The following is a 66,931-nucleotide window of genomic DNA, read 5'->3' as shown; positions in this document are numbered from 1 at the left end:
CAATTTTAATTATAATGCGAAGGAAAAAAAATCAACAACATACAATTTAGCGTTTGGCGTAAAAAAATTTCATAACCAACTGGTATAAAAAGTGTACTAATTTCCAAAGCAAATGAAGGTATTGTAAAAGAAAAATTGAAATTTTTAAATGTGCTATAATGTACATTAAGTGTACTTCAGATGTATTTCAGATGAACCGAAAGCGTTGATATATCTAGGTAGATAGAATACACGAAAGTGACAAACTTTGAGGTACTTAATAATGGGTATTTCAGTGTATTTTTAAGCCTCCTACTTAGCTTAAAATCATCTAATTTAGTGACAACACCTAGCCTGATTAAAGTATCGAATATAATTATTGACGATAATTTCAATTTAAATAGCATTAAGAGAAAGTCAATTTTCGTGCTTAACAACAGTCTATGTTATTTTAAATAAGTTAATAAAACTAAACATACACCATCATAAGGTGTACATGTCTTAACACTTTCAATGTCGTGTAGCGACATGTAGCTTGTCACGTATCACCTGACCAGGTTAAGGTCACCATGTTTACAGACAACATTTCATCTTGTGTTAGAAAAAAAAGTGTCCTCTATAGACCAACACGTTCAGTTGGGTGGGGCATTTCACGAACACAGGAGGTTATTAAAATAAACGTTTTTTTCTCTTGTTTTGAAGACGACGTGCCACGTGTTTTTTCTGTCGTGCATGAATGTCACATGATCCTTGTTCTCTAGTCAAAAAAATATGTCACTTTAAATTACAGGAGATCTAAAGATAAAAAGACAAGCATTGTATACAGCTTTATGCAAAGCAGAATTGTGCAAGAGAGGTGAATGCGATAACATATTTTAATAAGTCACTTGTGTTTTTGTGCCTATTTTTATATTGTAAAATAAAAATTATATATATATATATATATATATATATATATATATATATATATATATATATATATATATATATAGAGAGAGAGAGAGAGAGAGAGAGAGCAGCCGATCAAACGCTATTTTCTATGAAAGACTCAATGAAATTATCAATGACAGAGTCAATGATAACTACCGCTCTCCTGTTTTTTCTCTCGAGAAACTCAATGATAAAGCGTTAGTAGTTATAAAGAGAGAGAGATAGTTTATCAAAACGGAAATAATTCAACTCGTTTAATTAATAAAGCGTTAAACGTAATTATTAATTCTTAATTTCTCAGCGATTGATACAATTGTTTAGGGACAGTTAAACTATTTTTTAAAAATATAGATCCTCGATCTTCATTCATAATTTATTAATTAAAATAAGATTTTTAAAAAATAATTAAAACAGGTCTTTGTACTATATTATTTAAAAAAAAAAAAACTAATGAATATAATAAATAATTTTGACTATTTCTCATTCTAAACCTATCGAATATCTTTTTTTTTTAAATGCAAGGTAATCTTTTATAGAACCTACATGAATAACTTTTTTTCTAATAATAAAAAAAACTCTAAATAAAAACTATTATTCCTACAAATATTAGAGTAGTCTCCTTTGACAGTTTCTATTCGAATGTATTTTGTGTTAATTTTCGTTATGAAATACAGTTGACTTTTTAATTAATTGTATAAGAAAACAATCTATCTCTGTGTATATTTATTTTTAAAAATATTATTACAATAATTAGAATAGGTGAGTTTTTTTTTTGGTAAATAGCAATTATTCTCATTCTAAATCTTTGGCTATCGAGTTTCTTGGGTTTTTAAATTTAAGATTATGAACTCATTGGCTTGACGAAAATGATTATATACACTTAAATACATACCAAAATTTACTTTTGTTAATAAACTTACACTATTTTATGCACACATACAAAAAAAGAATATTTTAGCGGCAGTTACAACGTCAAAAAAAAAAGGAAACTCCTTTATACTGAATAGTTCTACGTAACAACAAAAGTGTAAAAATACATACATATATACATACGAAGATATGTGTGTGTGTAAGTAGGAAGTGAGGTGGGTAGACAGGCGGGGTGGAAGGAAAGCAGTTTGGCAGGAATAACGGTAGGTAGGAAAGTAGGTAGGCAGGCAGCAGCGCAGGCAGGTTAGTAGATAGGTAGGTACGTAGGCAGGGAGTTAGGTATGTAGGTAGGTGGGCCTAGGTAGGAAGGCGCCTCACTCGGTATAGTGAGCGATTATAGTAGCCCATCATATTCATAGCGTTTCGCAATTATTAAAACAAACAAAGGTACCATAGTACTCACGGGAAAACCCGGGGAGCTAAATGGAACACTGCCAGGGCGCCACCAAATCGATTTTGTTTCGCAGAAACCACCACAGGGGTATTAGCATTAGCTTCTCAAATTTGAATGACAAACGAATGAAATCTTTGGTAATGCTTAAACAAACAAACCCACATATTCGTTTTTGGGGCGCGGGTTTGTCCACACTGGCGCCTAGACGCACCAAGGCTCACTGTATGAAAGCCTTGAGTGTACGTTAATCAACCTCAGTAATAGTGAGGTAGAACACACATTGGCGACCGCCCATGTGTTAGAGACGCGTCTCTTGGCGCTCCAGGGAGCCACTGGTTATACTTCCGCAGGGGCGCCCCTAATTCGGTTTAATTATAAAATGTCGTGTGCCACCGTGTCCCTATTGTAGGATGCTCTTTAAAAAGGCACTCTCGGTAGAGCCAGGGGCGCTCGCTGTCGGCAACTGGCAGGGCTTCGGCGGGCGCTCATTATTCTACTTAGTGAACATTTATAGTAGCCCATCTAAACCGTAGTGTCGCTGAGGTGGGTCTTGGCCGCTCTGGGCCACGCAACCGCCGGGGAGCTGGCGGACGAACCTGGTGTAGTTTTATCACTGAATTTCAGAGGCGTAGCACCATTCCTGGCGCCTGGGGACAAATTTTCAATTTGGCGCCCCCCCCCCCTCCAGCCGGAGACAAACTTTCAATTTGGCGTCCCCCCCCCGTATTTTTAAAATATTTATAATGCAAAACTGTAGCTAAAATGAGCTTTTAAATTTTTCCCACCCATTTTGGCGCCCCTAGGGTTGGCGCCAGGGGACATACGTACCCCCGCCCCCCTCACTACGCCTCTGCTGAATCTAGTATTACCTATGACCGCAAATGATGAGATAGCCCCTCTGGATTCCCCTCTGGATTCTGGGCTCATAATCGTATAATGAGAAAAATCGAACCCTCCCAGGGTGCCACACTTAAGAATTTTTTTCTTTCTCGAAACCCTTTTCACCAACTCCCCAAAATTTTATGACTCTCGTACGAACAGTTTCAAATTGCATCTGGCTTTTATTTTTATGGAGAAAAATTGCATTGCTTCCTGTCAGAGACCCCAGATCGAATGGGGCGCCAAAAGGGGTAGACAATTTTAAAAAAAATCCTCATTCTTCAGTAAAATTTAAGAAAACAGATTTATACATGACTGATATCCTCAATTATTTTATATAGGGGAGTGTATGTAGGGATGGGCGCCTTTTTGCCAGCGTTTGAATAGGGTTGGCACAACATTGATAGTTCGCCCCGGGCGCCGGAATAGGTTGCTACGCCTCTGCTTCCTGCTAGGGCGCCGCCCTGGCGAAATCTTTCCAGGGGGGGGGGGGGCGTGCGGACACTGTTAAAAGAATATATTTTTTCTATATAAATTCCGTTTCGTTCGGGGGTGGGGTCGATAGACTTTCTTCGGGGGGTGGGGGGGGGCTCTGTCCCCCCCCCCCCCCCCCCCCCCCAGAAATAGATTCCTGGAAAAAACTCTGTTCACAAAGTTTTATGGCGATCCGATGAAAAAGATGTAGTAATTCATATAGGACAAACAGATAAACATACCTTCATTTCTATAAATATAAATAGATATATACTTTAACTAGTGTCCGAATACCCGCACGCGGAAACTTAGTCACAATTTTCTTTGTTACATTTGAACCCTTTAGGTTAATCAATATTAACAAAATTGAACAAGATGCAAAAAATACAGTTAACCAAGAAATTGAACAAGTAAAATTCACGTTATCTTTTTATTGTTTTTAGATATAGAGTAGTAACAGACTACCTACAGGTCCTAACTCGCGACGAGGTACACATTTGTATTAAAACACAGATTAAGACATTTTCCATTTAGGTGGGTTTTGCAGTACAGTGGTTTCTTAAGTCGTGGACAAGTGATTGCGCTTTTCTCTGTTGAGTAGCTATGTATTATGTCCTATATTAGACACATTTGTATATATCTGTCACAATATGGGAATAGAGATGATATAACGATAGCTTATCTTTGCGGACGACGCTAAACATTGGCATCGACACCACGGCCTACAACTTCAAATTCGGTCCTTCAGAAATTTTAGAAGTCTCTAGATTAAAACTACTTTTCTCTTTTATGTGCCTACTGACCACATCACATGTATTTGTTCTGAAAGTCTAAAAACAGAGGCACAAATATATCGTCTAGACTTGTGAGGTCTACAGATTAGGTATTTTGGCAGTTATCTAAGCCCTTGCTTGTTCTGACTCAAAGCCTTATTCTTTCTCTATCGACGCCTTGCGTAACATGGGATTGGGTTTTTAAAGCGGCATAAAGCTTTATGTTGTTCCTTTTTGAGTACACTAGATTAAAAACTAACGTTTTCAGATGCCTAAAGATGTTTAACCACTAATTAATCAGAATAATGGGTCAAGATTTCAATTCTTGGTTTTGGGACACGTTAGTTGCCAGGGTTGAGCTAATGTCGATAGCATAAGGACTGTACCTTGATGCGGGCGTTTTATTTGTTGCCCGTCGTAATAATTGAATGGTTGATGGGGCTTTTTCAAGGGTTTGATTTGCCCTAATGTTAATGATATGCATGTGAGGCTTTTGTAAGAAGAAAATGCGTTAAAACACTTTTTAGTTATGCTTTTTTAAAATAGGCCTATATTTTACGACAACATAATCGTAATGAACAATAAAATGAATTTAAACAACTTTAGAATACACCTGTTTCGGCTAACATGAATGTTATTCTTCAAACTAGTAATGTTAAACGTGTCTTTTTCGCATTTTCGACTTATAAGCAATACAGTAAATTCCGATAACGTCCATATGCATACAAGCAATGGCGTAGGTGAGGAGGGGTTTAATAGTGATTTAATAATGATACTTTCTTAACCCTCTACTGGACATCATGTTTGGTACCTTGCTCCCGGCAACTGGGTGGATTTGGATTACACCCAAGTTTTACTTCATAGTAAATGGCTTCAGTTTTAATTATTGGAGTTGGTAGCAACATTGACACAGTTGAAGGTATTCAGAACAAGGTGACCAGGAGAAATCACATTAATTAGTATAAAATTTACCATTACTAACAATAGACCCTACTTAATTGTTTAACGTTGCTGGATATTAAGCCTGGTAGGTATTTATGTTTATTAATTTGTACAGAAACAAAAGAAGGATTCCCAAACAAAGTTTTATTTTTCAGAAATAAAGAAAATGATACAAATCAATAAAGAACAGTTTTCAAAAGAATTTGTATAAAAGTAATTATTATAAAATAGGAATATAGTATTGCATAGATAAAAATAAAATACTTGACACAAACAATATGAGGAATATTTTTTATCAGAGAAGAGAAAAATATATGATGTAGTTTGAAAATAATAATGTACAGAATGTAGCTTTTGCAGATTAAAATGAAAATTCTCATGCCTATATAATTTATTGAGTAAATGAAGCAAGGCCCAAAACACAAGGCTAAATAATATGCATGGGACAGGCATTGAAAACTACAAATTGCATATAGTGAAGGTTACCCTATTTTATTGGCTATATCCACCACAGTAAAGATTTATGCTTTATTACCTGCTTGTAAAATTGTTAAGGAAAAAGTGAAGTATTGTTAACTTTTTATGGCAGGCCAACTATGGGCTGTGTTCTGGGAACATGTCATCTGTAAGGGGCATTGTTCTCGGCACATGTTGTCATTTTTTGTGTTCTCAGCACATGTTGCCATTTTGTGTGTTCTGGGAACATGTTGTCATTTTGTGTGTTCTGGGCACATAATGCCATTTTGTGTGTTCTGGGAACATGTTGCCATTTTGTGAGTTCATGGAACATGTTGACATTATTTGGCTGTGTTCTGGGAACATGTTGCCATTATGTGGCTGTGTTCTGGGAACATGTTGCCATTATGTGGCTGTGTTCTGGGAACATGTTGACATTATGTGGCTGTGTTCTGGGAACATGTTGACATTATGTGGCTGTGTTCTGGGAACATGTTGACATTATGTGGCTGTGTTCTGGGAACATGTTGACATTATGTGGCTGTGTTCTCGGAACATGTTGCCATTATGTGGCTGTGTTCTGGGAACATGTTGACATTATGTGGCTGTGTTCTGGAAACATGTTGACATTATGTGGCTGTGTTCTGGGAACATGTTGACATTATGTGGCTGTGTTCTGGGAACATGTTTGTTTCATTTTTAAATATTATAATAAAACATTTTTAGAAATTCTATATTAGGAATTGTGTATATATATATAAATTTATATATTTAATAAGACAATTTGATGAATTATAATAAAGAGCAAAAATGATTCAAATAAGTTTAGAAGTATTTGGCTTGATGTCCCAACAGTGAACTGTATTCCGAGCTTGTTTCCCTAGTGATAACCCATCTTTTTTGTGCCACCCTTCCAATCAAATATCCAGCTTTTTCTTGGCCTGTATCATAATGCTGGTCATAGACTTGCTTGATTTGTGTATCACAATATGATTTTGAATATTCTTCTGTAAATGAAATAAAGACAAAATATTTTGATATATTCTTTTGTGGAACTAGCAAGAGAAATTCATTACAAATTTATATTACTATCTCTACTATTTCTTTAGTATAACTAATTACTTTGAAAAGATAAAGCACTAAACATGATGAATAACAAGAAACAAACATTATCAGCAAAGATTATAGATTTAAAATTGTGTTCATTCATATTGAAGATTAATGAAGTAGACTATCAATATTTACCCTCTTGATGGCTGATACTTTGATTTGATGTCTTTACTTTAAGCTTACACATCAGTCTCTGTGTGGTAAAATATGAAATAATATGCTTCAATAAAACTGTTTCAGTATATTAATTACATTAGATAAGTACATAGTTTTGAACTCTATAACAATATGTGCTTCAATTATCATTCAAATATAATACCCTCTATGTTGTACAACTCACTGATTTATTAGAATTTAAGAAAAGACAATAATTAATAAAATATTTTGGATTAAAATCCATTATATTTATTATAACGTATAATTCTATCTCTTGCTATAATAATTACTTTAAAAAATGGGTTATGCCTATAGTACAGTTACCTGAGGATGAAACTAGGCACAGTGTATAGTCCACGGAGACTGATTAATATCCCTTGTAATTGAACATCAGTTGTAGTTATGAAATATGGATGGCCAAACACACACTCATAGTCCTGAAAAGCAATTTACACATAGATTAGCAAGAATATCTTACAAATTATTAAATTAAAGCTAATCCCTATTTAGTGCAATCCATCAAAGTAGTAGCATTATTGTTAAGTTGTAGACACAATACAAAGTAATGTTTGTTCTGTGATTTACATACTTTTATAAAATAGCAATCAAATTATATATATATATATATATATATATATATATATATATATATATATATATATATATATATATATATATATATATATATATATATATATATACATATATTCATTGTAAATTTTAGTTATGTCTTGCTATTAAATTTATTTACTCGACTGATCTAAACTCACTTTATTTAAACATAATATAGTGGATAAGTATAGTGATTTTATTATTCAGCAATAAATAGCAGGCCCAAAAAATTTTAAATAGTAACATTTGCGAATGAACACATTAAATTCTATGTATTTCCATTTCTATGTCTTTCCCAACTTGATGCATATTACTAACCAAGCATTAAACTATAATCCTAAACCTGACTCTAATTACCATTTATTGTACAACCTGAACCTTTGAGATACCATGTTATAATATATTATTTTAAAAAAGAGCTTACTACTAATTACTAAAATCAATTGTTTTTAGTATTAACTGAGCCGCATACTATCTGCTGCTATTGTCATCACCAGAAATCCAGTATGTTGGCAAAGATTAGTCTCTAAGTTCCCTACAACCTCTTTCCTCTCGAGTGCGGAAAACACTGAAATCATTAATAATTATTTCATTATGCCTAATTGTTTAAAGGTAGTATTAAAGTAGTACTAAATAGTACGAGTCTTAGTTACTATAGGTCTAATGATAATTATTATTGTGTAAGCTTACATGCTTTAAGTTTTATGCACAATATTGGTATATAATATATAGTCTATAGTATATAGGCCTATAAGCCTAAATATAACAGCAGCTTGAATAATGCTCATTAGCATGCATTCACTATAAACTATAAAGATAAACAAATATTTCAATTTAATTTAATTATAACTAATAGGCCTAATAGTAAATAGGCTTTTTTCTTGTGGCAACAAATTTAAAGTATAGGGCAGTACAGTTATATTTAGGCTCATAGGCCTATATACTCTATAGCTTAGGCTATATACTATAGACTATATATTATATACCAATATTGTGCATAAAACTTAAAGCATGTAAGCATACACAATAATAATTATCATTAGACTTATAGTAACTAAGACTCATACTATTTAGTACTACTTTAATAGTACCTTTAAACTATTAGGCATAATGAAATAATGATTAATGATTTCAGTGTTTTCCGCACTCGAGAGGAAAGAGGTTGCAGGGAACTTAGAGACTAATCTTTGCCAACATACTGGATTTCTGGTGATGACAATCCCTCCTCGCCTACGCCATTGCTTGTATGCATATGGACGTTATCGGAATTTACTGTATTGCTTATAAGTCGAAAATGCGAAAAAGACACGTTTAACATTACTAGTTTGAAGAATAACATTCATGTTAGCCGAAACAGGTGTATTCTAAAGTTGTTTAAATTCATTTTATTGTTCATTACGATTATGATGTCGTAAAATATAGACCTATTTTAAAAAAGCATAACTAAAAAGTGTTTTAACGCATTTTCTTCTTACAAAAGCCGCACATGCATGATATCATTAACATTACGGCACATCAAACCCTTGAAGAAGCCCCATCAACCATTCAATTATTACGATGGGCAACAAATAAAACGCCCGCATCAAGGTACAGTCCTTATGCTATCGACATTAGCTCAACCTCGGCAACTAACGTGTCCCAAAACCAAGAATTGAAATCTTGACCCATTATTCTGATTAATTAGTGGCTAAACATCTTTAGGCATCTGAAAACGTTAGTTTTTAATCTAGTGTACTCAAAAAGGAACAACATAAAGCTTTATGCCGCCTTAAAAACCCAATCCCATGTTACGCAAGGCGTCGATAGAGAAAGAATAAGGCTTTGAGTCAGAACAAGCAAGGGCTTTGATAACTGCCAAAATACCTAATATGTAGACCTCACAAGTCTAGACGATATATTTGTGCCTCTGTTTTTAGACTTTCAGAACAAATGCATGTGATGTGGTCAGTAGGCACATAAAAGAGAAAAGTAGTTTTAATCTAGAGACTTCAAACATTTCTGAAGGACCGAATTTGAACTTGTAGGCCGTGGTGTCGATGCCAATGTTTAGCGTCGTCCGCAAAGATAAGCTATCGTTATATCATCTCTATGCCCATATTGTGACAGATATTTACAAATGTGTCTAATATAGGACAGAATACATAGCTACTCAACAGAGATAAGCGCAATCACTTGTCCACGACTTAAGAAACCACTGTACTGCAAAACCCACCTAAATGGAAAATGTCTTAATCTGTGTTTTAATACAAATGTGTACCTCGTCGCGAGTTAGGACCTGTAGGTAGTCTGTTACTACTCTATATCTAAAAACAATAAAAAGATAACGTGAATTTTATTTGTTCAATTTCTTGGTTAACCGTATTTGTTGCATCTTGTTCAATTTTGTTAATATTGATTAACTTAAAGGGTTCAAATGTAACAAAGAAAATTGTGACTAGTTAAAGTAGGCCCTATATATCTATTTATATTTATAGAAATGAAAATATGTTCATCCTAAATGAATTACTACATCTTTTTCATCGGATCGCCATAAAACTTTGTGAACAGAGTTTTTTCCAGGAATCTATTCGGAGGGGGGGGGGGGGGGGGGAAGCAGAGCCCCCCCCCCCCATCCCCCGAAGAAAGTCTATCGACCCCACCCCCGAACGAAACGGAATTTATATAGAAAAAATATATTCTTTTAACAGTGTCCGCACGCCCCCCCCCCCGCCCCCGGAAAGATTTCGCCAGGGCTGCACCCTAGCAGGAAGCAGAAGCGTAGCAACCTATTCCGGCGCCCGGGGCGAACTATCAATTATGTGCCAACCCTATTCAAACGCTGGCAAAAAGGCGCCCATCCCTACATACACTCCCCTATATAAAATGATTGAGGATACCAGCCATGTATAAATCTGTTTTCTTAAATTTTACTGAAGAATGATGATTTTTTTAAAAATTGTCTACCCCTTTTGGCGCCCCATTCGATCTGGGGTCTCTGACAGGAAGCAATGCAATTTTTCTCCATAAAAATAAAAGCCAGATGCAATTTGACACTGTTCGTACGAGAGTCATAAAATTTTGGGGAGTTGGTGAAAAGGGTTTCGAGAAAGAAAAAAATTCTTAAGTGTGGCACCCTGGGAGGGTTCGATTTTTCTAATTATACGATTATGAGCTCAGAATCCAGAGGGGAATCCAGAGGGGCTATCTCATCAATTGCGGTCATAGGTAATACTAGATTCAGCAGAGGCGCAGCGAGGGGGGCGGGGGGTACATATGTCCCCGGGCGCCAACCCTAGGGGCGCCAAAATGGTTGGAAAAATTTAAAAGCTCATTGTAGCTATAGTTTTGCATTATAAATATTTAAAAAATACGGGGGGGGGGGCGCCAAATTGAAAGTTTGTCTCCGGCGGGAGGGGGGGGGGGGGCGCCAAATTGAAAATTTGTCCCCAGGCGCCAGGAATGGTGCTACGCCTCTGAGATTCAGTGATAAAACTACACCAGGTTCATCCGCCAGCTCCCCGGCGGTTGAGTGGCCCAGAGCGACCAAGACCCATCTCGGGCGACACTACGGTTTAGATGGGCTACTATAAATGTTCACTAAGTAGAATAATGAGCGCCCGCCGGCGCCCTGGCAGTTGGCAACAGCGAGCGCCCCGGGCTCTACAGAGAGTGCCTCCTTAAAGAGCACCCTACAATAGGGACACGGTGGCACACGACATTTTATAATTAAACCGAATTAAGGGCGCCCCTGCGGAAATATAACAAGTGGCTCCCTGGAGCGCCAAGGGACGCGTCTCTAACACATGGGCGGTCGCCAATGTGTGTTCTACCTCAGTATTACAGAGGTTGATTAACGTATACTCAAGGCTTTCATACAGTGAGCCTTGGTGCGTCTAGGCGGCAGTGTGGACAAACCCCCGCCCCAAAAACGAATATGTGGGTTTGTTTGTTTAAGCATTATCAAAGATTTCATTCGTTTGTCATTCAAATTTGAGAAGTTAATGCTATTACCCCTGTGGTGGCTTCTACGAAAAAAAATTCGATTTGGTGGCGCCCTGGCAGGGTCCCATTTAGCTCCCGGGTTTTCCCGTGAGTACTATGGTACCTTTGTTCGTTTTAATAATTGCGAAACGCTATGAATATGATGGGCTACTATAATCGCTCACTATACCGAGTGAGGCGCCTTCCTACCTACGCCCACCTACCTACATACCTAACTCCCTGCCTACGTACCTACCTATCAACTAACCTGCCTGCGCTGCTGCCTGCCTACCTACTTTCCTAAATACCGTTATTCCTGCCAAACTGCTTTCCTTCCACCCCGCCTGTCTACACACCTCACATTCTACTTACACACACACACACACATATCTTCGTATGTATATATGTATGTGTTAGTGTGCTCTAGGACTTTGTATTTTTACATTTTTGTTGTTACGTAGAACTATTCAGTATAAACGAGTTTCCTTTTTTTTTGACGTTGTAACTGCCGCTAAAATATTCTTTTTTGTATGTGTGCATAAAATAGTGTAGGTTTATTAACAAAAGTAAATTTTAGTATGTATTTAAGTGTATATAATCATTTTCGTCAAGCCAATGTGTTCATAATCTTAAATTTAAAAACGCATGAAACTCGACAGCCAAAGATTTAGAATGAGAATAATTGCTATTTAACCAGTAACACCTATTCTAATTATTGTAATAATATTTTTTTAAAATAAATATACACAGAGATAGATTGTTTTTTTATATAATTTATTTAAAAAGTCAGATTTATTTAACAAGTCAACTGTATTTCATAACGAAAATTAACACAAAATACATTCGAATAGAAACTTTCAAGGGAGACTACTCTAATATTTGTAGGAATAATAGTTTTTATTTAAGAGTTTTTTTTATTATTAGAAGAAAAGTTAATCATGTAGGTTCTATAAAAGATTACCTTGCATTTAAAAAAAAGATATTCTATAGGTTTAGAATGAGAAATAGTCAAAATTATTTATTATATTCATTAGTTGTTTTTTTTAATAATATAGTACAAAGACCTGTTTTAATTATTTTTTAAAAATCTTATTTTAATTAATAAATTATAAATGAAGATCGAGGATCTATTTTTTAAAAAAAATAGTTTAACTGTCCCTAAACAATTGTTTCAATCGCTGAGAAATTAAGAATTAATAATTACGTTTAACGCTTTATTAATTAAACGAGTTGAATTATTTCCGTTTTGATAAACTCTCTCTCTCTCTCTCTTTATAACTACTAACGCTTTATCATTGAGTTTCTTAAGAGAAAAATACAGGAGAGCGGTAGTTATCATTGACTCTGTCATTGATAATTTCATTGAGTCTTTCATAGAAAATAGTGTTTGATCGGCTGGAAAGAGAGAGAAAGAGAGAGAAAGAGAGTTAGATTTTCTTTATTACTGTTGAAGGAAAGTGTATTCAAATAAACAAAAGACATATACATATAAAGAAAGATATAACTGTAACGTTATAATTTTGTTAAAAAAATCTTAACTTTTGAGGATCTATGATGGATATTTAAAACAGAATAAAAGAGTAAAATGCCAAAGCGAAAAGTGTTTAGTTATTTGTAAAGGGCGTGGCAAGTGTGTAGATTATTTAAATCTGTTTTAATTATTTACTTTATTTGAATACAATTTGCATGTATTGACCAACTAAATATCTAATACGCAATAATTGCAATGTAAATGAAAATAATTTTCCCACTCAGATTCGTCAGTTAATATCTCAATACTTCTTAATGTGCTCAAAAATAATTAAATGAGATAAAAATAAAACATATTATAATCACACACACCAATGTTCTATAACATTTGAAACATTTTTAAAATAATTAAATATATGATTTGATTCTAACATGGCAACACGTTTGTACAGTTATAACTTATTGTATCAAGTTGCAACAAGAATAATTTGATTATACGCTGCATGATTTAAACGGTAAGTTAAAAAATACGCGTCGAGATAAAGACAATCCACTAGCTATAAAATGATGCACGTGATATTTATTGTGAAGTTGACAATTGTCCCAGATAAGCCATTGTAAATACTTGGCACAGCTAAAACATTTTTAAAAGACTAAGAGCTCCCATGACACTAGACAAAATATTGATTTATGACGGTTGATTCTAACCGTCTCATAACTAATGGATGCAATAAACACGCGAGGGGAAAGTTGTTTTGTTAAATTCAGCAGAAAATATTTTATCTAATATAAATGCTACGTAATCAGATTTATATATATATATATATATATATATATATATATATATATATATATATATATATATATATATATATATCCCACAACTAGAGAACGTGGAGAGGTCATTGTAAAGGCCTATGGCATACGTCATATCATGAAGAACTGCTATTTGAGATAGCTGATGACGTCACTTTATCTTCCCCCCCTCCCTCACCCCACATACCATGCTGTATGAACTTTTGAGTTTAAGAATAGTCTGCTAAAACGGTTATCCTTAAAATAGGTAATAATATTAAACAAGACTGTACTCGCGTGCGATCCTAGTCCTTTAATAAAGTTTATTTAGGTCCATCTCTAGACTACATTACGAGTTCAATTAAGCCAAAAAAAAAATCGCGTGTAGCCTAAATTAAATTTTAAACCAATCCTGAAAAAAAAACATTGAAAAAAATTAATGTCATGCCAATGTTGGGTAACCCTAAGCTAGCATAGCAGTAGATGTACCATGTAGATCTACGCTTGCGTGATGAGCAGAAAACAGATCAACGGTTAAAAAGTCACCTCGAGAAACGGCGAGACTAGTTTTGTGCGCCGAAACTAGATCACAAGACGCGGCGAGACTAGTGATTGGATAGGCCTATACTATACCCGGTTAAAATCTCGCGACTCCCGAAAGGGAAAAAAAATACCATGCGAAGCAAGATTTCCCTGTTTTTTAAAGATAAGTCCCGGCTATTCATCGAAATTCAACGTTTTCCCGGCCGGGAAATAAAATTTCGAAATTACCGTTTTTTCCCGGTTTCCCGGTTGCAGTAGAACCCTGATATATACACATAATGAAAGTATCAAATACATCAATATTTTAAACATCTTCTAGTCATTCTATGGAATATCAAATAACAAAGATGCGGAACTTAGAATAATTGACAAATATCAAGGATTCAGTATCGGGTTAAGGTTTAGGTTTAAGTTTAGGCTTAGGCTAGGTTTAGGTTTAGGTTTATGTTTACGTTTATGTTTATGTTTATGTTTATGTTTATGTTTATGTTTATGTTTATGTTTATGTTTATGTTTATGTTTATGTTTATGTTTATGTTTATGTTTATGTTTATGTTTATGTTTATGTTTATGTTTATGTTTATGTTTATGTTTATGTTTATGTTTATGTTTATGTTTATGTTTATGTTTATGTTTATGTTTATGTTTATGTTTATGTTTATGTTTATGTTTATGTTTATGTTTATGTTTATGTTTATGTTTATGTTTATGTTTATGTTTATGTTTATGTTTATGTTTATGTTTATGTTTATGTTTATGTTTATGTTTATGTTTATGTTTATGTTTGGGTTTAGGTTTAGGTTTAGGTTTAGGATTAGGATTAGGTTTAGGTTTAGGTTTAGGTTTAGGTTTAGGTTTAGGTTTAGGTTAAGGTTTAGGTTTAGGTTTAGGTTTAGGTTTAGGTTTAGGTTTAGGTTTAGGTTTAGGTTTAGTTTTAGTTTTAGTTTTAGGTTTAGGTTTAGGTTTAGGTGTAGGTTAAGGTTTAGGTTTAAGTTTAGGTTTAGGTTCAAGGTTAAGTCTAGGTTTAGTTTAAGGGTAAGGGTTAGGGTTTTGTTTAGGGTTGTGGTTAGGGTTAGGGTTAGGGCTATGGTTAGAGTTAAAGTTAAGGTTAGTGCTGGGGTTGGATTAGGTCTTGGGTAGGTTTTTTTTTAATATGCTCTCTGTACATTTTAGGCGACCTGTAAAGTAAGAAGTGGTGTTTCCTTTCAAACCTGAAGGGGCAAGTGAAGTAGTGTTCATCTGATCTATGACATCAAAATATGAAGGGATAACGTGGTCAGCACTATGCCTAGCCGTGTTCACTTTGCCTAACCTGAGTAAGTTACCCATCAGAGCTGGATGTACTTAGGGGCGCTCTATTGACTTTAACCTGTATTCGAACTTGTAACATGCGCCGCAGGGATTGGGGATTTAAATTTAAGGTTCAGGTGCTAGGGGTTCAAATGTCGTCAAATTAGAATAATCCATTTACAAATATTTGGCTTAAGTGCCTCTTCCTGGATATAGGCCAGAATACTTCGTCCGAAAAGCAACGAATAACTTCTGTGTTGAAGTGTTATGCCCTACCGATTGCTATATGTTTAGCCTAACGCCAATCCCACACAGCGTGTATTTAATTGAAATAGTTGACCAATCATTGCTACCAATTATTTAAGTTTTATGTGGCTAATTGTTGCTGTTTTTCCCCCATAGAACTGAAAAGTAAACTCATAACTGAATCAGGTACTTTCTTTATTATGGAGGCAAACACAATCTCTTTAGGATTAAAGTCTTCTGAATGCAAACATGCACAAGCCTATTGAAAACACAGAAAAATATGTGTGTACAAAATTAGTAAAAAGCTTTACCAAGTTAATTTAAATAAACCGGGAGTGATCTCCCCTAAACTTTCTCGAATATTCTTGTATAACTTGGAATATAGACATGATTTTTAATTACTTAAACTTTTAAAAACAGAATAGAATCTCATAGAAAAAAGAAATGAGCATCAAGCGAACGCCAAAACAAACTATGCATAATAGTGCGGAATATTATTAGTACTTTATAAATTTACTTGCGTTTTTGAGAAATCGGAAATAGCGTAAATTAGTACTTCCGGTCAACGGAAATTACTCAAAATTTAACAGAAGGTAGAGAATTAGATCTTTTAATTACATGTGAAATTTCATTTATCTATCTGAAACAGTACTCAAATTATAGGCTTTTGAAAAATTCAAAATAGAAAAAGTACCACTTCCGGTTATCAGAAATCGCTCAAAAGTTGATCAGGATCTACGATTTTGATAAAATACTTATATATGAAATTTCATCAACCTAGCTGTACCGGTACTCAAGTTATCGTGTTTACACACGCACAGACAGACAGACAGACACACAGACATACGGACAAGATTGCAAAATTATGTTTTTCCGTATCAGTGAGGTGTAAAACGTCGAGATTTGTAAAAATCTCGATTTTTTTTGCACGCTTACAAGACTTTCTTTATACTTCGTATATACAAGAAAGTAAAAATGAAGTTGAAAGTATGTAAAGTATGGTTGATTAGAAAGCTATGTAGCCCTGTGGTACCTTTTGCTTTTCTAAACGTGGTACGGCATTGAATCTGCCCTTCATCGTCCACAAATAAAATCACTCTTTTTACACACATTCCCCTCCCCCATCCACAGCTTATCCTCGTTACCAGACGTTTTTCCAGACCTCCGTATCCCCAAGATTTTGTTAAATGTTATCACAACTGGACAGTGTGGTCTAGTATGTAGTACGCCCGCTAACTAAACTGATGGATCGGTACACGGCCTTGTGATCGTAGGTCATCCCACGACCAAGCTGTCCATCACGTTCAAAACCAAGTGGCGAGATGTCGTATTTAAAACTGGAGGTAAAAGTCGGACAGAAATCCTCGTGTCTAGCGTCTGTCTGCTAAGCTCTGTGAAATGCTCGCTTCTTGATAACGTTCCTGTTTGTTCCGCGCCAGCTATGAACAGTTATCTAACGACACCCAAAGATTATCTCTTAACTGACAATAAGTTAAAAACACGCATAGAGATCTATATGTTGCACTGTACTGAGCTGTCTCTATGATCCCGTTTACCTAGGAATTAGGAATGTTTATTTTTTTTTTTACTCAGCCAGTTTCTTTTATTTTTCACTATTACTGTGACGTTTGAGTTAACTGATTGAATCTCTCCAGTGGTATATGTTTATTTGGTCACCAGAAAGAAGCGCAAAGGAAAAAAGCGCAACGGAAAAAAGCGCAAAACAAAAAGCGCACACAAAAAAAAATAGCGCAAACAAAAAAAAGCGCAAACAGAAAAAAGTGCACACAGAAAAAAGCGCAAACAAAAAAAAGCGCAAACAGAAAAAAGTGCAAACAGAAAAAGGCACAAACGGAAAAAAGCGCAAACAGAAAAAGCGCAAAGGAAAAAAGCGCAACGGAAAAAAGCGCAAAACAAAAAGCGCACACAAAAAAAGCGCAAACAAAAAAAAGCGCAAACAGAAAAAAGTGCACACAGAAAAAAGCGCAAACAAAAAAAAGCGCAAACAGAAAAAAGTGCAAACAGAAAAAATCACAAACGGAAAAAAGCGCAAACAGAAAAAGCGCAAACAGAAAAAAGCGCAAACGGAAAAAAAGCGCACACAGAAAAAAGCGCAAACAGAAAAAAAGCGCAAATGGAAAAAAAGCGCAAACAGAAAAAAGCGCACACAGAAAAAAGCGCAAACAGAAAAAAGCGCAAACGGAAAAAAGCGCAAGCAGAAAAAAAACAACGAAAAATGTGCAAAAGTGAAATTTAGCACAAAGACCTATATGGACTAGATGACACATTTTAACATGACTGTTAAAGGCTGCTCTGAGAGTGTCGTATTTGATTACGTGATCTACTACCATTTAAAGCATAGCACTACCATGTGCATTCCCATCACCACGATACAGGCGATAATCGCTTTACACAATGCCTATTATTTTCTTGGTCAATATTTATTCAACTACTATTCTCGTATAAATAAACATAAAACTATCCTAGATATCGACATTACACGAAGTAACTCTCACATTCTCCCTAGTTTGAACTACCAAGCTTGCATACCATAACAACCTTTTCTATGGCAAAACTTCACTCTCTTTCATCCGCGTCATCAAACATGCATTCGTCATATCTCTCACACCAAAAATCTCTCACCAAAATAACAATTATGTATTTAATATTATTTCGTATCATGATGCAACTACCTACCCACCTACCCACTTACCCACTTACTTACCTACCCACCTACCCACCTACCGACTTACCCACTTACCCATCAACCCACTTACTCACCTACCCACCTAAAAAATATCGGCGAAGTTCGTTAGTTACGTAAACTGCACTAGACATATTTTTTTTAATGAAAATTCATTGACATCATTGACATATGTTACACATATGTTACATTTTGCAACAGCCTTAATTAGTGCGTTGGGCTTGTATGAAAACTCACTTCGAACTAACTCAATTACATGCTATTTATTGTAACATTACACGGTAAGCGTCACCCAACTATATTGATGTGAGGTGAGGACAGGTTCGACAATAAACCAACACGAAAGTACGAAAGAGACATAGATTGCCTATTAGAGAATGGACCCCTTAACTTTCCTAACCCCACCATTTGTTATACACTACCTAACCTCTAAATTTCCTGCGCTATATGTCACTTCCCTCCCAATCGTTTCTATTATACATAATTGTGTGTACTATTTATTTACATTCTTTAATCTCAATATAACTAAAATAGACTATTGCTTGAAGGTTAATGAAAACATGTAAACAAAAGGGACGCTACTCTAAATATATGCGAATACTTATATGTAACAATTCTAAAACGAACCAAAGCATATACTGAAAAGCACAATGAGCAGCTTGTAGCCAGAGTTTCTTCCAGGCATCTCTTTTAACGCCCCCCCCCCCGGAACGAAATGCAATTTATAAAGTAAAGATACACTTGTTGACCTCCCCCCCCCCCCCCCACCGAAAATCCCCCCCTCCCCTCCCCGGAGAAAAAAATTCTGAAAAAAAAAAACACTGCATGTAGCCTATATAACAGAAGAGCTGTGGCTGTTTATATTATTTTGCATTCGTCCGGTAAACATTTCTGTAAAAGACCTTAAAAAACCTTCCATAACCTTTTTATAAAGAAACAAAGAGAGATGAAGTTTTATAATAACATCAGGCTTTGACTTACGCCTACTCCAATGGCATCTACATTGTTAAACTGATTAACTATGTAATGTAGGTCTCAACAGGATCAATGAACTAACATTACGCTAAACCAGTTTGAAATTTCGAGTTTTGTAACACTGTTACTAAGCTAGAAAAATGGAAAAATGCATAATCTATATCATCTACACTAACACCCAACAGCCTACCTAACTACCCACCCACACATCTACCCACATACCCACCTAACAACCTACCCGCCCACTTACCCACCTACCCAAAAATTAAAAAATTAAAAAATAAAAAATAAAAAAAAAAATAAAAAAAATAAATAAATAAAAAAAAAAATAAATAAATAAATAAATAAATTAAAAAAATTTTTTTTAAAAAATAAAAAAAAAAAATTAAAAAAAAAAGTAAATAAATAAAAAGATAAATAAAAAAAAAAAATAAAAAAAAAAAACATAAATAAATAAATAAATAAATAAATAAATAAATAAATAAATAAATAAATAAATAAATAAATAAATAAATAAATAAATAAATAAATAAATAAATAAATAAATAAATAAATAAATAAATAAATAAATATATAAATAAATAAATAAAAATAAAAAAATAAAAAAATAAATAAATAAATAAATAAATAAAAATAAAGTAAAATAAATAAATAAATAAATAAATAAATAAATAAATAAATAAATAAATAAATAAATTAAATAAATAAATAAATTAAATAGATAAATAAATAAATATAAATATATATATATATATATATATATATATATATATATATATATATATATATATATATATATATATATATATATATATATATATATATATATATTTGTATGTATGTATGTATGTATGTATATATGTTATAACTGGGGCTATGTGTCTATGTGTCCAGCAACTATGAAGTAAAAGGGTCTACACTACCATTATATTCTGTCTAGCCACTGAGTAGTTCATCTCAAAGCACGACGACATCAAGGTATACAAATGATTCGATAGGATGACTTTATTTAATTTTACTATTTATTGCATTACAAAGGACGACTCGAACGAACAATACTAAGACTTGTCTACATTACGACATCCCTCTAACACAACAAGAACAAGAGTACTTTTTGACGTTTTTCCCCGACAACAACGAACCTACACTAAACGTCACATTCTTGCGATCCGCGTAACTATTCAATGCGTCATTAACTTTCGCACTAATTTTAGTTCACACCAATCCTCCTTGTTTTAACACACATGGTATGCAAGCTAGGTAGTTCGGACTAGGAAGAATGTGAGAGATACTTCGTGTAATGTCGATATCAAGGATAGTTTTATGTTTATTTATACGAGAATAGTAGTTGAATAAATAATAGACATTGTGTAAAGCGATTATCGCCTGCATCGTGGTGATGGAAATGCACATGGTAGTGCTATGCTTTAAATGGTAGTAGATCACGTGATCAAATACGACACTCTCACAGCAGCCCTAAATGTATCATCTAGTCCATATAGGTCTTTGTGCTAAATTTCACTTTTGCACATTTTTCGTTGTTTTTTTTCTGCTTGCGCTTTTTTTCGTTTGCGCTTTTTTCTGTGTGCGCTTTTTTCTATTTGCGCTTTTTTCAGTTTGCGCTTTTATCCGTTTGCTCTTTTTTCCGTTGCGCATCTTTCTGGGAACCGTTTATTTAAATAATTCTTAGTAGACCACTTTTAAATTAAATAATTTATTAATATCTTGGTAGAGATACTCTATGCAGTTGTAAATGCATTAAAAATACTTATTTCAAAATTTTATAATTGTGCGCATCCGCAGAGTTATTTCCCTTTCGCCTTTTTTTCTATGCTCTCGACGTGAGCAATTTTTGCTTTCATTTTCCATAAGCTTATTTGTCCGCGCAATTTTTACACTAAAACCGTTTATCCTATAAACATAAATTTGGTATCATTTTGCAACATTTAGTCCCCCTTAATACAACCCCGTCGTTATTTTGTCATTTTAATTATTCAAAAAATTGTGTGCATGACCACTCCAAAACCTAACAGCTGCTGCATTGTAGTTTGTTTTTGGTTGAGCAAAGACAAAAGTATATTACAAAAAGAAAGAAGGCTGAAGTTGGAGTCAACGGCCTATATAGCGCATAGCAAGCTGACCCGTAATACTTAATTTTGTTAAATATAAATATATTCCAACATTATAATCAAGATCCAAGAAAACGAAGAGCTTAAGGGCAGATACACCCAGAACATGGTTACCTTACTAAAACATTTACCAAAAAAAAACCATTAGACTTACAGATGCCAAATTTGGTACCAGTATAGCTTACATAATCTATTATATGAAAAATGTAAGGAAATAAGTTTATGTATGGAGTAAAGATTTAAAAAAAAAATAATTTTAAAATGTAAGTCATCCGCAATATTAAAAAAAAATGACCCCAACTGTAGAACTAATTTAAACCAAAGTATCAAGTACACAGCTGTAACACTTTCAATGCATCTAAAAGACATGTATGGCTATGGTATGAACCAGTCTCATGTTACTAACCATTATGGTTTGTCCATGACACAAATTTGAAAAATGTGCTAAAATTTTGAGAAAACAGCAGACCATAGCCCTACATATCTAAAAAAAGTATAACACCTAGCTAAAAGATTTTGGTTCATACTATAGCCACTATATCAGGAAATGTGTGTGCAAAGTTTTATCACAATCGAACAATATTTGTGGAAAATAACTGGAAGACAATTTGCAAACATGTCGTTTTTCGCAAACTTTTCGTATACTAAAAAAAGTTGATTTTCTTCCATGAAAACAGCCAATACACTCCAGCTTAGTAAGGATGGCACTGTTTTTCAGATTCTTTCTCCTCAGCACCTAATTCCTAGTGCTTTCTGACCTGACAAAGCGTCTTGAAAGCCCAAAATGTCTGGTTTTTTTTTTGTTTTTTTGTAACATACGACACATCGGCGGTTTTGCAGAATTCTAACAGAGTTGTTCTGGATGTATGTCTATCACCCTCAGCTAACCATCAGAATAGTGTTCCATAACTAAATATAGCTTCTGCCATTGCTATAGAAGTCTCCAATTATTACAGAATGATTCCTTTTCTTTTGGAATTACTTCCCTATCATGTCGCTGAGTGACTCATTCTGGTTGTGGGTGTAGCTATTGAGTCAATTTGTTACCTCCTATGTCTTAGCAAGGACTTCTCCAGACTGGTCTTATAGCTTCAATGACTTCTGTAAGGAGGTAATAATGTGTTCTATATGGTATGACCATTGGCATTGGTGTTTTTACTTTATGCAGGTCCATTATAAGGCAAAAAACTAATCTGACCTTTCCGCGCCTCAGCTTTGCATCACAAATGCAGTTCATCTGTTCACAATATTTAAAAAAAATTACCAACAACTGAGAGGATAAGCTTAGAAACAACCAGATTATCTGTTTCATTTTGTATTATTACAATTAAATATGCATGAACTGGCTAGCCTCTTTCTTTCATTTCTAAGAAACAGACACATCAATGACACACAAGTGCGATGAAATACTTTCTCAGAGAATCGCTGTCTATACTAATTTATTATCACATTATCTATCTACATACATAATTTTCCAGATGGTTGACTTTAATATTTAGTTTGTTTTATTCAGAATCACCATTGAGAAGTACTTTTCCTATGTATCATTCTATTTAGTAGAATCTTGAGTCTGCATCAATGTATATTATATTTTTTGTTTTGACTTTGTGGGTGTGTCCACCTGGTTACCAAATGTAAACAAACTTTTTATTTATTTATCTATATATATAATTCTCTTCTTCGAGCCGTTAGAAAACAAGCTGCAAACGCTCTCCCTACCTCCCCACCCCTACATGGTTTTAGTGAGCTGTGTTCACTCTAAATGTTTACAAGCAGAGCCAACGATTTTAAACGTAGGGGGGGGGGGAGGGGAGGGGAAGGAAGGGGGGGAGGGGGTTATGGTCCTTAACGAGCTACTTATAGTATTTTAAAGAAATATTTTCAGTGGCAGCGTTGGTACTGCCGAATTCACAAATTATGAATTATTGAAAATTAGAAACAACTAAATAGCGGCGTATGTTATGCCGCGGGCCGGCTCGTTTTTATTACTATTACTGTTAGTCAGCAAGAAGGTAGTCTGTTTTATTTTACATAATCATAACTATGTCTTTTTCTAGTTTCAATAGCTGTAGATTGCATATAACAACTTAGAAAACTCACTTTCTATACTAGTTTAGTTTTAGTAAATTTTAATACCTCAACAATGAAATGTCATTATTCCAAGTATAAAATAATAAAAATATTTAATAGGAAGTAGATCTATTTGGAAATAGGGAGTAGCTAATTATTCTAATAGTAAAGGGAGTGTTTATTGTTTATATTTATTATTATATCGTTCGTTTCCGAGTGTTGTAAAAGGCTTGCCGTCCGACATTTTCCCTATTTTTTACATTCTGACGGACTACCCCTACCCACTTTAGAAGCTAATAACTAAAAAACTACTTCACTCAGGTCAAATTAATGCATACAGACGGATAGAGAAATGGATTCTGAATAAAATAACATTCGCCATACAACAATATTCGAAAAAAAACGATTTTTCAATGATTCTGGGTGTACCTGCCCCCTTAAAACCAATTCTGACTTCCTTTCATTGGAGCAAGTTTGTAAAGAAATTTTTATATATATATTATATTTTTATATTAAACATTTGTATCAGCTCACATTAGGGGTCGGTGTGGTCGAATTGGTAAAGCTCATGGTTGCTAAACCAAAAAGTCTCGAGTTCGAACCCTCGGGCAGATGAAGCTCGTTAGCTGGGGACAGCCACTCTTCTAGGAGAGACAACTCCAAAATTAAACAACTGCTGCCTTGTAGTTTGTTCTTGGTTGGACAAAGGCTATGGAAGCCAATCCAAAAAGAAAAGCAGGCTGAAATCGGAGTCAATGGCCTCAATGGCGCATAACCAGTTGACACGTAACGCTTAATTGTGTTGGAGGCGTGGTTGAGTCGGCAAAAAGCTCATGGTTGATAAATTCGAACAAAGTCTCGAGTTCAAACCCACTGGCAGATAAATCTCGATCCCCTTCAACACTAAAAATTAAGAACGAAGAAGAAGAAGAAGAAGCTCACATTAAAAAAGAGTTAATTTCATTTGGGTTCATATCAAATTAAACAACTGGAAGTAAATTTAACTAATTGCATTAACAAAAATTATTGTCTAAACTCGCTCACTTTTCCCGCAGAGACAGTTAAATGTTGGGCGCAATGGCTGAAATATCTGGTTCCTTGAAGGCTGGCGGTCAAGAATTTTGGTCAACTGGGTCTTTAGTTACTGAGACACACTTGTGCTACAGATATCTACATTGTCCATTTGGTCAACTGGGTCTTTAGTTACTGAGGCACACTTGTGCTACAGATATCTACATTGTCCATTTGGTCAACTGGGTCTTTAGTTACTGAGACACACTTGTGCTACAGATATCTACATTGTCCATTTGGTCAACTGGGTCTTTAGTTACTGAGGCACACTTGTGCTACAGATATCTACATTGTCCATTTGGTCAACTGGGTCTTTAGTTACTGAGGCACACTTGTGCTACAGATATCTACATTGTCCATTTGGTCAACTGGGTCTTTAGTTACTGAGACACACTTGTGCTACAGATATCTACATTGTCCATTTGGTCAACTGGGTCTTTAGTTACTGAGGCACACGTGTGCTACAGATATCTACATTGTCCATTTGGTCAACTGGGTCTTTAGTTACTGAGGCACACTTGTGCTACAGATATCTACATTGTCCATTTGGTCAACTGGGTCTTTAGTTACTGAGGCACACGTGTGCTACAGATATCTACATCGGCCAGTCGACCGGACTGATACAAGATGCACGGCTTGGACCTAGGTAGATTCACTTAATTTCTGACCATTCAAACATATTATACGTAATGAATGTTGCAAATTTGTTGAAAAAAAAACAGGAGAAAAGATCACCTCTACGATTATCGTGATTATAAATTAAGTACTCGAGACAGACATTTTTCCAGTAAATGCACGTAATATTCAAAATTAAAATTATGATATTTCTTTTATTATATCAGAATATGCCAGTTAAAAAAAATCACAATTTATAATGAGTATATTTTTAAAATTCATTTTTATAGGCCAATATTTAGCTGTTGTTTAAAAAATTGTCATACATAATATAAGTGAAATAAAGAAAGGACAAAGAGTCATAGTGATATTGTTTTTTTTGTTTGTATTTAAAAGAAATAAAAGAATCCATCAAATATACATTGTCATTGCAAATTGATTTGTATATTGTATAGGTCTTTATCAAATGGACATTTTAATACATTTTGAAACGAAAAATGAAATAATTTCATGAAATTGAATTTACAAGTAATTGTTAACTAATTAACAATAATATCATAATTTCAAAGCTTCGAAAGTAAGCGGTACAAAAGTGAACTTTTGAATTTCTCCTCTATGGTGCAATCCCCCCACCCCTGTCGTGTAGGCACCAAGGGCGGCAGCCCCGCACCATTAACCACGCCACAATCTATGCAGTACAGATGCTAATCACTAACATCACCATTAGCTACTTAGTGTACTAAAGAACAAACAGAGAAATGCGTCATGTTGTGTATTAAGTTCGAAAAGAACAAAAAGAGAAACGCGTTATGTTGTGTATTAAGTTAGAAAAAAAAAGAACCAAAAAAGCAACATCTTGAACATTATGTATGAATCATGATAAAAAAATATTGATAATTATTTATATTAATGTAAAATCTTTGTAAGATCAGTCAGTAATTTTAAAGTTATTTCCTTGCAGGAAAAAAATTGATTGTTTAGAACATTTTATGCAAACGAGTTTGACAGCGGCTGTATAGTCACACAAAAAAAAATTGGCAAAAAAAAAATAATAATGTAAAAGTTAGATAAACCATCATTAATATTGATATATTGAAAAAGGATAAACGATTTAGATCGATGTTTCTTCCAGGTTTCTTCGCCCCCCCCCCCCACGAAGAAATATGTCTGGAAGAAACACTGATTAAGATATTCTTCATTGCTAAGATATCAAGCAAGAGCTTTTTTGTTGATCCGTTGGAGTTTTTTGTAAACTTTTGTTTTTGTCTTGGCTATCATTATCTTTTTGTCCTGAGCCACCCCTATTTCCCTTTTGCCCTGAACCATCCATATTTTGCTTAGAGATTTTCCCTCTATTTTCCAAATTTTGCTCGACAATTTCAAAATTGTCTCTACTATTTTCTTTATTTATTTTCTCCATTATGTCTCTGATTTTTCGCTCGAGAATTTCTTCGTTAAATAGTTTTTCCATCATTTCTTCCACCTTTTCCCCCACTACTTTTTCAATTTTTTCCATGATTTTAATCTCAAACTTTTCTCGAATGTTTTCTTCAGCTTTTTCTTCAATGTTTTCCACACCTTCGCTCCCACTTCCTGTGTCAAGTTTTTCTGCTTGATCTGTGTTACTACATTCCAAACAATTAGCATACACATGTTTCCCCACTCGTTCGTTCATTTTCCTCTCCACAATGAGTTCAATTATTGCTGTAAAACTTCCATCATCATTTCTCTTATGTCTTTGGTCTTTGTATTTGTCGCCTCTAATTGCCTCTACAAAGTCAAATAATTGTTGAACTTTCTTTGGGTCCTGGGCGTGTTTATTATCAAACAAAACACATCTGTAATTGACTTCTTCCAACAAAGTTTTTATTAAACCTTTTTGTTCTCTAAGCCAGCATTGAAAGCTTATGTCCTCTTCATAGTTATCACCGTACGTGAATGCGATAATTCCATTGTTTTTTAATGGTACTTTAACAAATAATTTTTTAATTAAATCTATTGCTTGTCTCTCTTGGTTGGTAAAGCGATATCCATATTTTAGAACTATAATAATGGCTGTAACATAATGACCACACTTCACCAAACATTCTTGAAAATTTTTCTTTATGCGTGTCGTGTCTTCATAGTCTGTGTCATAGATGCTGACACCATCTACTATTGTAACCTTTTGACCCTGGTAATCAATGATTTCTGTTTTACATTCATTCACTTCAGATTCTCCAAACCCTTCTTTTACTTCAAAAATATGTTTTCCTGCAATGTAATTCCCAGTGGCGCTTTTGCCGTTTCCAGTTCTTCCAACTATCAGCAAGACAGATTTACTTAAATGCAGATTTGACATGATGTAGCTGAAAACCAAGTAAATTTGATAGGTCTATCTATCTTACAGGAACAAATATTCTGGTTTTTTAAATGCCTTAACTTAAGCTAAAACCCTAGACCCACTCATTATTTTATGTAAATACTATTGGTCGCCATTAAATTATATTTAAAAAATGATAACTACGTAAAAATCACAAAGTTAAATTTTATGATGTTTTATATATATATATATATATATATATATATATATATATATATATATATATATATATATATATAAATAAATATATATATATATATATATATATATATATATATATATATATATATATATATATATAATACATATTATAGAATTATATCGGTAGGCGATCGATATTTACCTACATTTATCTCCTTCCTTTACCAAATCGTGGATGTGTAAAAGAGTGTATCAGCAAAAGCAAATTGACAACTCTGATACAGATTTCTTTATTTCAATAGTTCTGCTCCACCCACTTGCTTCGCTTTAATTCTTTCCTAGAAAACATAATGTATGCATTGGGGTATTCCCCCACACGGTTTATGTGACACGGCTATATAAGTCTGGTGAAGTCTTTGATGCAAAGACCAATTCCCATCAGTATCGCCTCTTCGGTTGACTTTGTTCGTTAGCGTAACACAACTTCAGGTAAGAATACTTAGATACTTCATCGTTTTATCACAAACCTTTTAGAACAAATGAATAATAATTCGCCGGTTAAAATTTACTAACGCCATCGACCATTAAATGCATGTAGTCAGCATTAATAGCAGATGTCTGAACTGTTGCATTAAATATCAAGACCAAACGATTAGTGTTTCTTTCAGAAGATGTGTCTGAAAGAAAATCTGCAAACGATGGTCTCAGGTGTCGAGGATTTAGAAAATACTTATATTTAAATTTTACGATTTGTTGTTCAGTAGAAAAATAAAATTATGCTTCATTCGTTCTACAACTTTGAAAGCTTGTGTCGAGTAAAAGAATTAAGGTTAGGGTGAAGTTTACTCTCCGATAAGGATTTGTTTATACTTAATAACAACACAGTCCCGTGTTTTGTAATAAGTGAAAAATATTTTTATGTTTTAGGGTTCAGCACGTTCAGCAATTTGCGTCATTTCGGCAACCTTTCTTGTACATACGTTTAGAATTAACGTTTGAAAATTTAGTTATTTTTAATGCTAAATAGTCCGTAGAAACATACATTAATCGTCTGCTGAAGCTCGAGGACTGTCGGAGTTGTCATGTTGAGATCGAGAACTAACTCTTGATATTAGGTTAACAATACCCCTCAATAGTAACCGCATATTCCGCATATACCGTAGGAGTTATAGTAAAAGTTGAACAAAATGTTGCTGTTTTTAATAATAATTTTAAATTTTATTTACAACTAATTATTTAAAAATATATCATACGTGTTAGAAATTGTAACGTGCTAGATTTCTTTTTTACAAATTCTACTCTTCACGAATGACGTATTTTTATATAAACATAGAAGATATTTAATGGTGCTTGAAGATTTTATTAAAATTTAAAATCTATTACAGAGTATTTGGTTACATAAATAATTATTATACGTACGTTTGCTTTATAGGTGAAATGTCCAGCAAAAAAGATCTTACACTGTTGCTGATTGGTAAAACAGGAATGGGCAAAAGTGCGACAGGCAACAGTCTCTTAAGGAGAGAAAAGTTTGATATATCAAGTAATTTGAACTCGTGCACTAAATTAGTTGAACGTGGAGAAAAAAAAGGAAAAGACTTTACACTTACTATCTTTGATACGAGAGGGCTATTTGATGCTGATACTGATAAAAATGAAGATACTGTAACTACTGTAAAGCACATGGAATGGCTAATGACAGAATGTCCTAAAGTAGATGCATTTTTGCTTGTTTTAAAATCAGGTACATTTTCACAAGAAGATGCAGAAGTTATTGAACAGCTCAAAACAATTTTTGGCCCAAATTTTATCAAAGATTACTGTTATTTAGTTTTGACACATGGCGATAATTACGAGGGAACCATCCCATTTAACGAATACTGTGCAAAATCTACTGGTAAGTTCAAAGAACTTTACAACGAGTGCGACAAGCGAATATTTTTAATCACAAACAAGGGAGGCTATGAACAAAACTCACCCCGAGTGACACAAGGAGAAAACCTGATAGCCAAGGTTCAAGCATGGCGGGCTAATAAAAATCCTTACACAGATGAGAAAGAATTTGAGGGTGCCGCCCTAGCACGCAAACAGTTGGCTTTTGATGCAGACAAAGCTAATATTACTAAAGAGTTAAGGAAAGCGATTGATGAGCTAAAAGAAGAAATGACAACATATGAAAACAACAACACTAAACCTTCTACTGATTTTAAGAATAAACTATACCTCCTGCGCAACGATATTAAACAATCTGACCCAGATCCCGATACAAAGAATTTGCAATTGTTTCTGGAAGAAACTAATAAGCTAATAAGGAAAGCTGATTCGTTACCAAAAGAGTCATCAAACTGTACAATACAGTAAATATTGCATCACACACAGACACACAGACATATATATATATATATATATATATATATATATATATATATATATATATATATATATATATATATATATATATATAAATAAATAAATAAATAAATAAATAACAGGCGATGGGAACTCGGATTATAGACATGATTTTTAATCCATTTTAAATACTTAAAGTTTTTAAAATAGAATAAAATCTCGTAGACAAAAGAATTGCACACCAAGTGAACGCCAAATAAAAAAGTGCATAATAGTGCGCAATATTATTAGTACTTTAAAATTTACATTAGTTTTTTGAGAAATCGGAAGTAGCGTAAATTAGTACTTCCGGTCAACGGAAATTACTCAAAATTTGACAGAAGGTAGAGAATTAGATCTTTTACTTACATGTGAAATTTCATTTATCTATCTGAAATAGTACTCAAGTTATAAGCTTTTGAAAAATTCAAAGTAAAAAAAAGTACCACTTCCGGTTATCGGAAATCGCTCAAAAGTTGATACGGATCTAAGATTTTGATAAAATATATATGAAATTTCATCAACCTAGCTATAACGGTACTCAAGTTATCGTGTTTACACACGGACAGAAAGACAGACAGACAGACACACACACAGACATACGGACAAGATTGCAAAAGCATGTTTTTCCGTATCAGTGAGGTGTAAAACGTCGAGATTTGTACAAATATCGATTTTTTTGCACGATTACAATACTTTCTCTATACTTCGTATATACGAGAAAGTAAAAAAAGACAAAATACTGCTCTAATCGTAGAACTTACAGAAATGTAATTTTAGAATTCAAGTCACTAACCATGTTTTTGTTATAGTCATAAACATGTTCATTTGTGCTAGTGTATAGCAATATATACATATATATATATATATATATATATATATATATATATATATATATATATATATATATATATATATATATATATATCTTTAGAAAATAAAATTTTAATCTTCGCAGGCTGCATTAATTTTTTTTATTGCTTTAAATGTAACAAGATAATTATTAAAAGCTATTTCATTGTCTATTCATTGTCCTTTCTTAGTTTGAATACAGATATCTAAGGCCTACTAATTATATAAGGAGGGAAATGTAGAAGCTGTAGTTATTTGTCATTTTGTAGAGCACTTAATTACAAAACTTGAAAATTTTGACCTCAGTTCTTATTAATATTTAGCCGTAATGTGCACCAGATTCAGTAAATAAAGTTAGAGTAATCTCCTATAAACTTTCTCGTGTATTATTTTTTTTTAATACAATAGAATCGCGTAGATAAAATAATTGTGCACCAAATGAAAGTAAAATTTGTGTGCTTAATAGAGCGAAAAACTAGTGCTCTATTAAGGAAACATTGCTTAATTTTTATAAGTTAATTAAATTTCTAATTAACGTTTTATCATCAAGTCCTGTATATATAGACGGTAGGCAGAGGAATCAAGAGAGAAAAATTGTTTTTAAGGAACCAGAAATAGCGAAAAGTGCTACGTTTGGTCATCAGATATCACACAAAATTTGACAAAAACCAATATTATAGTCCACCATCTAGAACTGTTTTTGCATTCTCGGTATTTTATAAACTATTAAATAAAATACCACTTCGTGATATGGGAGTTGACCCAAAAATCAAAGGTTATATAAGTATAGGATTTTCTTTTACTAATATATGAAACTATCTAAATAAACCAGAACTTTAATTATCGTGTTCCCACAAATTGCTACGAGTGGGTTTTTTTTAAAAATATGAATGATGGACTTTCTTTAAGGCCAATAAAATGTTTGTTTTACGAAAGTGAAACTTAGGATTATAATTTAGGTTTCATGAAAAAAAATATCTTTAATAGTCTGTGAAATTTCAACTTTTATTACTTTGATTATAAGAATACTAAAATTCTGTGGAATTGCAACTTCATTACTTTTATTCTAAGCATATTAAAATTTTGAATTATTTTCAGGCCAAATTTTGTCTTATTATTTTTTTCTTAAAATGTTAATTTGTTGCAATATCTAAAAAAATAAAAAATAAAACTCATATTTTAATATTAAAAACTAAGATATTTGATTAATTAACAGATTTAAAACGTTTCGGTGACACGGCTTGGTAGGTATGGGGATGGGTGTGGGAAAGTTATGGAACGTCTGGAGTTTTCCGGCCCAAAGCTATAGAACAGTGGTTTACAAAAATTTTGAGTGGCGACTCCCTTTTATAAATAATAAGTGACCCGCGACCTCCATAGAATAAAAAAGTCGAAATTAGAAATTAAATTAATAAGCACTAAAATAAGATTTTTAGTAGACTTTTAATATTAACTAGAATACCCGTCATCCGTTGGATAACTGTGGGTTTCGGGGGTCATCCATCAAAAAACATCACGTCTGTCACTCAGAGGCATAGCGAGCCTTCCCGGCGCCCGGGGACAAACTTTTCGATTTGAACCCCCCCCCCCCCCGCAAGATTTCGATTTTCAACCCCCCCCCCCCTCAAACTTTTGATGTGCAACCCCCCCCCCCCACTCAAACTTTCGATTTGAACCCCCCTCAACCTTTCAATTTATTTTTCCAAACCATTTTGGCGCCCCAACATATGTCCCCCCGCCCCCCCCCCTCCACCTCCCCCCGCCTCCCCTCCCCCCCCCCGCCTCCCCCCCCCCGCCTCCCCCCCCCGCCCCCCCTCCCCCCTCCTCGCTACGCTACTGCAGTGTCACTTATCGTCACAAAAACAGACCCCACATTCAAAAATATGTTTCTTATCTTTTAAAAACACCGAAAACACCGATTTCGGACTATCCCTTCATATACTGACGTCACAGGTGACCTACTCAACTCTACTTCACCTGCCCAGTGTCCCGCCAAGTCTCAGACAACATGTTTTTATCGTTTAAAAAACGATTCCAGCCGAGCATGTCTCTGACCACACTATCCTTTCATATGCTTAAGACAAAGAAACAGATGAACTCTACTTCACCTGCCCTGTATCCTGCCAAGTTCAGATAGGCAACTTTATCATTCACATCTAAAAAAAAAAAAATTGAAAAAAAATATCATTGACATATTGGTCTAGCACCTGTACCACCCGCATGAGAGCGGACTACGCTACAAACTTAGCTATTTACTCGTGACGTCACAAATGAATTTTTATACTATAGTTTTGAGTCTCCGCGCATAGATCTAGATCTAAGTCTAGTAGTAGAATCTAGTAACTTTCAAATTAAATTTTATCTTAAATTAGCCAAACAAAGATTTATATAAAATAATTAAGGCCTGAAATAGATTCTAGATGTATTAAGGCCTGAAATAGATTCTAGATGTAGAATTTACATTAAGTCTAGATCTAGAATTTACATTGAGTCTAGTGACCTAGATCTAGGCTAGATCTAGATCTAGGCTAGATTCATAACTTTCCTTCGACAGCTGATCTTTAGATCTAGAGAAATTTATTGTAAAACTAAATGAAAAAAGACAGTTTAAATTGATATAAGTGTTGGAACGTAATAAATACAGCAAACGGACGTATTGTTAAAGTTATGACCGACAGAAAATTAGATTTAGAACGCGTTAAACTTTTGAATGGGAACACAATTTTCTTCGATAGACGCCGCCATTTTATTGTACTAAAGAGTAAACAAAAAACTGTGACGTCACGGTCCCGCCGAGTGTAGTGGTCGTTTTAATCTTTTTAAAAAAAAATGGGTTACTCTGCGTATGAATAAATCAATAAATTAATTAACGTCTTTAAATAAATGTGTGATTAACAGTCTGTCTTAAAACAAAAATTTTTCTCTACCTACATACTATTTTACAGCTTTCCACGATGAGTGCAACCATGCGAGATAGTCAATCAGGCAAACAAACAAACAAACAAATAAATATTCAAACATGTAAACAAACTTGACTTTTAGTAGTATTAGATTATTCTTGATAACTATTTTAATACGATGAATGAAATTGCATCCTATTAACTAGCGGTTCAAAACTCGCGGTTGCATTTTTTGTTAACGCCAACCTTATGTCTTTCTCAAAATTTAATTTATTTCTTTGTTGTGTTTTTAATTGGAGAAGTGATGCAAATCTATTCTTGCGAAGATACATAGGCACAAGAGGAACTTAAACTCTAAAGACAAACAATTTCACGATGGGTCTGAATGATGCATACTACACCAAAATTGTGTGATCTGTTTTTCATTTAACACGGTACGTGACGCGAAATTCTTTCCGCAAATTTAAGAATTCATCTTGTAATTCATCGGGAATGCTGGCAACATTAATGAAAGCAGAGAATGGGTTACGTATCAATGCAGATTCTTCTTCTTTCAGTCCAGGGAAATAACGCCGCAGTTCGTTGTCAAGAGATTCAAGATGCCCATAAATCTTCTCTTTCAAATTTTTATTTATCTTACAATCAGATTCATCTACCACACTGCATAGTTTCTCAAACATGGTAATATTTCCAAGATTTATTTTTCTTCGCGAATATTGCAGCGTTGACAAAAATGCCCCGAGATTATCATAAAAAGACACAATATTGGTTCATTTTCCCCGAAGCTTCAGGTCAAGCTTATGTTGATGTTTGAATATATTATCTTATAGACATGATACGTTCTCCAACCACTCTTTGTCGCTAAAGTGTATCAAAAGCTGATGTTTTCCTTGCACACCCATGAACAACTTGATTTCATCTTTAAATTCAAAAACACGATTCACAACATTTCCTTTTGACAGTCAGCGTACTGCAGTGTAGAAAAGCAAAACCTCGTGATCTTTATTCATGTTTTTGCACGGGTATTTAAGGCTCCAGATTTAATATAATTTATCACTTGTATTAGTATTGTATTTATTTTCTCAATGGTATCTTCACAAAATAGTTACTCTTCTTTGCTATCATCTGAATGAATATTATTTCACTAAGACAAGCAACTGCTAACACGAACTTACGTCTTTTGATTCATCAACTTAAAACTCAAACAATGGTGAAAGTTTTATTTCATTCAAAATATGTTCTTTAACATTCTCAGAAGTGTCTGTTATAAGCTCCTAAATAGTATTATTAGATAGAGATATTTGTTGCATCTTTACTGCACTGGAATTCCCAGTAATTAATTTCACTGTCTTGAATATTCAAGGTTTGATGAGATTTTCTCCTATTGTGTGAGAGTTTTTTTTGCTTGGCAATGTCAAATGCGACTTCACATGATGCTTGCATTAATGCTGTGTTTCATTGGTTCGATCAAGTTTCTGACGTTTGCAAATTGCTTCATGCCGATAAAAGAAATCCAAGACTTTTTTTGGTGTATTTCGAATGACTCGTCTCAAAATAACGTTTTAGCTTTGAAAGCTTCATAGACTCTTGACTGAAAACAACTTTGCACAGTACAAATTGCTTCTTCTCTATTCTATTGCTAGCGATGTCAGTAAAGCCGAATATCCGATATTCATCTATATATACATTTTTCTCTTTTTCATTGCTAAGGTTTAGTCAACTTGTTGGCAACTCCCCCCTTTCCAAGAAAGCCCCCCCCCCCCCCGGGGATCGCGACCCATAGTTTGGGAACCCATGCTATAGGATGTGCCTGTCCGATGTTTACCTGTCGTTCTAAGAACTTATTACGCTGTATCTGATATTCCGAGGTCACAAAAACAGACTAACTCTACATCATCTTCACCTGCCTTATGTTCCGCAAGTCTTGTATGAATAACAATGGAAAACAAATACACCCCGACAATTCGGCCCATTCAAATTGGATCTGTCAAAATGGCCGGCCCTATTGGTTCCTGATAAATGGACTCCCGACAATTTAGGGTCCCGACAAATGGGCTTCCAACATTTTGACTCATGACAAATAGAGCTCCCGTCATATTGGCTCTAAATTAATTAATCGCATGATCATTATTGGCATAGTGGTAACCATTTTGTCCAACCCCCCCCCCCCCCCCCGACACCACTATAACCGCTTTTAAATGCCAACCTGCTATGCATAATGTTTACTGAATAAACGACGGCTTGCTTTGATAATGGGCATAGTGCTGACCACACCATCTCTTCATATGCCGAGGTCACAGAAACAAGTGAGATCTACTTCACTTGCCCCATAGACCGTCAGTTTTGAAAGGGAAACTACACAAATGTGGCACGTCGTGCTAAATATTACGAGGTATCTCGTAGGGAAACAATATTGGTTCATACCGCCTGGGAGACATTGGGTGACAATTTTTGCCGAATTCGAACATACACACACAAGCACACACGCTCACGGACACACGCACACGCAAACTTAAACACACGCACACACACTTGCTGACATTAATGTATATATATATATATATATATATATATATATATATATATATATATATATATATATGTGTGTGTGTGTGTGTGTTTGTATACAACATAATTCGAGATAAAAATACATACATATTTGGTACTTTTCTAACATAAACACTTGTTTGTTTATACGAAATTAACAGTAACAAACAATCATCGGAGTTAAAATTGAAAGACATCAGTTGAAGTAGGTTATGGGCGGGGAATAAACGGATATCTTGTCATATAACAATGAATATGTAGGTCACCTTCAAAACATAAACAACTTAACCTTGGATTTTAATCTTACCCTTCAAATCGAAAAGCGTATTTATCAGTTTCCTAGAACAGGTTAATGCCACAATGTGGGGCGGTGTGGTGGAATGTATCGGCTGACATAATCCACGGTGGAACACCATTGATAACGTAAAGTAGGTTCTACCTGACCTAGTGATGACACAGAGATAACGCACATTGTTCAATTTTCTCAGAAAATATTTTTGAAAATTTCTTATTTTTCAACACCTGCGTATATTTCCTAATATATTATACTTACTATATATTTTCAAGAAAATGAATCACTAATGTCGCAGTGTAGTATTTGATTTAACCTTTACAAACCTTTTTCATTTTAAGCTATGTTTTCAAATAAAGCTGATACCGTAAGATGACAAACTACTTTTTTTTGTTAAAGTCGAAAACTTGTCTTTTTCAAGTAACACAGGAACATGTTTCTTATAACATGTAACAAGATCGCAGATTATCAGATGTAAAAACAACAGGTTAAAATAATTTCATAATAATGATATGAAGTATTCATCAGCTCTAAAGCTATTTTAATTATTATGTGATGGAAAAAATAACAACATAGAATTTGGCGCCTGTCGTAATTTTTTTCACGCCAACAAACGCAACTGGTATATAAATATATTTATTTCCAATTCAAATTTAATTATCGTAGAAGAAAAATTGAATTTATGAATTTTTACCGCCCCCCCCCCCCCGAACGAAATGAAAAGCCCAGTTTTTCAGACTGGATTACGCATAAAACCTCTTAATTTTGATAAATCTGGATTGATAATTTTTGCCCGATTAAAATAAGTCCTCTATACTTCGGATGTGATGAAGCACTGAGGTGTAATACGGTGAAAATTATTAAAATTTCAAGTGATTTTTGTGCACGATTACAATACTTTCTCTATACTTCGTATATAAGAGAAAGTAAAAATGGACAAAGTATCCAAAAGTGCAAGAAACCCATCATGACAAAAAAACAGAAATTAGGTTATTTTTTTACGGAGCATATCATTTTAAAGGAAACTAGATTTCATAGCTTTTCAATGTTGTTTTTTTTTTGACGACAGCAGAGAGGATGTCACATGACCTTGTGACGCCATAGACAAAACGCGCATTGTTCAATTTTCTCAGAAAATATTTAATAAAAAAAAGTTCTTATTTCTCAACACCTGCGTCTATTTCCTACTATATTATACTACCTATATTTTTAAAGAAAATGCATCACTATTGTCGCAATGTAGTTTTTTTATTTAGCGCATTGTTCAATTTTCTAAGAAAAATATTTAATAAAGGAAAAGTTCTTATTTCTCAACACCTGCGTCTATTTCCTACTATATTATACTACCTATATTTTTAAAGAAAATGCATCACTATTGTCGCAATGTAGTTTTTTATTTAGCGCATTGTTCAATTTTCTCAGAAAAAATTTAATAAAGGAAAAGTTCTTATTTTTCAACACCTGCGTCTATTTCCTACTATATTATACTACCTATATTTGACAAGAAAATGCATCACTATTGTCGCAGTGTAGTATTTTATTTAGCTTTTACAAATCTTTTTCATTTTAAGTCGTGTTTTCAAATAATGCTGATACCGTAAAATGACAAGTTACTTTTTTTTGTTAAGGTCCAAAACCTATATTTAAATGTTACAGCAGAACATCATGTTCGTTACAAAATGTTAACAAGGTCCATGATTTTCATATGTAAAAATAAAGGGCTTAAAATTAATTAATTCTTAATAATGGTTTGAAGTATTAATTAGCTCTAAATCAATTTTAATTATTATGTGATCGAAAAAATAATATAATATATAATTTGGCGCCTGTTATTATTGTTTTTATAGCCAACAAACGCAACTGGTATAAAAATATACTTATTTCCAATTTAAATGATAGTATTGTAGAAGAAAAAAATGAAATTTAAAAAACTGTACTATAAAGTACATTAAATGTACTTCAGATGTATTTCAGATGTAATGAAAGCGTTGATGGAATAAACGAAATTAAAAAACTTTGAGGAATACTTAATGACGGGTAGCGACATGAAGCCTGTCACGTATCACCTGACCAGGTCAAGGTTACCATGTTTACAGACAACATTCCATCTTGTGTTTGAAAAAAATGCCCTCTATAGACCAAATCGTTCAGTTGGGTGGGGCATGTCATAACCACAGGAGGTTATTAAAATAAAAGTTTTTTTCTCTTGATGCAAGACGAGGTGCCATTGTGTGTCTTCTGTCGTGCATGAATATCACTTTATCCCTGTTCTCTAGTCAAAAATAAATGTATACAGCTATATCGGGCGTTGGATTGTGCAAGAAAGGTGAATGCGGTAAAATATTTGAATAAGTCATGTGTGCTTTTGTGCCTATTTTTTTATATTGTAAAATAAAAATTATATATATATATATATATATATATATATATATATATATATATTTAAAAGTACAAAAGACATAATTATACATATAAAGAAGGACATAGCCTTCTGTAACGTTATAATTTTGTTAAGAAAATCTTAACTTTTGAGGATCTATGATGGACATTTAAAACAGAATAAAACAATGAAACGCCAAAGCGAAAAGTGTTTAGTTATGTGTAGAGGGCGGGGTAAGAGTCTAGATAATTTAAATCTGTTTTAATTATTAATGCATTTGAATACAATGTGCATGTTATGAACAACTAAATATTTGACGCTCAATAACTGCAATGTAAATGAAAATAATTTTTTCCACTAAGATTCAGCAGTGAATATCTGGATACTTGTATGACCGCGGACGTCACTACACATGTGGTCATAGTTACTGTCACTGTCTATGGGTATTTATAAATATTACCCGTACCAGTCACAGTAAAATTTTCAAACGGGATAGGAGACTTGCTTCTGTCGTCTATTGGTGAATCAAATAGCCGTTTTTTGAGCCAGGTTATATGTATGCGTGAGTCGAGAGAAAATAATAGTGCCGAGTCTCTGACTAACCTCAATTTATACCTATTTGCAATCCAACGGGATAATAAATCCAGTACGTGAGTACTAGAAAATTTTAACCCCTTGCACTAGCGGCCCTGGTCATGGGGCACAAAAAAAAAACGCTACTAGAGTTAAAGCCGTCTGTCTTTGAACCGGTCATCTATTGTCTGCTCATCTGCGATGTATCCTAGAACTGATGTTCTTCCAATTTTGATTTTAGAATTTTACTCACACGCCACTGTTTGTTTAACCTAAACTCATACAGGTTTAAGTTCACAGGGATAGAAACTTCTTCCTCACAAAAGCCAAGCACAGAAAACAGGCAATGGGTGCAGGCAATGTTACACTTTCTTTTAAATTGGGTGTTATTCTATTAAACGTTACTAGTACATTTTGTATGAGAATAAAATTGAGTATACCTATTTAAACGTTTATACTAAATTTTTTATGATATTTAAATTGGGTATTTTTTAATGAAAAGTTTTTAGTATATTTATGCTAATTAAAAATAATGATTATCCATGCCACTATTATATTTACTTCTTTTACATATTGCACCTTTCTTAAAATGTTAGCTCCTCTCCCTACCCGCATATCTTTGCAGGTGATCGCGATTTACAAACGAAATATTTTTCTGGAAATAAAACATTACGTCACAATATGTCTGCCTGCTGAAGAACGGCTTGTGAAGAAAAGGAGACACATCTCAATAGTGAATTCTATGTGAGAGGTAGTAAGTGTGATATAATAAGAAACTAAGACTTTTAATAAATGTTTTTTGTATAAAACGCATTTAGAAAAGAAAGTGAAATAAATGGATGTCATGGAAAATTGTGAATATGACACAACAAATATTGTTTAGATGTATTTATATTTTTAAATGTGTTATTATGGGTTATTTTTTTTTAAATGTTTAATTTATTTTATAAATGGTATCTTTTATTATTTGACAGCAAATTGTAAGGTTAAGAAAGACATGCACAATATTCGGAAGTAGCAGGCAACATTTGGTGCTATTTATTTTTACAACCCAAGATGGACAACAGTAGAGGTAATTAAAGGTCTTTTTCCCTTTGATTATATTTGTTAGTTTTTTTTCGTAATTTATTAAATAAAATATGGAGAGGCTAGTAATTATTTCTCAGTGCTCGTTATTGATAATTGTATGAAAACAGTATTTAAAACCGAACTTGTGACGAGTCCAAACCTGGTAAAATTGCAATGCAAATGGAGACACACAGACGCATGAGTATAATAGAGGTGTAATCATTTATATGTCGGTAAAGCTCATTGTTAACAAACCGAAAAGGCTTGAGATCGAACCCTAGTGCAGATAAGTTTAGACAGCAGGGTTCAGTAAAGTTTCTAGGAGAGACAACTCCTAAATCAAACGACTGCTGCCTTGTAGTTTGCTCTTGGTTGGAAAAAGGCTATAGAAGAAAATACAAATAGAAAAGCAGGCTGAAATCGGAGTGAATAGCAAATATGGCACAAGACAAGTTGAGACGCAATACTTGTTTTGTATGGAATCCCTTGCATTACTAGAATTAAGAAAGAAGAAAAAGATTTATGGATGCAATGAATGAACGGCATAATTTAACACTTACACTATTGTTACATCTCTTACCATTAAATCGCCGTGATTTTCTTACAGATTTTAATACTGTTGACTCTCTACAAGCTCCCTAATAAAACTCAATAGTATTATCTAATCAATAGTAATATAACTTTTACATCTTATATTAACAATGACCGATAAAAAACTTTTAATTCGGCGCCTCACGTTTTTCATTTTTTGTCGTAATGCGCACGCAGTTTGCGATCGCTTATAGTAGAGTGATCGCTTGCATTATTGTGATGTATAGCATTTATTTTCTACTTTTTAGTTCAATCAGAAAACGTGGGGTTTTAAAAACTTTTTTATTGATAATTATTATTTTAACTCTCATTCCCAGGTATTCATCAGCTAAACATAGTGTTAGTTGGTCGGTCAGGGAATGGGAAGACGTCAACAATTCAGTCGCTGCTCGCTTCACAAAAATCTAAGACAGATCTAGGGCGCATAGTCAAGTATGAAGGCGTGATGAACAACGTTAAAATCCTCGCTCTTGAATGCAAGTATGTTGGAGATTCTGGTGACGATCTGCCCGAGTCCTTTAATGTGGAAGAGTCTGCGAGTGAAGTTCTACAGTTGTGTAATAATTCATGCCATGTTTTTGTTTTTGTGTTGAGGTACGGCGTAAGGTTCACACAACAAGAGAAGGACGCAGTGGTGATGGTGAAGAGGGTGTTTGGCCAGAGTGTTTTGAAGAATTATGGGATAGTTGTGTTAACCTACGGTGACAACTTTACAGACAATGGTGAAAGTAACTTTGAAGATTGGTTAAAAGATCAACGCGGGGGTTTTCGAGATTTGCTTAGAGAAGTAAATGACAGATGTGTTTTATTCGATAATAAACTTAGTGGCAACATGATGGACGTCGTGAAAAAGGAGCAAGCTAGAAAATTGCAAGATATAATTACTAAATTATGCACCACAAAAGGCTACATACCATATAACGAAAATCTCCTACAAAATGAGAAGCTAAGGCAGAAGGCTGAACACCTTATAAATGGGGCTGATGAAAAGTTAGCCTTGAGTTCTAAAGGACCAAGTAAAAATGGTGCAAGCAATGATGATATGAGACAACAACTTGAAAGTATCTGGGACGAAATTGAACAGTTGTTGGATGAAGTCAGACAGAAACCCGGGTTCACCCACGTGATTCAAAGTTTGGAAGAGAAGCGGAGGCAGGTGTGTGAGAGAAGAGAGATGTTTACAACTCGCAAATCTTATTATTGGTGTCTTCGATGGTGTAGCTGTTGTTGCAGATGTTGCAGCTGTTGCAGCTGTTGCCTCCGTTTTCAGTGACACATACTTTATTTTCTAGTTTCAACAATTGTATCCTATTGTGTAAAATTACCATTTACAGAGAATAGCATGTCATGTTATTTGGGTAATACATGCGAAACGTTATCTATCGTTCTAATTTTAGTATCATAACAATGCATTCGCCATAATTATACATTAAACCTCTAAAGCTCACCTAAGAATGCTGATTTTGTTACCTTCAAAATATCCTTATAAATATTATGTATTTTATACAAAAAGTTACACTTGTATTTGCATGCTGAATTTTAAATAAAATAATATTTCCTATCCTTTCTTGGATGTTTAATCGTTTTATTTTGTAAACGCATATTGAACATTTGATTGCCATAACTTTTCAAAATAAATTGAAAACATAATTTAATTATTTTTGCTACTAAAGGTAAAATTCTATTAACACATAAATAAAAACGCAACTTATTATACACAGTAATATAAGTTCTTGCTGTTATTTATTTTCATAGTCATGTTGTAGTAAAGCATAGGAGAATTTTCATTGTTCTAGGTGCCAATGGTAACACATGTGTCAGTTCTGTTGTTAGCCTCAGTCTGAGTATCGCTGGTAAATTGGTACATTTTTGCCAGTTTGGTTGTTAGACTCACTGGTAAAGTTGTAAATTTGTATTAGTTCGGTATTTAGTCTCTGCGTGCCAATATTTGTGTCACTCTGGTTGCTAATGGTAACGTTCGTGTCACCTTGTTTGGTAGCATCATTATGAAACCTGTTTGATTTTTCGGTTATTAAAACCTTTATTTGTTTAAATGGTTTTATTTTTTGTTGAAAATCATTTATCTCGTGAATGCTTTTTACATTTTCTTTTAGGTTGAGATGTTTAGATTTGGAGCATAGATCTTTTAGTTTTTCAAAACATGTTCGATATATTTCATTCTCTCTCCTTTTCATCTGTAGCAACAGTAAACCCACTTAACGGTTTATTCTCTTTGATTTCATTCACATAGGCAAATAAGTCTTTCCACTCAGAGGCGTAGCGATGGGAGGGGGGAGGGGTAGGGGGGGACATATGTTCCGGGCGCCGACCTTAGGGGGCGCGAAAATGGGTTGGAAAAAGTAATCGAAAGTTTGAGGGGGGGGGGAGGGGGGGGAGGGGGGTGCAAATCGAAAGTTTGAGGGGGGGGGGGGGTGGGTGCAAATCAAAAGTTTGAGGGAGGTTGCAAATCGAAAGTTTGTCCCCGGGAATGGTCGCTACACCTCTGCTTCCACTTTAGCTTTATTGTATCCTGTTGATTGCCAAACAAAACACTTGTATTCGACTTCTTTCAACATAGTCTTTTTATGTCTTTAGGCCGGTTATGCATGTTGATATTACAGGTAAGGGAAATAATTCCATAGTTTTTAATTGAGCTACCTAATTATTGTGTGTAAGTAAATCGGAATCCAATTATTAGATTAACTAAAATAGCTGTTATGTTATTATCACACTTTTCTAAAAATTCCTATTGTTCTTGTCATATATTCGTAGTCTGTGTCATAAGCCTAGTGCATGTTTAATGTTTCCTTAACAGGTCAAAACAATATCTCACTGCTTCAGAATCAGATTGTTATAGGTCTTTAGAGAAGAGCACCACGAGAAGCTAAAGCAAATCTTAACCATAAAGCCGATGAAGTCTTAGAATTAAATTTTAGTCAAAAAGTTGCAAGTAATGATATTCTGAGACAACAGCTTGAAAGTTATCTTGGAAGAAAATGAAGGGTTGTTAAATGAACTGAGGCATAGACCTGGGTCACGTGATTCAAAATTGGAAGGGGAGAGAAAGCAGGTGGCCGAGAAAAAAGAAATGTTAAAAACTCACAGACCTGGTTGTTGTAGTTTCTGCTGTTATCTTTGTCGTATTTCTCATTTATGTTGATCATATTCTATAAATGTGCTTTACGTAATAATTATATATGGTATAACATTTCCGTTTACTACACTAGCATTACATGTTACGTTTTAAAAAACTAGCTGTAGTCAGATGGTTAGTATTATAACTGATATATTCACCATATTATCTCATCCCTCGTTTTGAAGTTCACATACAGAATGTTAACTATTTTTTAAAATAAAGATTGTCTGCAAAAGTCTACGTCCATGTGATGCACTTTACTTATAGGTCACGATTACATTTTCTTAATGTTTTTTTACTATAATTATGCTTTCTATTCTAACTTTGGTTGTTCTATAGTTTTTTTTGGTGAACGCATGTTAATAATTTCAGTGTTTATTTTTGCAGAAAAAAAAACAGAAATCTTTAATTGCTTCCTTTATTGTAAAATTATTTTAAAACGTAGATCAATGAAGCATCGAATTATAACAAACACGGTTCAAAGTTAAACAGTGGTTTTCTTTCTTTGCTTTATGATCTATGTAGACAAATTTCATAAAATTGTACGTCATGTTTGACACTTTAATTAAGCTGGTCTAAATATCAAGGGGAGCTAAGCGTGGTTATCATGCGCTCTCTAACATAGTTAAAGTATCGTCCCCTTTTTGTAATGTTGACTTGCGAATGTGAGTCGACAGAATACCCCGAAGTATCCGAACACTAAACAGAGTGGATCAAATCAAATGCAACCGTTTTTATTTGTTAAATTAACCTTTTTAAATATTTCAACATCTATCACAAACCAATACCACAGACACTCAAAAACGTTCACATTATAAGTAATCATTGTCATAGTTGTCAAAGTTACCAAAAAAAGTTGACCAATTTTTTTTTTAGTGGAAATGCATATTCGCATGTAGGCCTTCCTTAAAAAAGCAGTAGAGACAAAATTTTTGCTCTCCAGTAATAACAATGTTTTTTTTTTACCGGCGCCTACCCCCTTTTTAACCTTTTAGAGAGTGCTAAACCCCACCTGTTTCTGATGCTCATTCACCGAACCCAACTTAGAGTTCTATCGTCTGCATTGACAAAATCCGATCGTGAATCATGTGTGTCTTGACCTCAACAGACGCTTAGAGACTGACTCATGGCATCCCATCAAACCCAGGTTATAAACAACTGGCTTAAAGCAATATATTTTATAGCCTCATATTCAGCACTACACACTCCTGATTTGACAATGGTATAAAAATACTTTTTCGGTATCACGCAGTCTTGCACCATCAGGAGAACGTACAGTTAATTTAAAAAGAAGTATATACATGCTACTTTACGTGGTAAAAAGCATGTCCTCGATTTCCTGTCCAAGAAATATAGCTGAAACATTTAAGAAGAATCGAAGTCTGTTTTCAAAAGCAAACTAGTCAATGCAATTATTAATTCACATACGCGTGCGCGAACGCACACGCACACTCACATACACACCCATGTATATATACATATATATATAGATAGATAGATAGATAAAGAAATAATCAGATATATCAATAGACAGATAAGTGCATAGGTAGATCACTTAGTTTTAGAAAGAAATTCTACCTGATATTTAGTTCCGGTGTTTACAAGGCTTCTACAAACCTTCCAAATATCGAAATTTAAAATGTTAACATTGCATTTATTTACCTTCGTTTTAATGTGTAATGTGTAATGAGTGAGCTCTCTGATATGTTCGTTTTTTGAAAATATTACATACAGTAAACCTATTTTTCATTTTGTTCTTTTCACACTAATGTAGTCACAGTATGATGTGTAGATTTTCTTTTACTAGAATGAGAACAAAATCGAAATTAACATACAATGTATAAGCTGTTCAACTAACTGAGAGCAATATAAACACAATTTGATATTTCAACGCCAGGGGTACACAGAGGTACAGAATACAGTCCAAGTAGGGACAGAGTAGTTTTAACCCAACAGGATCCGAAACTACCATTCCACCCTGCACCAAATCGCCTCACCTTCTATGCTATTTCAGAAACAACGCCTGCTTCAATCCCTTCTACACAACATATCTAAGAGCAGATTTTAATATTAATTATTGATACAACTCTTAAATTACTTAAAACTTCTTTTTTTACTCTTCTTAAGATAGATTCACGGTGTTTTTAAATGCGTGTCAAAGACAAACGCTTGGCTAAGATGGGAACATAATATGGCGTTAAAACATGATTTAGATTATCAACTTATTAGATATTGGGTTTTGATTGATCGAAATTCCGGAAAATGAAATGAAATGTGTAAACTTCAGTACGCCATAGTATATCTTTTCTTCGTTGAAATTAACTAACACTTTTTATAGCAACCTATTTATGAAAAGATCATTAAGAATTTTTTTTTTATAAAACGAAAACGTATACAATTTTAACGTCTTAATTTATACAATACTATAGTTTGATAACTTAAAACCTTATCTCAACAAAATGCTATACCAAAATAGATTATATCAAGGGGTTGAATAACATAGGAATTGCTCTTTTGTTTGGGTTATACCCCTTTCCAGCTGAAAAATGGCAGATTTCGTCTTTATAACCTAGATGTTGTCTTTTACATACGTTGTTTACAGAACAACAACGCCAAATCCATTTTCAGATAAATTTGTTCTGTTTTTCTAGACGATGGTCATCCACTAAGTGTGTAGGTTAGGATATTGATAGACAAAACAACACACAGCTTAAGTATTAAACCCATCTTAATTTTACAAACGCGTGCGGCATACACATCTACCCACATAGATCAATGTTAAGACGTAGAAGTACAATGCATCCACTTAAGTAGTACTTAGATACATGAACTTGAACTACTATGGACTAGGTTTCTTACATTGACGAATAGACTAATGGACGAGTAGACAAAGAGAGGACATTGACCAGTTGACATCATATCTTTTCATAGGGACTACTAAGGATGCTGGACAAACATTGTACTGGCTCTCCATGCCGAGTGTCCCTCGCTCACTGTGAATGTGGGACAAGACATGTCATGTCACATGACACATCCGGAAAACTCTCGTTCACACAAAACTTGTGCTGCAAATAGAAGCTAAAATAAATAGGGACACCTATTCAGCTTAATCGCATGCCAAGGATAAAGCCAAGTATGTCCCCTTTTGTACTTAGACGTACATTTAAAACATTTGTGTTGGTAGTAAGATTGTTTTGACTCCGTTTCGAAATAATTACCATTTTAATACAATTTCTATTGATTGATCTTTAAATCAGTGTTATTTTCAAGCATCTCTCCGTGGGGGAGGGGGGGGGGGGCGGGGCAACGACAACTATGGCACATCATTTTTCGTCTTTAGAAAAAGGAACCCTTCATTTAACGATGATGTATGGAAGCCATGAATGTACATGTTAGCTAACCTCCGTAATTGTGAAATGGAACACTCCTCGGCGCCCGTCTAGGTGTCATGGACGTTGTATGGCGTTCTCGTTCTCGGAAGCCATCGGTAACGCCGGAGGACACGTCTGGTTCGTAGCCATAGTATATAGCTCTATTTTAAACGAAAATAGGGTTAATGAAACTTAACTCACATGCTGGAGTCCTAGACGCACGGTCTACAAGTCTGACAAATAATCCAGTTGTAGTTTGACCAACGAAACAAGTATCGCCCTTGTCCTATATAGGGCTTACTTTACGGTTCGTTTTACAGCAGAAAGCATATATAGACACTTAAGTTCAGATGATAATATACAATCTAAGCGTGGGTCTCGAGAATTGTATTGGGCTACATATTGCTGTCAGAGTAATTTTGTGTATGATTTGGTGTTATTTTATTCGAAAATATCTTAACATTACATATCTATTCTATTGTATTTTAGAATAAGTATATATTTAGCCCTTTCTGTATTTTCTAACCATATTTTTTTTTTATTAAATCAATCTGATATTGGGCTTCTTTTTAAGATGGATAGTCAATAGTTAAGCTTCACCCATTTATCTTCTATTTTTATCTTCTAAACAGTTAAAGCTGCCATGTCGGCCACGTCGAGACTCATAATTGTAGTAGAGACCATTTGGCAACAATAACACACTTCCTATTGCCCAAGCCTAGCAAGGTAGAGAGCGTGTAGTGTTTTTAATATCCGCAGACATTTTAATATTCCAGAAATTAGATCTGGTAAAATATGAAATGGATATTTGAAAACCTCAAACGAATGACATTTTCTTACACGCATTTTTATTTTCTACTAAGAAGGCAAATACGTGTGTTGAGTCTACACTAATTTGAACCATTTAAAAAGATATATATAATAAATTTTTATGAAATATTATTACAAATACTTAATGAAGCATAATTAAGTGTACTTTAACTTTTAAGGTGAAATGACCGCCGAAAAATATATTAAAATTGTGCTGATAGGACAAGCTGGAAAAGGCAAAAGTGCAACAGGCAACAGTATCTTAGGAAGAGAAAAGTTTGACGTATCAAGGTATGCTAAATCGCGTACTAAACTAGGGGAAAGTGGTGAGAAACTGGAACAAAATTTTACACTTACTGTCTTTGATACCAGGGGACTATTTGATGCTGATACTGACACCAATACATATATTAAAACAACTGTACAGCACATGGAATGTCTAATGAAGGAATGTCCCATAGTAAATGCATTTTTAGTTATTTTACGTCACGGTACGTTTTCAGCCGATGATCAGAATACTATTCAGCTCCTTAAAACAATTTTTGGCAAAAATTTTATCAGAGGCTGCTGTTATTTAGTTATGACCTATGGGGATAATTGCAATAAGCCCAACAAATTTAACGAATACTGTGAAAATACTATTGGTAAGTTCAAAGAACTTTACAATGAGTGCGACAAACGAATATTTTTAATCTCAAACAAGGGAGAATATAAACAGAACTCAAGTAGAAAACCTTTTAACTGACCTTCAAAAATGTCTGGCAAATAAAAGTCCATATAGAGCCGACACGCAATTTGAAGAAGTTGCCTTAGCACTTAAGCAGCTGGTGTTTGACACACACATAATAAAAATAAAAGAAACTTTTAAGACAAAGACCAATCAACTTACAGTCGAAATTGATAGATGTGTAAGCAGTAACACCAAACCTGCGCTGGATTTAATGGGTAAACTGCACGCCCTGCGAAATGACATCAAAGAAGCCGACCCAGACACGCAGACAAAAAATTTAATTAATAACTTGAAAGAAGTTGAAGGGCAAATATTGAGAGCTGACCAGACGGGGACAAACTTTCGATTTGCACCCCCCCCCCTCGAACTTTTCATTTGCACCCCCTCTCAAACTTTTCATTTGCACACCCTCCCCCCTTCAAACTTTCAATTTGGCGCCCCCCTAAGGTCGGCGCCTGGGGCCATATGTCCCCCCCCTCACTACGCCTCTGGAACTGACTCGTTACCTCGTGTACCTCGTGCTACCGGCTGTGTCCTATTGTAACTGTGTATAGTTATTGACAGTAAAATAGCTTATAATAAAATAACTTAAAACAAACTGAAGTGTATTAATTTTTTTAATAAGCTAGTTTCATAGCTTAACAGTAAGAGCTGGTCCTGATTTTGATATTAGAATACAAATAAATTTGAGTAGGCCACTAATAAGTTCTAATAATAAAATTATCATCTTAGTTTCTAATACCATTTATTGTAACTTAGTTAAAACTAGATGCACATTATCATCAGTTGCATATCAAAACAGTTTTTATAGAAGACAGTTATAGGCTTTAGTAAGCCTTTTTAGGAAAACAATATGTTGACGTTTCACAAACTATTTTTATCATCTAGCAACGGTTTTTCAAGAAAATTGGATGTCGTAAAATCATAACTTATTAACATATATTACTGTGTGCACTCTCCGCCTTGATACTATTTTCTACTATATGCTAAAAGTTTTTAATTTGTTTGTGTTTTCTGTATAGCGTTCTTGTCAGACAGATAGATACATACACAGATAGATAGACAGACAGCGAAACTATTAGTATTAATACACATATACGAGAAAAATGGCCCGTTGAGGAAGGATACAACGGGCGCTAGGTTGAAAGTGCTATTTTCTCTAAACTAAAACCACCCCCCCACACACACACACCAAAACAAGTCTACCGTCCCATTCAACGAAATATAATTATATACTTTTTCCAATGTCCGCCCCTCCCCGAAAACTCTACACCCGCCCCCGAAAATTTCAAGTACCCCCACCCCTCTCCGGGGAGGAAAAAGTCTGAAAGAAACACTGGTCGCATTTGTAGATCATACAAACTGAAGGAAGAACCGGGGCGGGGCTTCGCCCCTACCGGAAGAGATGCATGAAAAAACTGCACGCTAAACACTTTATTAGATTAGTAAAAATTCCTCCCTCTGGGGAGGAAAAAGTCTGAAAGAAACACTGGTGTCGGGCTTAGCCACTACCCGAAGAATTGCATGAAAGAAACTATGCACTCAAACCACTTTTTAGATTAGACACATGACTTAGGCTGTAATTTTATTATAGAGTATCGATGACGACATTTCTTTTGAATTGAGGGGGGGGGGGGGTCGGCTTAGACGCGGGGGATGGGCTTCGCCCCTACCCGAAGAATTGTATGAAAGAAACTCTTCACGCAAACCACTTTTAAGATTAGACAAAATTGGCTTTTTAATTCAATGTTTACTCGAGAATCAATGACGTCATATTACTGTGTGCACTATCCGGGGGTAGACTATTTTCTACTATATGCTCCAATGTAACGTCATGTTTCGTTTTCGTTTAACTATGCATGTTTTTATGTTGCTTGTGTTATCTCAATAGCGTTTTTGTCAGACAGATGAATAGATAGACAGAAAGCGAAACTATTAGTATTAATATACCAGAAAAATGGCCCGTTGAGGAAGGATACAACGGGCGCAAGTTTGATAGTGCTGTCTATTTTCTCTAAACTTATCTCCCCCCCCCCCCCACACACACCCCACATGTGTACTGTCCCATTCAACGAAATATAATTATATACTTTTTCAAGTGTCCGCCCCCTCCCCGAAAATTCTACCCCCGCCCCCGAAAATTTTAAGTACCCCCACCCCTCTCCGGGGAGGAAAAAGTCTGAAAGAAACCTTGGTCGCATTTGTAGATTATACAAACTAAAGGAAGAACCTGGGCGGGGAACAGATGAATGAAAAAAAACTGTGCTCGCTAAACACGTTTTAGATTAGAAAAAGTTCCCCCCTCCGGGGAGGAAAAAGTCTGACAGAAACACTGGAGTCGTGCTTAGCCACTACCCGAAGAATTGCATGAAAGAAACTACAAGCAAACCACTTTTTAGATTAGACACATTTATTAGGCGGTAATTTTATTATAGAGTATCGATGAAGAAATTTCTTTTGAGTTGTGGGGGGGGGGAGGGGGGGGCTTAGACGTTCTTTCGCAAGGGTGGGGCTTCGCCCCTACCCAAAGAATTGTATGAATGAAACTCTTCACGCAAACCACTTAGATTAGACAAAATTGCCTTTTTATTCAATGTTTACTCGAGAATCAATGACTTCATATTACTGTGTGCACTCTCCGGCTTGATACTACTATATTCTCCAATGTGACGTCATGTTTCGTTTTCGTTTCACTATGCATGTTTTTAAATTTGCTGGTGTTTTCTCTATAGCGTTCTTATCAGATAAATAGATAGATAGACAGACAGCGAAACTATTAGTATTAATATATCTATATTTATAATTCTCTTCTTCGAGCCGTTAGAAAACAAGCTGCAAACGCTCTCCCTACCTCCCCACCCCTACATGGTTTTAGTGAGCTATGTTCACTCTAAATGTTTACAAGCAGAGCCAACGATTTTAAACGTAGGGGGGGGGGGGAGGAGGAGGGGGGGAGGGAAGGAAGGGGGGGGGGGTTATGGTCCTTAACGAGCTACTTATAGTGTTTTAAAGAAGTATTTTCAGTGTCAGCGTTGGTACTGTCGAATTCACAAATTATGAATTATTGAAAATTAGAAACAACTAAATAGCGGCGTATGTTATGCCGCGGGCCGGCTCGTTTGTTTAATTTGACAAAATAAAAACATCTTTAACCAGTGTTTTGTTTTACAAGTAACGTAAATGACGAAAATAACCAAATGAGCTAGTGTAATGTTTAGGATTATTTTACGTCAGCATGTCGTTGGATGATGATGGCGTGACTATAATATAAGCCGCCAGTGTCGTTTCGGTACTTTTTTCTCTTCGCTACAGAGCTGGAAAACGGGGATCTTGCGCGGGGACTCTGGGCGCGGGCGGCAGAGAAAACGTGTTGTTCGGCGGTTTCACATTACGCCGCAGTTTTTCGGAGAAGATCTGGGCGGACGTCCGTGAGAGCATTGGCTAACTTTATGTTTTAAATCGTAGCTTAGTTTTCGTGAATATACCGGCTTTGTGTTCGTAATGTATGAACAAGTTTCTCTTGCGCACATTGATTGGTCATGTGTTGAACAAAATACACTTTACAAGAGATAGATTCAAAGCGAGTAGCTTGCTAGAAAATTTTTCAGATCAAGTCTAATCAAAATGGCTGACAGGAGTACTACTTGGTAAAACCTCGTTAACATAACTTGAGACATCACTTTAACACAACTGAAATCATTTCTGGCAAATATATATTGCTCTTTTATTTTATTCTGTATATTTGATTATTTTAAAAGTCTTAAGCTTTTGGTCATTAATACATGCATCACTTTCCAATGAGCCAATTGCTCCTAACCACATTTTTTATTATCTATAGAAGGTAATTAATAATACAAAATATATTGTTAACGGGACAAGCTTTTTGCCATGCACTTTAATAATTTTCATCCCTAGATGATTATATTCGGTCAAACAAAAGTATTATTCATGCAGTGGAGTTAACATTACAGTTAAAGGAATTTAACAATTTAATAATTATATTTTAATATTTTAAAAGTCGTAATATGCACCAACTCCCTATACAAAAATTTCCAATGTGCCACATTTTTTTGTAAAAAAGTTTTTATTACCTATAGGAGAAAAGTATTAAAATCACGTGTATGGCTAATATATTGGTCACGGGACAAGGTAGCAAGCAAGTCCCGGGACAAGCTAGCAAGCAAGTCCCGTTACCAGTATATTAGCCATACACTTTAATACTTTTCCCGTACGGGTAATCAAAACTATAAGTAGGTTTTGTACGCAAGAAATACGGTACTTGCTTAAGAGTCTTACCACCACATCCCAAAAGCTGGAGTCCTGAACATTCACAAGATTGAGTTCAGCATTCTATGTTTTTGTCAAGTATTATGTAGCGTATACAAGCGGTCGATAGTGAGCCGAGTTACATTAAAAACATATGGTTTCTCTAATGTGAAAACCACATAAAAGATATTTAATAATTTTAGTTAATGAAACGCCCACTGGAGGCCCAGATATATCGTCATCTGTAACCGATGCGCATCCGTCTTGACGGTTAATTGATGAACGCATAAGGCGCTTTTTTCTTAAACGGATCTCCCAGCTAGAACCGTGTTATCCATGGACATATTTATAAAATTATTTTAAAATTTCGAACCTTTACTAAGATGTCCTGTGACCCATTTTGACGGACACATTTCTGGGTTGTTACAGGACACCTAATGTAAGGTGTCGCATCTATTCGATCCACTATGCACACTAAATTGGGTACTCATATTTCAAGAGTAAGCTTTAGCGGCCTATAGTGGGCGATATTATGCGCCTTTAGGTAATAGTTCGTAAGGGCTAAGAGAGAACTATTATTACGGTCTCCTGTCGTACTTCACAAATAATCCCACTATATGGAATACTTGGCACCTCGCGAGCAGAAAAAACATAGACGCTTGCTTCTCGCCGATCTTGACGTCATGTTTAACGCTTCATGGGACGAACGTTGAATCCGCATTCAGAATTCCAAAAAAGACACCCTTAGCATTTCCGGTGAGCAGCAGCAAGTCGTTTCAAGGGGACTTGTTTGGTCAGTAACAGGAATCTTACTGCTACTGGTAAAAAAGACACCTTAAAATTCTCAACTACTGATCACAAACAATCATTAAGGAATCCAAGTCAGAAAACTTTACGTTTCAACTTCATAAAAGAAAGCACATTAAATAAGACTATGTCGTATATGACGGGCCTCTAGGAAGACAGGTAAAAATAAAGTTTTTTTTTTCTTTATTTCAAAGCGAAATTCCGTGACGTCAATTCAATTTTATTTTACTTTCTGCAAAAGCTTTTTCTTAAACAAAACATTTGGGAAATCTTTGGTAGTGCACTGTATCTTCTGGTTCACTAACTATTTTCTAATACTTCTCCTCTGTGTAAATAAAAGTAAAATAATCTAGCTGTAATATTTAGTTTTTACAAGCTTTATTTAACTCACTGTCTCTTTCTGTCTGTCTATCTAGATCGAAAAGCCGAGCGAAAATTCGGATACTTCTGACAGATATGGTTCAACGTTGGCACGTGGGTCAAGATATAAAGACAATGCAACATGGCATTATATTTGACTTAATTGGATGCCTAATTAATTTTTTTATGAATTAATTAAAATTTTGACCAAATTTGTAGGCTGTCACTTAAACTATTCAGCACGATTATACACGCGTCATCACGTTCATTAGGTGCGCATCGGTTTTAGTCATGCAACTCTATCGTAAATTTAAAACATTTAAAATACCAAACAAAAATTCATAAAAACGTTATAATAACAAGATTTTAAATTAGTAAAGGTAGCCAATAGATACTAAAATGACCCCATCTTGTCTTTATAGTTTTTGAAATAGTAGTGTTTAATTTATTTTCTACTTTTTAGTGTATTGCATTTTATTACATAAAAGCCTATTATTAAAACGTTTTTTATGAATTTGTTTTACAGCGTTTATTTAACAAGATCGTCTCGTTGATATTTCTTTATAGTTTCCATCTCTATTACCAGATTAATTTCCTTTAAAGATGACATGAAATGTTACATAACCTTTACTTAAATTAGAAATTAAATTATTTAACTTTTTTTTTAAGACTCGTATATACAGGACTAATTTTACGCCTTTCATAAAGACTTTGTTTTCATTCATTTGGTGCCCAATTTAATAAAGGGAATATTTAATAAAGTGGGAGTGATCTCCCCTAAACTTTCTCGAATATTCTTATATAACAAAACGAGGGATGACAACTTGGGATATAGATATGATTTTTAAAAGCTTTTATTACAAGCGTTTATTTAACTCACTGTCTATGTTGTACTGTCGTCAGTCGTCAGTCTAGATCGAAACGCCCGAGCAAAATTTCGGACACTTCTAACTGACACATTTGTTTCAACGTTGGCACGTGTGTCAAGAAATGACCACAATTTAAAATGACTTTAAATTTGACTTAATTGGTTTCCTGATTAATTTTTTATGAATTAATTAAAATATTGTCCAAGTTAGTAGGCTGTCTCATCAAACTATTCAGCACTGTTAGACACGCGCCATTAAGTTCATTAGGTGTGCATCGGTTTTTTGTCATGCAACTCTATTGTACATTTTAAAACATTAAAGTACTGAAAAATAAAAATGTTTTTAATAACAAGCTGTTATGTAATCATCATCTTCATTTTCCCGTTGGCGCAGAAGAAACATGGGGCAGATATGGTAGAGTTCATCTGCTTTAGAGACCTCGGCATGTGAAGGGATAATCTGGTGAGTACCATGCCAAGCCGCCTTTTTTTCCGTAACGTGAGTTAGATACCCATCAGAGCTGGGTGGACTCAGGGACATTCTACTGACTTGAACCCGGATTTGAAATTCAGACTTTCAGGTTAGCTGTCTAGCTCTTTACCGATAGACTACGACGTACAATAATACTTTATTTATTACAAGCTTTTATTTAAGTCACTGTCTCTGTCGTTCTGTCGTCAATCGTCAATCTAGATTGAAACCCGCGAGCAAAATTTCGGACACTTCTAACTGACAAATTTGTTTCAACGTTGGCACGTTGGTCAAGACATGAAGACAATGCAACATGACATTAATTTGACTTAATTGGTTGCCTGATTATTTTTTTATGAAATAATTATAATTGTGTCCAAATTAGTAGGCTGTCTCATCAAACTATTCCGCCCGCATCATCATGTTCATTAGGGACGCATGGTTTTAGGTCATGCAACTCTATTGTTTTATTAGAGTCCTTGCAAACACATGACCTAAATCAAGTGATACCTACGTCCGCCACCACGGTTGTGTACACGGGCAGTAAACACAATCAGTGGTTGGTCAGCGCTGGACGTATAGATACGTATAGATAGAAAATGTGTTCATTGTATGTAAAGAACTCCCGCTGAAAAGTAACAATCCCTTTAAAATTTTGAACTCTTAGGAATTAAAGATCCTTACATTGGTGTTGACAGTTTCGTAGATGATATAAATATGTGGTCGAAAATTCAAATTGTGGATATTGTGAATTATTTTGTGTTTTCAACTAATAAAGTAACACAAGAGCAGATCAAGTCTTACGTCTATTTTACTTATGGGTTTGTAGCACAAATAAAATGCAGAATACTTTGAAGTAAAGTGGTTGTTGCAAGTTAATGCAATTTCTGTACTATAGACTATGGTATTTTAAATTGTTTTATCCTGATTCAAATACTGTTAGTAATACTGTTTGGAGTTTAGAGTTTAAGTAGAAGAATCTAATAAAATGCAGTAATAGATCTGGTTAGTGTAGATTCTAGATTCTCTAGTTAAGTACAAGATTTAGTAGCAATAGATCTAGTAGAACTACACGACCGTAACAAACGTGAGACAACTTAACTCCTACAAATCCCATACTAAAACGGCTTATATAATTCATGGGTAATAACGACTGCTGTTCTTAGATCTCAGCCAATCTGGGTAGCATGTTATACAATTGAAGACCCTAATAATCCAGCAGGGAAGTGATCAGACACATTAATACTGATGTTCAACCCTCAAAATTTCTTAACCTTCAAGATGCCTAGCCCCCAACTCTTTCTATCCCACCATAAAACTTCATCTCGTTGTAGGTAACATGAGTTACTGTTCTTAGATCTTAGCCCAGCAGAGATAGTATGTTATGTAATTTATGACCATCATGGTTCAGCAGGGTGGAGATTGAAGATGAGTCAGTACCACCGACCTTCACTGAAAATTTCTCACCTCCGTGATACCCAGCCCCACAGGGATTACTGTTCTTAGTTCTCTACCAACCAGAGATCGCATATCTTATATAATTTATGACCCCCGGGGTCCAGCAGGCAGAACAAAAGGGGAAATCAGTCATGGTATGTTATTTAAGGCACACATGGCTTATCAGGGGAAAGCACTAACCCAAATTATTAATATAAAACATCTCACTTATAATGTTTCTAGCTTGATGTCTTTTTTACAAGCTTTTATTTAACTCACTTCCTCTGTCTGTCGTAAGTCGTCAGTCGTCAGTCTAGACGGAAACGCAGGAGTGAAAATTCGGACAGTTCTACTTGACCGATACGATTCACAGTTGGCACGTGGGTCAAGACATGAAGACAATGCAATCTGAAACTAAATTTGACTTAATTGGATGCCTAATTTGGACCGAATTAGTAGGCATGTCTAGCCAACCACACCACACGCGTCATCAACAGCTGCGCCATCACGACCACGTAATGGCTGCGTTCAAAAACCATTGCGCGCCTACTGAACGTGATATTCAGTAGGCGCGCAATGGTTTTTAGTCATGTAACTCTATTGTAAATAAAACATGTAAAGTACTGAAAAAAAATTCATAAAAAACGTTTTAATAACAAGCTTTTATGTAATGATGCACTAAAAAGTAGAAAATAAATTATAGACTACTATTTAAATAAATATAAAGAAAAGCGTGGGTATCTTCCTTAACATTAGTAAAGGTATCCAATAGATACTAAAGTGACCCACGCTTTTCTTTATAGTTATTTAAATAGTAGTCTATAATTTATTTTCTACTTTTTAGTGCATCATTACATAAAAGCTTGTTATTAAAACGTTTTTTATGAATTTTTTTAAAACAGTGGATTTAATATTAGTACTTGGTTTATTTTGCAGGTCAACCATTCACAGAAGGCAGCAGAAAAACCTGTTAAGCCATGGGTTTGTTGCGAGCCAAGTAAAGTTATTTTGTCTGCCCACTGCAGCTGCACTATATTTGCCGCTGCCATACTCACATCGCTTCAATAAATATTGTCTAAAAATTGACGGCGTCTACGTTCTGTTAACTGTCAATGTCTATCACCTTAGTGTAATATAACCCATTGCAGTCGAATAAATAAATCCCTTTAGATCTGACACTTCAAGTATCACAACCTTTTACAGCACAGATCACCATTTTGAATGTAGACCTGTACACCGCGATGGCGGATGTTTACATACACGAACGGACGTCACGTCATATGCAAGGACTCTATAGATAATAAAGTGAACCACAATACAGCATATCATTAAAAAATTATAAGAGCGATCAACAATGAAATAATCCGTTTTTTTGTCTCCCCTGTAAGATTTATATTTTCGGAGTTAGACGGTTTGCGACCGAGGCCATCGAATTGTATTTTTAATTTTCGTTTAAAGTTTTTTCAAGTTGAAGTATTTTTTTGCATATTTTATGAACTTGTTCACTTCGTTCTACTAGCGCATTACAAAACATGCGATGAGGTACATGCGACTGCAAGCAATAATGTTTCTGCTTTCTTCTAAAAGCCAAAATGTGTAATTAAATAATTACATACTACCTTGGAAGAACACTTGAAATTTGTTGTAATAATCCTTTTATATATTTTTTAAAATATTAAAACATATTTTACATCGGATTTTTTATATCTAATAGTACACAAATGTATTGATTTGAAAAAAATTCCTGTTAAAATTATTTATAAAAATAAGAACTTCGATACATTTCCTAGATCAGATTTATATTAACTGTCCTTGCCCGCATGCTACACAATTACAGGTTTTTTGTTAATAAGTGTTCCCTACATATCTTGTGCTCTATTGCATCACTACAGAAAACTATAACTGAGTAATGCTGAATAGGGTATATATCTTAAATAAGGTTCGAGTTCTTAAAATATTCATTTTCACAAGTATTCATATAGCTCACTATCTGTTTATGGCAAATATTTAAAATAAATTTTGAATCAATGCTAATGCAACAATTGTGATTAATCTTTCTGGATACATTTGTCTCTTTTTAAAAGAATTAAATGTTAAATTAGCCATTACAATGGGGGGGGGGAGGGGGGGGGCTCTGCCACCCCAAAGATGTGGATGTGGATTTAGATGTGGAAGTAGATACAGATTGTTACGCTAGTTAGTGCGAGAGGGTTTAAGTCACTGGACTAGGTCAAATACCAATTTGCTTAAGTTTACTTACATGTAGAGAGATCACAACCTTAATAACCAATAAGGCTATCTCACGTTCAGACAAATATATCACGCTCAGAGATAAGGCAAACTCAAAAACACCTTGTCCTACACTTTATTCTTGTATCTATATATATATATATATATCCAGAGTCTGCCTTCCAACTTGAGTCATAATGGCCAGCACACGTCCTTTCACACCGACGATCAAGATTAGACTAACTCATACACAAACTCATAGCAACCAACTCTCTACACAAATACGTCACTACCTTTCAATCGTGTCATCATTCTAAAGCGTTCACTATACTCTTCGCACCAACCTGCACTCAAGTTAATATCTTCTGAAACATACATCTTAACATTACCCCCTCCCCATTCAAGCTAATCCCATTAGCTTCTAACACTTTCACAAGTCCAACATATTTCTACCAACATACTTTTACCCTAACAATATCAGCCAGGTACTATATACATGGAAATTCATTATATTTCCCAGTCCTAATTAATTAATACATTACATCTTGTAATTATACTCCCACACAACTTTATTTCAATCACTGACATTCAACTTGTGTTTAAAGTTACTCCTGGATTTTCTCCATCAGATAAAGTATTCTTGGGTTTTCACACACTTCTCTCATCATATACTCAGCAATGTCCATCTCTTCCCACATGTTGCTATAATAGAACAATCAAACACCACATTAGTTCAAACCAACACTCTTTGTGATGGCGAACAGAGCCCCCAGTGCCACCATTTAGTGCCTGGTACGTCGGACTCCCAAGACCCCTACATAATAGCGTGGGGGAGGAGAGGTGCAAGACTGCCGGGAACCAAGAAGGGTTAGCTCTCGACCCTGACCAGATATCTTGACTTTAAGCTGCGGCCTTCACGTGGCTTCGGAAGAGTGCCACTAGTCGGACCAAGCTCATGACCCCCCCCCCCCTAATGGGTGCGGAATGGCTAGTGGTAGCCAACAGCAGCTAGAGGCTATTGATCTGGCCGAGTAGAACTGATGTATGAGCTAGGTTCAAAGAATGGCCGAACGCCCCCCCCTCCCCCCCCCCCCCCCACGATCAAGCTGGGTACCAGGCGGCAGGACGACGTCCCGCGTCTGGTAGGTGGGGAAGGAAAGCCCGGCGAGAGCCGGAAAACTCTTATGGTCGGAGTTTGCTACACTGAGGCCTGTCTGGCTAATGGAAATCAACCTTCTGAGCCGGTTTCCGTATAAGGAAGGAAGAAGTGGACATCTGTGGTTGTTCCCATCTTTACATATAAATACATCTTGCTTTATCAACATGGTACTGGATCCCCCAGCTCCTGTAGCACAACACTTGGATAAAGTCCTATCAATACATTAAAAAAACAAATCAGCTCAGCATAAAGACTTCCATCAGTCTAGAAAAAGAATCAATTCAGTAAATCATTATAGTACAACATAGAATTTCCTCATCATGGATCAGGTAACTTAAGATTGTCATCAACCTAGAGAAGTAAACATAATCACATCAACACCTACTATATCAAAAGCAATCAAAACCCATCAAAGTAACTATAGAAATCATTGGTTCATAACATTCGTGTAATCATCATGCCACATCAAAAGAGCTTATTATATTAGTGTAATCATCTTGCCACATCAAAAGAACGTATCATATTATCATAAGTATAATATCGCTATAACAACTTTTATGTCAAAGCTTCATCCATTCAGATATATCAGTCAAACAAAACTCCTCAGAGTACTATCAACCTAGCTCATCAACATATCTTCATATACATATATCATATCTTACAGTCTTTTCTTTGACAATTACCTCAGTTTTAAAAAATTCAATCACTAGCATTAGACAAATTCGCTCTAAATATGTCAGCCCCATCACAATTTGGATCATTAATTTTAATAGTCTCAGTTCCATCAGCAGAAGTCATTAGAGCACACTGTAAGTCATTCAATTCCCCATCCCCATCACTAGCCATAAAATATTGTGCCTTACTTTGTTCAGTATCATATTTCTTACACCACTTTCTGTTTCTATTTCTATGCTGATTCCTATCTCCTATATTTACCTTAGTACTATCTACCTTGTCAGAGCCATTATACTTTATTAAACTAATCAACTCCTGTACTTTACTCACAAGTTTTCCTATTTCATTCTTAAGAATGTTGATTTTGTTTTCAAAGTTCTGGACCTTACTACTTTCATTATAATCTTTTACACCAGGAACATTTCCTATAATCAAGTCATATGGGCCTTTCCTAAAAAACCACAGCATCTACATATCCAGTAATATGATTTGATCTAACAAAGACTCTGGCTACAGGCCAACTATAACTTTTACCTCCAAATACATTCACACGCTTCTTTTTATTAGTATACTAGCCGTCCCGACCAGGCCCTGCTCTGGCTTCTGTGAAAAACCTTTCTGTTAAAGACCATTACCTGTGTGTTTAGTAATCATTCTAAACCCGGCATTGCTCACCCGAACCACAACCAACCAAAACCAAAACAACAAAACGCAAACATAACGCTAACACAATTACAAATACAAACGAAAACAAAAACCTAACAACAAACCCAACCACAACCACAAACACCAATACAAACACAAAGAAAAAACAAACAAAAAAGCAAACGAAAACAAAAACCTAACAACAAACCCAACCACAACCACAAACACCAATACCAACCAATAACAACACCAAAAAAAAAAAGAAAAAGCAAACGAAAACAAACCAAATCCAAACGCAAAACCAACCAAAACACAAATACAAACCCAAAGAAAAAAACACAAACAAAAACGAAAAAAGAAAGAACAAAAACGAACCAAATCAAAACGCAACCACTAACGCAAACCCACCTAAACACAAATAAAACACTAACGCGAACATAAACGCCCGGGGCGGAATCACCTTTTTTAGCTTAATGAACGACTATAGTACCCCAACTTATTCATAGTCTTTTGCACTCACTTTAACGAACGCGCCTGTTTCAATTTAATGAACAATTATAATACTCCAAGCTTATCCGTAAAATACCTACAACATTTGCACTTGATCAATCCCCGCTAATTATGTAATTATTTTTTCCCAACACCAAAACAAAGTAATTAAAAAGTAAATTCTTTTCCACTAATGCAATGGTTTTATAAAGGGAAGTAATTGTGTTTGCCTAATTTATCAAAGGGAAGTAAGTGCTATAGAACTAAATAAAGACATAATTTGAATTTTTGTAAAAGATGATATTTTTTTAGAACTTGTGTTTAATGAACATGCCGAAAATTATTACTTTCAGTTTGATAAATGAAAATTATTTCCCAACACTTTCAATAGTAATTTTTTAACTCATAAATTTAGACTGTGAGCACGATTAATAGTCTAACACTTAAATTCATAGAAGTGTGTCAACGACAAACAAACAAAGTTATTACATGTTAGTTACATACAGAATTGAGCTTTATATATTAGATTGATGAGATTTAACAAATGTGTCCCTCAGAGCAATAATGGAAGCTCCAGTATCTCTGATTGTCACTGCATTCATCTTATTCACAGAAGCTTTGAAAGTATTCATACCTGACATTTGTTATTTAATACTGCTATGTATACACTATCCTGGTCATTCCTATAATTATTCCTCCCTGACGCTTGAAATTCCCTATAATCTATCCTCATATGCCCAAGCTTATTGCAACCAAAACATTTAGTTCCTAACTCATCGCTACCACTAACCCTATCTGGACAATCCCTTCCTAAATGACCTACTTTTTGACAATTATAACACGGAATGGTTTTATACGATCCCTGGGAAACTAAGTTTGAGCTTGCATTATTATTTCTGATATTACTGTTGTCTACCATTTTACTACAGTTTCTTTCTACTCCCTGAGCTAAAAAATATGACCATATTCTGTCTCTTTTCTGATGGTTTTATCTGGATGGGCTGCCTGATATTTTTGACACAGTTCTGTGCATGCAGCTAAAGTTCTGGGTTTCCTTTCTTGAAGATGTCCAAATAAATCTTTATGAACTGAGGTCAAAACCTTGTTAATCAAAATAAATTCTTTCAAATTTTCTACTGTCAAATCTAATCCAGATGCATCATACCACTTATCAAAACTTGCTCTAATATTGTTAGTAAAAATTTTGAAATCTTCTGTGTTTTCTGGCAATAATTCCTGGAACTTTACTCTTTAGGCTTCTTCTGTCAGGTGGTAATATTCTAACAAAGTGTTTTTAAGAGTTCTATAGTCTTTCATCTCAACCCCTGTTAAACCATGGCATGCATCCAATCCCTTACCTCCTATCAATACCAATAACTGTGTCCCCCCACTGTGACTCATGAACGTTGGTGGTTCGTGCTATCGTTTCAAATCTCCTTATGTACGAGTCAAGGTTGTTCTTGCACTCGTCAAATTTTGGAATCTTTCCTAAAATGTTACTTTCATAATTTCTCACCTCATTAGTTATTTGCTTGCCCACATTGTCTAAATTAGCCTGTTCCAATTTCGCTTCATATTCCAATTTTACTTTTTCTATCTCCATTCTAGCTTGCTCATTAGCCTGAACCCTAACTTTCTCTATATCTAATTCCTGTTTGGCAACTTCACATTTTTATACCCTACTCGATATCTCTTCCATTAGTTTCATTTGTCTAGCTACCCAGTTCTCTAAATCCTCACCTTTATATTCCAGACTTTGTCCCAACTTATACATTTTCATAATCTCTTCTGTGTCCATTCTAGATCTAATAATAATATCCACCAATAGATCCAAATCAATCTAGGCCTTAGACGCAGATCACTTTCTTCATACAACAACAGTTGAACCTTTTACTTCTGTACCACAAGTATTACCATTAAACTTAAACCCAAATATAGATCCAGATCCAATTCATATCTTATATCTTACTTATAATACATATAATATCTTGTACAACAATGGTATAGTACAACAAACGTCATGTGCAACTAAATAAATAGAAAATGATGGCACTTATCTTTCGTAATAATGAATACACAAGTCCAGATCCCGACACATAGATCCCCTTGCTTTGTTGTTCACCTCGTCCTGACACACAGATCCCCTAGTATTGGTCCAGGGCGTCACACACGGGTTCCTCTTGCAGACTAATTCACCAAAAATGAACGAGAGTAGTAGTTGAATAAATATTGAAAAAGAAAATATTAGGCATTGTGTCATGCAAATATCGCTTGTATTGTTGTGATGTTTATGCTCATGGTAGTGGTGTTATTTAAATGGCAGTTGATCGCGTCAGGTCAAACAGGACCCTCTCACATCAGCCCTAACAATCATGTATACAGGTTTCATGTAGTCCATATATAGGTCTTTGTGCTTAAATTTCTCATTGCGCATTTTCGATGTGCGAACTTTTCTGTATGCGCATGTTTCTGTTTGCTCAAATTTCTTTTTCCGCATTTCCTGCTTGTGCAAATTTCTCTTTTCGCATTTTCCTCTTTATTTTTTTGCGTATTTTTCTGTGTGTCATTTTTTCTGTGTCCGCTTTATTCTGTATGCGCTTTTTTTCTATTTTCGAATTTTTTTTGTGCGTTTTTTTTTTTGTTTGCGCTTTTTCTGGTTGCGCTTTTTTCTGTTTGCGCTTTTTTCTGTTTGCGCATTTTTCTGTATGCGCTTTTTTCCGTTGCGTTTTTTGTTTTGCGATTTTTTCCGTTGCGCTTTTTTCCGTTGCGCATTTTTTTGGGAACCAACTCCGATTTCAGCCTGCTTTTCTTTTTGGATTTGCTTCCATAGCCTTTGTCAAAACTTTTGTTATATAAATGAATATTTTAATTGACGTAAAATACCAAAAACAAAAATTAAACGAAATTCATTACTCTTTACATACATTATACGTTTATCTGAAAATGTCTGCAAAATACATATGTGTATCAATTACTTCCCTTTGTTCACGACTTGCAAAAGAAAATTGCTTTAGAAAACAATTTATTTCCTTTTATTTTGTTTTCTTCTTGAAAAAAATAGAATGGGCATGGGTTAATAATATAAAAAATGTAAATAACCTTTATAGCGACAAGCTTTTAAATTCACTGAAAATAAGAAAGTAAAACTAATTTGCTATCTTTAAGAAAATCTTTCGTCGCTAAAATATGTAAAAGATCTGATGAGCGACCAAAGCTTTTATTAAAGAAATCAAATTAGTTTTATTTTCTTATTTCAGTTCGTTTAAAAGTTTGTCGCTATAAAGGTTTTTTAGATTTGTTTTATTTTCTACTCTTTAGTGATTCCTAATTTACGAAGTTGACATGACTAGAAATATTTACTTCAAAACACAATCAGTAGCTCGAGATATCTAAAAACCGACTATCTGCTCCTTGAAAATCAGCCGTCCGTGACCGTATTTTAAAGAAGCCAGCAAGTTCCTTTTTTTACCTCCTCTTAGTTTCAAATAGTTTAAAAATCTCATTTTCTGCACCTTATAGCCTTCAATGGATCGACCGGTTCTATGATTGTAAATATTCTTGTCAACAACAGCTTACTAAAATAAATTGAAAGGTTGAGGGGGGTGCAAATCGAAAGTTTGAGGGTGGGGGGGTGCAAATCGAAATCTCGAGGGAGGGGGTGCAAATCGAAATCTTGGGGGGGGGGGGGGGTGCAAATCGAAAAGTTTTGCCAGCAAGTTCCTTTTTTTTACCTCCTCTTAGTTTCAAATAGTTTAAAAATATCATTTTCTGCACCTTATAGCCTTCAATGGATCGACCGGTTCTATGATTGTAAATATTCTTGTCAACAACAGCTTACTAAAAAAATTGAAAGGTTGAGGGGGGTGCAAATCGAAAGTTT

At 34.6% G+C, this 66,931-nt stretch overlaps 3 protein-coding genes and 1 long non-coding RNA gene across 4 annotated transcripts; 2 read left to right on the top strand and 2 right to left on the bottom strand.

Annotated features, from left to right (window-relative positions):
• Positions 1-6,385: 6,385 nt before the first annotated feature.
• On the bottom strand, positions 6,386-7,458 carry LOC131952113 (uncharacterized). The gene is made up of 3 exons (XR_009388505.1): positions 7,348-7,458; positions 7,003-7,060; positions 6,386-6,764 (listed from the first exon to the last, which is right to left on the bottom strand). It is a non-coding gene; the product is annotated as an uncharacterized LOC131952113 (long non-coding RNA).
• Positions 7,459-26,704: 19,246 nt separating this feature from the next.
• On the bottom strand, positions 26,705-27,844 carry LOC131952096 (GTPase IMAP family member 9-like). The gene has a single exon (XM_059314610.1). It carries the CDS (start codon positions 27,842-27,844, stop codon positions 26,705-26,707), a length of 1,140 nt encoding a protein of 379 aa, XP_059170593.1.
• A 596-nt stretch (positions 27,845-28,440) lies between these two features.
• On the top strand, positions 28,441-30,367 carry LOC131952095 (GTPase IMAP family member 9-like). Its single transcript, XM_059314609.1, has 2 exons — positions 28,441-28,495; positions 29,439-30,367. The coding sequence occupies exon 2, from the start codon at positions 29,444-29,446 to the stop codon at positions 30,365-30,367; it is 924 nt and encodes a 307-aa protein (XP_059170592.1). The 5' UTR covers positions 28,441-28,495; positions 29,439-29,443.
• A 10,550-nt stretch (positions 30,368-40,917) lies between these two features.
• On the top strand, positions 40,918-43,332 carry LOC131952107 (GTPase IMAP family member 7-like). Its single transcript, XM_059314626.1, has 2 exons — positions 40,918-41,010; positions 41,915-43,332. Exons 1-2 carry the CDS (start codon positions 40,995-40,997, stop codon positions 42,868-42,870), a joined length of 972 nt encoding a protein of 323 aa, XP_059170609.1. The 5' UTR covers positions 40,918-40,994; the 3' UTR covers positions 42,871-43,332.
• The last annotated feature ends 23,599 nt before the right edge of the window (positions 43,333-66,931 follow it).

Source organism: Physella acuta, unplaced genomic scaffold (assembly GCF_028476545.2).
Source record: "Physella acuta isolate Inbredline_101_S28 unplaced genomic scaffold, ASM2847654v3 ptg000852l, whole genome shotgun sequence".
NCBI lineage: Eukaryota > Metazoa > Mollusca > Gastropoda > Physidae > Physella > Physella acuta.
Note: the sequence above shows the minus strand (reverse complement) of the source record. Positions and strands in the feature narration are given on the sequence as shown.

Bases quoted from the DNA above. Each gene is read 5' to 3' on its own strand.
- LOC131952096 (XM_059314610.1), bottom strand. From the start codon at position 27,844: ATGTCAAATCTGCATTTAAGTAAATCTGTCTTGCTGATAGTTGGAAGA.
- LOC131952095 (XM_059314609.1), top strand. From the start codon at position 29,444: ATGTCCAGCAAAAAAGATCTTACACTGTTGCTGATTGGTAAAACAGGA.